The sequence below is a fragment of the Gossypium arboreum genome, chromosome 6 (assembly GCF_025698485.1).
Source record: "Gossypium arboreum isolate Shixiya-1 chromosome 6, ASM2569848v2, whole genome shotgun sequence".
Taxonomy (NCBI): Eukaryota; Viridiplantae; Streptophyta; class Magnoliopsida; order Malvales; family Malvaceae; genus Gossypium; species Gossypium arboreum.
The window spans coordinates 20089089-20161177 of record NC_069075.1 but is presented as its reverse complement, the minus strand read 5'-3'; the positions used below and the strand labels follow the sequence as shown (position 1 = coordinate 20161177).

The 72089-nt window shown below is 32.7% G+C and overlaps 4 protein-coding genes and 1 non-coding gene across 5 annotated transcripts; 3 read left to right on the top strand and 2 right to left on the bottom strand.

Moving 5' to 3' along the window:
- Positions 1-15559: 15559 nt before the first annotated feature.
- On the top strand, positions 15560-15666 carry LOC128294380 (small nucleolar RNA R71). Its single transcript, XR_008284692.1, has one exon. It is a non-coding gene; the product is annotated as a small nucleolar RNA R71 (small nucleolar RNA).
- Positions 15667-18321: 2655 nt separating this feature from the next.
- Positions 18322-21341, bottom strand: LOC108482382 (LOB domain-containing protein 4-like). The gene is made up of 2 exons (XM_017785511.2): positions 20901-21341; positions 18322-19126 (listed from the first exon to the last, which is right to left on the bottom strand). Exons 1-2 carry the CDS (start codon positions 21075-21077, stop codon positions 18824-18826), a joined length of 480 nt encoding a protein of 159 aa, XP_017641000.1. The 5' UTR covers positions 21078-21341; the 3' UTR covers positions 18322-18823.
- Positions 21342-35579: 14238 nt separating this feature from the next.
- Positions 35580-38989, top strand: LOC108481611 (retrovirus-related Pol polyprotein from transposon RE1). Its single transcript, XM_017784721.1, has 3 exons — positions 35580-35644; positions 37195-38041; positions 38087-38989. Exons 1-3 carry the CDS (start codon positions 35580-35582, stop codon positions 38987-38989), a joined length of 1815 nt encoding a protein of 604 aa, XP_017640210.1.
- A 6870-nt stretch (positions 38990-45859) lies between these two features.
- LOC108481612 (uncharacterized) lies at positions 45860-46423 on the bottom strand. Its single transcript, XM_017784722.1, has one exon. It carries the CDS (start codon positions 46421-46423, stop codon positions 45860-45862), a length of 564 nt encoding a protein of 187 aa, XP_017640211.1.
- A 17521-nt stretch (positions 46424-63944) lies between these two features.
- LOC108481613 (uncharacterized) lies at positions 63945-64794 on the top strand. Its single transcript, XM_017784723.1, has 3 exons — positions 63945-64145; positions 64247-64320; positions 64437-64794. Exons 1-3 carry the CDS (start codon positions 63945-63947, stop codon positions 64792-64794), a joined length of 633 nt encoding a protein of 210 aa, XP_017640212.1.
- Positions 64795-72089: the final 7295 nt, after the last annotated feature.

The following is a 72089-nucleotide window of genomic DNA, read 5'->3' as shown; positions in this document are numbered from 1 at the left end:
CCATTGTTTCATATTCCCACATCATCATCATCATCATCATCATCACAATAATTCTTTCTAGGAAGGAAGTTAGAATCATCGGAAACAACATGTATGGACTCTTTAATTATTAAAGTTCTTTTATTAAAGACTCAATAAGCTTTAGAATTTAAGGAATAACTAAGAAAAATTCCTTCATCACTTTTTGCATCAAATTTGTCAAGATTATCTTTTCTATTATTTAAAACAAAACACTTGCATCCAAAAGGATGAAAATAACTAATGTTAGGCTTTTTGTCTTTGAAAAGTTCATATAGAGTTTTCTTCAAAATAGACCTAATCATTACTCGATTAGTAACATAGAAAACAGTGTTTGTGGCTTCCGCCCAAAAATATTTTGGTAAATTATTATCACAAAACATGGTTATAGCCATTTCTTCTAAAGTTCTATTTTTCCTCTCAACAGGTCTATTTTGTTGACGAGTTCTAAGTGCAGAAAACTTATGAATAATACCATTTGAGTTGCAAAAATTATCAAAACTAAGATTTTGTAATTCGGTTTCATGGTCACTTCTAATACTAGTGATAGAGTAACTTTTTTCATTTTGATTAGTTTTTAAAAATGTGATTAATTTTTCTAAAGCTTCATCTTAAGTACTTAAGAAAAGAACAGAAGTAAATCTAGAGTACAAACACAAAAGCATATTGTTTTTCACTCAAGCTAGTAGTTTTAATTGGTTCAAAAAGATCAATGTGAATTAATTATAGAACACTACTTGTAGATGCATCATTAATAGGTTCAAAAGAAACTCTCCTCTGTTTGCCTTTAACACATGCATCACAAACTTTATTTAAGTTAAAATCAAATTTTGGCAATCCTCTAAGTCATATTTAGCCAATTCATACAATATGCTCATGCTAGCATGTCCTAATTTTCTATGCCACAACAAAGAAGTATTTTCATTTTTAATCAAGAGGCAAATGTTTGAATTATGCAAGTCTTCTAAATGCACCATGTATGTATTTCCTATTCTATGACCACTAAGCATAATCTTATTAGATACAATGTCAATGATTTTATATCCATTAAACTCAAATATTACATTGAGACCTTTATTACATAATTGACTAATACTCAATAGATTATATTTAAGACCGTTGACATACAAAACATTTTCAATAAAGCTTGAAGAGTTTTTACTAATAGAGACACACGAAAATATACACATTTTTTCATGCCTTTTTTAACTCAAATTCATGTAGCCTCAGTAAAATTCTTGTCGAAAAATATATAATAATTATAAAATAATTAAATTGCACTCAAATTATGAACATATTGAATTTTAATTAATTTTATATCAAATTTTGATTAAATTTGATTGTTTTCGACATATTTACACAAAGGGCGAAAAACGGCTCGACAAACACTACTAGAAGCGCAAAACCGAGAAACAATTTTGAAGCATCAAGCAATTAATTTTTCAGCCTAAGACGGTCCAAATTATGTTTATTAATTCATAATATAATTCATTTTAATTTTAATCCAATTTAATTTGGGTTAAATAAATTATTATTAATTAATTATGAAAAGGGGCCCAGTTGAGCTGAACCGAGAAAATCGATCCAACTGAGCACTGGGTAGCCCAAAACCATCCCACATGCTGACCCAATCAGCTTGCTTGGCTGATTATTTGGCTTGCAAAATGTGTAACAGCCAAATTTTTCAGTGGTGTCAAAAACAGTGATTCGAGATCACTAAATTCGACGAGTAAGTTTAGAAATTTTAACAAATAATAATTATAGGCCAAGCGCGAACTTAAAAGAATTATTTTTAATTAGTGAATTTTGCGATTTTAAAAGAATTAATCAGGTAAATTTGGTTAAAAACGAGGTATTGAGACCTCGGATTTATAAACCGAGCCATAAATATTTTTATAAATATTTATGGAGTGTTATTAAGTTAGTATTAAAGTTTCGTTAGAAAATTTTAACGTTTGGTTAGTCAATTAATTAAAAAGGACTAAATTGAAAATAGTGCAAAATTTATTAAATTGTGATTAAATAGTTTAAGTGATTAAAAAGGAGAGATTTAAAAGGCAATTGGACCCAAATTGTATGGGCTGGATGGTTGGGCAAGAAAATCAGCCAAAAAGACAAGGAGAAACAAGGGCAAAATGGGAAATTTTGCAAATTAAACATATAAAACAAGATAAATTTGAAAAATCTAGAGATATCATCATTTTTCTTCAGCAAAAACGCCATGGGAGGTCTGAAAGCTGCTGGTTTTTCATACTTTGACATATGTGAGTTCAATTCTTACCCTTTTCTTTGAGATTTTTATGTTTTTGTGACTTTTACAATTAGGTCCAAGTGTTTAATTCATTAGTTTTTGATTTTATGAACAAAATTAAAATCTATCATTGATAAGTTTTAGCTGTTTATGATGAAATAAATGAATTTGAAGCTTTGATTTTGTTGTTTGATGATTTTATCAAGTAATTTCAATAGAAATTGATTTTAGGACCTAATTGTGAAAAAGTTGTGAATTAAGGTTTAGTGTTAAAATTCTGATTTTTAAAGATTGTGTAATAGTTTAGAATGATGGAATAAAATGTTAATTGAGAAAAATTAGCTTAATAGATGGGCTAATTGAGTAAGGACTGAATTGTATGACCTTTGAAATTTAGAGGAAAAATGGTAATAAACATCTTGAACTAAAACAATATTGGACAGCAGAAGTAGACTAACTTTGAAAAATCACCATAAATTTTATAAATCGAATTAGAAGATGAATAAAATATAAAATTAAAGCTTATTGAGTCTAGTTTTTCATAGAAGAAACAGTGTAAGCAATGGATTTGTAAATTATGAGATATAATTAATTTTGTAAGACAATGTCAGAATGAACTCGGGTTCCCCTGTTTTGACTTTGGAAAATCACAAAAAATTGGAAAAATTAATTAGAGTCTCAAATTTATATACTTAGAATCCTTAATGAGTCTATTTTCAATAGAAATCAATGGGAACATTATCGAGTTTTGTCTTGTGATATAATTAATTTTAGTGAAGAGAGGTCGAAGCTGTTGGATAGTGAAACAGGGAAACTTAAATGAATAAACTGTACTAATTGGCTAAACCAAAAATTCTTAAAATTTTATGGTGGAATGATATGTGAGTCTAGTTTTAGGGAAAATTTACGGATCTTAATTTTGAGCTCTGTAACTCGAATTATAAATAATTGAGTGACTATAAATCGTTTGAATAGATTGATGTGAGCATTAATAAGTAAATTGTGAAATCGTACTTATAAGAATGTTATATACATTAAGGATGTGGAATGGAGAGGAGGAGGAGGAGGAAAAACATATATGAATATTCAGTTAGCATGGCTAATTTGCATGTTTTAAGCTCATGGACTAAATTGAATAAAAGTAAAACTTTAGGGGACAATTTTGTAAAAATGTCAAAAATGACTAAATTGAAGGGAATAAATTGTTTTATTATCTAAATTAATAAATTGAATGAAATTATCAATTTAAGATTGGGTGAAATTTGGGAAAATGGTAAATTACCAATATGCCTTTAAATCTTGGTATTTCTGCAATTTAGTCAGGTAGGTTCGGATACCCTGAATGAGCATGTAAATATGAAAATTTAAGTATTGTATCGTATTTTATATGATATTTTGAATTGAATATATGAAAAGGATGTTACATGAAACATGAAAATGAATACTAAATAATATAAATTAATTAAAATTATTCTGAAAATTTTGGTAATGCCTCATATCCTATCCCGGTCTCAGGTACGGGTATGGGGTTTTACAAAATGGCTCTTGAAGACTCCTTCAAATTTCATTCAAACCACTCCACTATTTATGCCTTTCTAGATTTGCCCCTACCTTAAAATAGCATGTTTGAAATCTTCAAACATGCCACATGTGTGGCCAGCCATGGGCGGAGTCTTTGGCTGCTGATTTTGGCTATTTTTAGCAGCCTTCTCAACCTATAAATACCCCCATTGGCTGCTCACTTCAAACACATCTCAACCCTTCTCATCTTTTCACTTCTCTCTCACTTTTCTCTCTTCATTGTTCTTCATTTTCTTCCCCATTCCCTTGCCGATTTCACCTATTGAAAAAGAGTCAATGAACCACCATTTGGATCAGCATTCAAGTGTTCGTAGAAGCCTCGATTTGACAAGAACAAGAGGAGGAGGAGGAGCGGAGCAAACTAATCAAGCCACGGAGAAAACACCAGATTTGATTCTTGTTCCCTATCCTTTTAATTTTGTTGTTATTATGATGAGCATGTATATGAATATTTGCGATGTTGATATGTTTAATTTAATTAATATGACTTGAGTTTAATTCGTGTTAGGTTTATTTCATTTGGTCTACTTAATTTATTAAAATTGTGTTTGTGTTGTTATAGACCTCGGTAAGATGTTTGATTAAGTAAAACCATGACTAAGTTATTCTTACATTATAATTGTAAGGTAACTAATGAATTAATTATTTAAATGGATTGAAATTATAATTAATTGACACAATACTTAATCAGTGCATGTTTAATCATCTAAGGTAGCTGAGGGTTAAATTAGCAACGGTATCTAATGATATATTAGCCTTGCATAACTTGCAAGATTATTGTGATTAAACTGTTTCAAGGTAGAAATATATTGTTACCTCGCGTAATCTTTTTGTGCTTATGAGATTGAATTAATTGTTTGAATTGGCATAGAGATATGTACAAGCGATTATTTTAATTTCATAAGTATGAATGTGCATTAACACATTTGCTTATTAAAAATTGTTTAATCGGTTGAATTTACATAAGGACATAATCAAGAGATAAATTGATTTTGATAGGTAAGTATATTCATAAGTTAGCAAATTACCGAGTTGCCGTGAATTTATTCGTAACAACATAAACATGAGTTTAACAATTCCAAGTTAAGAAATGTAAATAATCTAGCACAATTATGTCATCTTGATTAAAATCATCTTTTGAAATCGTGCATTGAAACTTTTATTTTATTTTTATTTATTTTACTTAGTTAAAATCCTAGTTTTTAATCACCTCCTCAAATCAAACTATTTTTCTTCACTAAAGTGTTTTTAAAATTTCATTCATAAACAATTCTTTTCACAGTCCCTGTCGGTACGATAACTTGACATTTACTTGTCACTTTATTACTTGTTGCAATTGTGTACACTTGCACATTTCCATTATTCCACTAAGGATAAAGTTAAACTGATTCGAGATCTTCCTAAGACGACTTCTGATATACAGAAGTTATATGCATATTTGAAAAGGAGGGATATTGAATATTCTGTGGGTGATTATGTTTTTTTGAAGGTGCCTTAGTAAAAGAAAGTTCTACGATTTTCTGGTGGAATCATGACACTGAAAAAGCCACATGGGAACCTAAAGACACTATTCAACAATAGTATCCGCATATATTTGAGTCAGGTAAATTTCGAGGTCGAAATTTCTTTTAGGGGGGGAGAGTTGTACCGCCCCAAAAATCTTAGTTACTGTTTTGTTGAACTATATCATAGTTGAGTGTCTGATTGTGTGGTTAAGGGCTTTGAAGGTGGGTTGTGGGTCTTAGGTTTGAATCTCTATAGGAGCTATTAGGATTTTTTTGTTAACATTTTGTGGGTTGTACAGTTAGAGGAAATTGAGTTCAATTTGAAGTCAAACAAATCTGTTAAATGTGTATTGGGGTTAGTTTAGATAATCGATTTATTTTATTTATTATTTTTTGTTGATTTTGTTTTTATCCTACCTCATTTGATTTTTGAAATTAAAAAAAAAAAAGAGTTCCTAAAAATTTGCTACCTAGCTACGTCTCTTATTCTTTCTCCCCAAATCCCTATTTGTGTGTTTCAATTAGTTTCCGGTAAAGAAATTCAACGTTTTGCTTCTCTAATTTCTTTCATACTTTCTTGTTTCCTTTTGTCGCCTTTTGTTTCATCCCAAGCAAAGATTTGTTCAATTTTTGTTCTTCATTATTTTTCTTACTGTAAAGGTGCTGCTATATTTTGTTATTTTTTTATTCTTTCCTTGAGACTTTGGGCTCGTATGTATTCATGGTTTGGGCAAGACAATAAGTTCGTATAGTTGTTGTGCTATTCAGGTTTGTTTAATTATCTCTTTTGTGAAGGAAGTGTTTAGAAATTAATGTGCGTGTGTTGTGTTTCATTAGGAGGAGAACAAGAGGTGAGAGTTGTTCTTCCAACAACATAAGCAACGAGTGGTTGCTGGTTGTTCAACAGTAAGTGTCTGAACGTTAGAAGATTTAATTTAGGCGTGATAAATTTCATATTTCTTGTTTAGTTGAATGAATTTTTGGAAGTCAGTGTATCGATATTAAGAATTAATTAATTAATTAATTATTGAATTTAGGTTCTTGGCATCTCGTGGTCGATTTCGTTTCAAGAATTATCCAAATGTGTAATGCAAAAAACGAAAAATATTGATCAGAAAAAGCTGAAAAAGTTGTCTATCGAAGCCACACGACTGTGTGCCAGGTCGTGTGGTAGGCCGTGTGCAACACACGATCTAGGCTATTTGGGACATGTGGACCACACAGGCGTGTAGGCCTAAAATTTTGAATTTTTTCCTAAAGTCATACACGTCTTTCTGAACGATTGTAAGCCTTCCGTGAGGATGATATGTGCTCAAATAGACTGTAAAAATATGAAATTCGGTCATCTGTTTGGATGAATTCTGATATCTAATCATATATCAGAAACGTCATATGATAAGTAAACTACGTAATAGGTTATGAGTAAACTGAAAAATACTATGTATGTTTTGTATCTGCTATGTTATTTGTATATACTGTAAATATGCATGATTTCTGTTACGTTCTGTATTTGCATCTAGGGTGGGTTTTGCTATGTGGAGGAAGTGTTTTTGTAAAAGGTGATAATTCGTCTATTTATCTGGCGACTTAGCTGCAAGTATTCTGTAAAGTGTCATATCGACACTAAGTAGTGTGTAGGGTTGGATGAGTGTTTCATACCCTAAATGGTGTGTTGGAATGGTCAGAGTTAGTGTATAGCAGATGGGGGTAGGATTATGTGTCCATATCTGTACTATTTTGATATGAATTTGTTTCTACTAAATCTGTCTGATATAATTTAACTATTACGTTATCTATTACACACTGAGTTTCGAAAACTCATATTCTGTTTGACTGTTATTTTCAAGTAATTGATACATGAAATTCGCGACAGGTTTTAAAAATTTATAATTAACCGTTCCTGAAACTAACTATTATCACGATGAAGGCAAGTGTACCTATCGAACAGTAGTATAGTTTTAGCAAAACCAGATTGTCGAACCCAAAGGAACCAAGAGTACAAGTAATTACTTTATTTTTATTTTCTAGCCTAAAAATTAAGGGATTTGTTTATCTAAACTAATTAACTAAACTAAGAGTGCACAGAGAGAAAATTGGGGAAAAACTTTTGGGAAAACTCGATTGATTAAGACAATACCGAAGGAAAAATCCACCTAGACTTCATTTGTTATTTGACTCTGAATCAGAAGATTTATTCATTTGACTTGATCTGTAGAAATCCCTAAGTTATATTATTATCTCTCTCGAGACTAATAACGTCTAACCCTAGGTTGATTAATTGAAATCTCTTTCTAATTAACACCCTAGTGTTGCATTAACTCGATCTATGGATCCCCTTATTAGGTTTCACCCTAATCCGGCAAAATCTTGTTACCCTATCTCTAGGCGTGCAATCAACTCCGTTTAATTATGACAAATTTACTCTTAGATAGGGACTTTTTCTTATCTGAATAAGCGCATTGACTTGAATCAATATCCTAGGATATTAAAACAAGAATTAAGAACACATAGTTAAAAACAAGTCAAATTTTTATCATACAATTCAGATAATAATAACAAGATCCGTGTTAGGTTTCATTCCCCTTAAGTATTTAGGGGGTTTAGTTCATAATTATAAAAGAAAACATCTCAGAAGAATAATGAATACAAAACATAAAGAAAACCCAAAACTCCTGAATGGGAATTGAAGGGAGATCTTCAGTCTTGATGAATAATCCGGCTTCTGAGATGGATCAATCGGCTTTCTTCTAGTAACTCCTTACCTCCTACTCCGTGTGTTTATTCTAAATGCCTCCTCAGGTGTTTAAATAGGCTTTAGAATGCCTAAGAGCCTTCAAAAGTGACCTTTTTCCGAATAGGACTATACTTGGGCTTGACAGGGACACGCCTGTGTGCGATTGCTCCAGACCACGGTCAAGGCTGTTAAATAGGCACGGGCGTGTAGTCTACCAGTGTAAGTCGTGCTTCGATCCTGCCAAATGGACATGGCCGTGTGGCTTACCCATGTGAGGAAGTCCAGGTCGTGTTGATTTCCCATGTGGGTCTATTTTCTCCGTTTCTGGCCCATTTCTCGCTCTTTTTACTCTCCTATGCTCACCTAAGTATAAAACATGAAATTAAAAGATTAGGAGCATCAAATTCACCAAATCTAAGGAGAAATCATCCATAAATGTGCTAAGCATGTGATAAAAATATATATAAATTACGGTTTATCAAATACCCCCACACTTAAGCGTTTGCTTGTCCTCAAGCAAAATCCTCAACTCACAATCAAAATAAATTCTTCTCAATCTATAATCTCAATCAATAATATCTCAAAATAAATCATGAGTAATCATACATTGAGAATTCAACTAGAAGAATATCAAAGTTTCAAACATTCCAAGTTGAGCATTTTATCTCGAAAACATAAGTGTCTCCCCTCATCTAAGTGCTTATCTTTGATTCAAAATATCACAGAGTTTAACATCCTCACTAAAGATTCGCTCAAATCACTCGAGGTATTTAAGGACAATAAATGAAGCACTCATTAGTCAATATGAAAAGTTATTACCATAGTCTTGCATGAAAATCAAATCTCCACCACTATATATTGAGATGATACATCAATCAAAAGGTCTGTAAAGGGTTTTAACATGGCTTTAGTTAGGGGGTGTGGTCACAAGCTGAAACGAAATGTTAGAATCGAGATTAAATTGAAAAAAATTACCTATCTAAAAAAATAACTAATTATCAGTTGAATACAAGTGAGCTTCTTCTCAGAATATGGAATTAACACTTAACCTCAAAAACGACGAATTACTACTAATATGTATGCAAGTATTGTATTTTTTTTTTAAGAACAAGTCAAATAACATAGAACTTAATTATTGCAACAAAGAATAAAAGACAGCTAAACAATTAATTCAAATCAAATCTCTACAAAAATAGGGATCAAATTAGGGGATTTCAACAATAATGGGTTATGAGTTAATATTGAGGGTAAATTAATTAATGGCTTGTTAGGCTCAAAGGGGTTCACTAAGGGTTAATTATGAAGGTAGGCTTTTGTGGAGTGAGTGGGTTAAACCTAAGTGCCTTTATCATATCGACATATCAAATTAAATGGTGTGGTGTTGACATGCATAATCAAGCAAGTTCTAGAATAACAAATCAATACTGACGCACTCATAATAAAAGTGAGCATGAAAAAAATAAAATATGCTCTAAAGGCTCAAGATCTCACAAAAATTATGGCTTTTTAATGTTTAAACTTGTGAATTTCAACTCAAGAAAATACCTAAACTTAGGGAAATAACCTAAAAGTTTTTAATTCTCAAAAATCAACTTATCATGCTTCATTCCCTAATGTCTTAAAGTTTAAACAATCAATGCATAAATGCCTATATTTTAATTCGAGACATATCAATAAAAATCATAGATTGATTAAAATTCATTCTAATAGTGATATGAGTGATTTACATGAGCATAAGACAAAATTCAGGGATTTCTGATAATGATATAAAAGACCTCCCCACACATAAGATGTACATTGTCCTCAATGTACAAAGTTAGATTCATGACGATATAGATATAAGGTCATAAGATAGGGAGAGAAGTGAAACTTCCTGAATGATGAATGGACTCCTTGAATTGGAGTTATGGAGAATAATCGGCCAAGGCAATGATAAGATTAGAGGAGGATACTCCGGTGGTGGTAGAGGTTCATTAGTCCCTAAGCCTTGCGCCAAAAGAATATTATATCTGGTAGTAGCTATGGTCGTGGTCGAGCAGGACATGGCAGTCGTGGAGAACCATTTTCAGTGGAGTTTTTAGTTCCTAAATGATGATGAGCTTTGGAGCTCTTTACAACTGTGATAGAATCAGGAACTTTTTAGGAAATATAAAGAAACATAATTACTCGTAAAGAAATAGCCAAATAAAAATTATAAAATCTCAAGATAAAATAGTATTAAAAGGAAATAAAAAGTAATTTCAAAATATAAAGATAAAAATAGAATAAATAATAGGTGTTTATAAAGAAATTGGGGCACACAGTCGTGGGGTACGCCAGTGTGCCCTCATTTCAGCCCATGCTTTTCGTGGTTTTCGAAGTTGGGCGCATTGGTGTACACGACCATGTTGCACGGCCGTGTCAATCTTCGTTTGCCTCTCCCACACTCGTGTATGCAAGTGCACGCCCGTGTTATTTTAACAGGCTTGACCACGGTTGGTGGGCACGGTCGTGTCGCACGCCTGTGTTAATTTGGAAGGATTGTCCACGGCCATGTCGCACAGCTGTGATAGGTTATTGGATCCCGTGTTGGGGAAACATTTTTACTCTATTTTCATACAGCCGTATCGTACGGCCATGTTGCCTCTCGTGGTATGTACAAGGCCTACGGCACGCCCGTGTGCCTGGCCGTGTGGTTCTGGAAATCCTGTGTTCAATGACTCAGTTAGTGAATTAAATGTTAAAGACTAAAATTTAAAGAAGTTAACATCGTTAGTGCTCGGGTTGCCTCTCGAGAAGTGCTTATTTATAGTCTAAGCTCGACTCTACCTTGTGGGTATATTTAGGTAACTTCATGGAGCTGTAGCTCCTCTTTATCGTCTTTGAAATTCTCACCATTATAAATTTTGAGAATGTCCATTTACCTTAAAAGTGTCTTGTGATGGATGACTTACCTCTACTGTGCCATATGGAAACAGAGTTTGAACTATGAAAGGACCTGACCATCATGATTTAAGCTTTCTAGGAAACAATTTGAGCTTCGAGTTATATAATAGGACAAGATCTCCAACTTCAAATTGCCTTCGTTGCTTCAAACGGGCATTGTGGCGGCACTTCATCGCTTCTTTGTATAAGTGTGAATTTTCATATGCATTGGCTCGCCACTCATCTAACTCGTTCAACTGCATCAACCTATTTTCACTTGTAAGTTTGGGGTCAAGGTTTAGAAATTTTATAGCCCAAAATGCCTTGTGTTTTAACTCAAACGGTAGATGACAACTTTTCCCATAAACAAGTTTGTAAGGTGATGTTTCTATGGGAGTTTTAAAAGCAATCCTATAAGCCCATAAAGCATCATCTACTTTCATTGCCCAATCTTTCCTATTTAATTCTATTGTCTTTTCTAGGATACGTTTAAGCTTTCGGTTCGCTACTTCGACTTGGCCACTAGTTTGAGGATGATAAGGGATAGTTGTTCTATGATGAACTCCGTATTTCTTAAGGGTCTTGTCAAATTGGGCATTACAAAAATGAGTACCCCTATCACTAATAATTGCTCTAGGTGTACCAAACCGAGAGAAAAGTTTCTTAAGGAATCGTACTACTACTCTAGCATCATTAGTAGGTAAAGCTTGGGCTTCAACCTATTTGGACATATAATCAACAGCTACTAAGATGTATTTATTCCCGAATGAACTAGGGAATGGACCCATGAAGTCGATAACCCAAACGTCAAATATTTCACATGAGAGCATATATGTTTAAGGCATTTCATCACGTTTGGATATATTACCTTCCTTTGACATTTGTCACAGGAAGTAACATACCTGTTGGCGTATTTGAATAGAGTGGGCCAATAAAAACCTGATTCGAGGACTTTATGTGCGGTCTTATTTCCACCGTAATATCCACAAGTCGGTCTTGAGTGGCAATGTTCTAAGATTTTCAATACTTCTGTCCTTGTAACGCATCTCCTAATGATTTGATCTACATATTTACGGAAAAGAAAAGGGTCTTCCCACAAGTAGTTTTTCACATCAGTGAAGAATCGCTTCTTTTGCTGATGTGTCAACCCTTTTCGGATAATGTTAGTGGCTAAAAAATTTGCAATATCTGCAAACCATGGTACCTCAGAATTAGATATAGCAAAAAAATGTTCTTTAGGGAATGAATCATTTATTTCAATGACATCTGGCTCTTTGGTACTTGAGTTTTCAAGCTTGGAGAGATGGTCAGCCGTGAGATTTTTAGCTCTTTTCTTATCCTTAATCTCCAAGTCAAATTCCTACAATAATAAGATCCATCGAATGAGTCGAGATTTTGCATCAGTTTTAGTCAAAAGGTGGCAAAGAGCGGAATGGTCAGTATAAACGACAACTTTAGACAATATTAAATATGGCCTAAATTTATCGAATGCAAAAACCACAGCTAGCAGCTCTTTTTCTATGGTGGTGTAGTTTTCTTGTGCGGCTGTCAAAGTTCTGCTAGCATAATAGATAGGTTGAAAATGTTTATCTCTTCGTTGTCCCAAAACCACACCTATTGCAAAATCACTCGCATCGCACATTAATTCAAAAAGTGAATTCCAATCAGGTGCAATTATAATTGGAGCTTTAGTCAGTTTATCCTTTAAAGTATTAAATGCTTCTAAACACTCTTGATCGAAATTAAAAGGCACTCATTTTCTAGTAATTTAGTCAAAGGCTTAGCTATTTTAGAAAAGTATTTAATAAATCTTCTATAAAACCCAGCATATCCTAAAAAGCTTCTAACAGTCTTGATAGAATTAGGGGGAGGTAGTTTTTCAATGGTTTCAATTTTAGATTTATCAACCTCAATCCCTCTACTAGAAATTTTATGTCCTAACACAATACCTTCTTGAACCATAAAGTGACATTTTTCCCAGTTAAGCACAAGGTTTGTTTCCTCACATCTTATTAACACTTGTTTTAAATTTTTGAGGCAAAGATGGAAAGAGTTACCGAAAATTGAGAAATTATCCATAAATACCTCCATGACGTCTTCTATGAGTTCGTCAAAAATGGCCTTCATGTAGTGCTGAAAAGTAGCAGGAGCATTGCATAATCCAAAAGGCATTCTACAATAAGGAAACGTACCATATGGACATGTAAATGTCGTCTTTTCTTGATCTTCAGGAGCTATTTGGATTTGGAAATAGCCAGAGACTCTGTCTAAAAAGTAGTAGTACATGTGCCCCGACAATCTTTCCAACATTTGGTCAATGAATGGAAAGGGGAAGTGATATTTTCTTGTGGCATCATTTATCTTCCTATAATCAATGCACACTCTCTAACCTGTGACTGTCCTTGTTGGGATTAAATCATTCTTCTCATTGGCTACAACAGTCATGCCTTCTTTCTTAGGAACAACCTGCACTGGACTCACCTAAGAACTGTCAGAAATAGGATAAATAATTCCAGCATTTAGGAGTTTAATTACCTCAGCTTTAACAACTTCATTCATGTTGGGGTTCAGTCGTCTTTGGGCTTGCACGCATGGTTTATATTCATCTTCTATTAAAATTTTATGGGTGCAAAAAGAAGGGCTGATCCCTTTAATGCCAGAAATTTTCCAAGCTATGGCACTTTTATGCTCTTTTAATACTTAAAGTAATTCCTCTTTCTCCTTGGGTTGCAAGTTGGATGCAATAATTACCGGTAATGTAGAATTATTTCTAAGGAATGCATATTCCAAGTAATTCGGTAATTGTTTAAGTTCCGGTTTGGGAGGTTCTTCAATAGAGGGTTTTTCCTTAAATTCATCTTTTACCTTAATTCCCTCATATTCTGCTAGTTTTGGGGAGGTTTCATTGGAGTTTAGTTCGGTTCCTATCTCAGAATCATCATCCAACCCCTCTCCTTGGGCGAGACACAGTTCCATCGTGTCCTTGTGTACGATTTTCTGAAAAGAATCTTGAAAGCATGATCAATAGAGTCGATAAAATAACATGAGTCATCTTGTTCCCTAGAAAATTCCATAGCATCATAAAATTTAAAAATAATCTCTTCGTCACCTACTCTAAGTACCAATTTACCATCACCCACATCAATTACAGCCCTAGCAGTGGCTAAAAATGGCCTACCTAAGATTAAAGGTACGTCAACATCTTCATCCATGTCAAGCACAACGAAATCAATAGGGAATATAAATTTATCTACTTTTACAAGTACGTCTTCTATAAGTCCCCTAGGATATTTAACAGATCTATCAGCTAATTGAATATTCATCCTAGTGGGTTTAGGTTCCCCAAGACCAAGTTGTTTAAACATTTTATATAGCATCAAATTAATGCTGGTGCCTAAATCAGCTAATGCTTTATCAACATTCAAACTACCAATTAAGCAGGGAATAGTAAAACTTCCTAGATCTTTCAGTTTGGTTGGCAGTTTATTTTAGAGTATAGCTGAGCACTCCTCATTAAGTTCCATTGTAGATAAGTCTTCAAACTTCCTTTTGTTTGTTAGAAGCTCCTTTAAAAATTTTGCATATATAGGCATCTGCGATATAGCTTCAGCAAAAGGTAAGTTAATATGCAGTTGTTTAAAAAGTTCAAGAATTTTACCGAATTGTGCATCCATACGGTTTTTCTTCAACTTTGTTGGGTATGGGATTGGTGGTTTATATTCTTTTGGCATTAGATTGTCATTGTTTTCGGGTTTGACCTCCTTTCTGTCAACGTCTTGTGGTGCCTTCTTTTCAGATTCAGCTAACAATTTTCCACTCCTTAGTGTAACTGCTTTCACGTGCTCTTTTGGGTTGGGTTCAGTGTTACTAGGTAGAATTCCTGGTGGTCTTTTAGAAATTAGTTTGGCGAGCTGTCCTATCTGAGTTTCGAGTCCTTGGATTGTCGCTTGTTGATTCTTAAGTGCTGTATCGGTATGCTGAAAATGAGTTTCTGACACCGAGATGAATTTTGTTAGCATCTCCTCAAGGTTCAGCTTTTTCTCTTGTTGGTAGGGTAGTTGTTGGAAGCTTGAAGGTGGTGGTAGTTTCTGATTTCCTTGGCCTCTCCATGAAAAATTTAGGTTGTTCCTCCAACCTACATTGTAAGTATTACTATAAGGATTATTTTGAGATTGAAGATTATTACCCATGTAATTTAACTGCTCGTTCTCTATGTTGTGGCCATAGGGTGGGTATTCTGAATTGCTTGATCCACCTCCACTTGCTTTGCACTGCATTACTGGGTGAACCTGTGAAGAACAAAGAAAATTTTCAATTTTTCTATTCAAAAGTTCTACCTGGTTAGAGAGTATGGTGACTGAATCGATGTTAAAAACTCCGGCTACTTTCGTCGGCTTTATCCTCATGACTTGCCACCGATAATTATTTAGTGACATCTCTTCTATGAATTCATAAGCATCCTCAGGTGTCTTATTATTAATAGTTCCTCCAATAGCTGCGTCAATCATCTGTTTAGTCGAAAGATTCAGGCCATTGTGAAACGTTTGAACCTATAGCCAGAGTGGTAACCCATGGTGAGGGCACATTCTTAAAAGGTCCTTGTATCTTTCCCATGCATCGTAGAGTGTTTCTAAATCCATCTACACAAAATAGGAGATATCATTACGTAATTTGGCTGTTTTAGCCCGTGGAAAATATTTTAATAAAAATTTTTGGTCATTTGTTTCCAAATAGTGATTGACCCTCATGGTAACGAGTTCAACCACTGTTTAGCTTTATTCCTTAATGAAAAAGAGAATAATCGAATGCGAATGGCATCATCAGAAATACCATTGATTTTAAATGTATCACAAAGTTCCAAAAAGTTCGCCAAGTGAGCGTTGGGATCCTCGTCCTGCAAACCATCAAACTGAACAAATTGCTGTATCATTTGAATTGTGTTAGGTTTCAGTTCAAAATTATTTGCAGCGATAGCAGCCTAACTATGCTCGACTCAGTTCCTGTTAAAGAAGGTTTAGCATAATCATACATAGTGCGCGGAGCAGGATTCTGATTAGCAGCAATCACAGGAGGTAGTGGATTTTCCTAGTTGTCGGCCATCTCCTCGGTTGTGGTGTGAATATCGTCCTCTTGCTCTTCCTCTGTGTATCTTAGGTTTCACCTTATATCTCTTCGGTTTCTACAAACTGTGCGATCGATCTCACCGTCAAAAAGTAATGGTCTTGACGGGTTTCTTCTGGTCATAAACTAGAAAAACTTGTCAGAAGAAAATAAAAGAAAAGTTAGAAAAGTGAAATTAAACTAAAAATAAATTGCAATAAGAGTAAAATGGCTAAAGTAATAAAAATCGAGTGTTCCTAATATCTTAGTTTCCCGGCAACAGCGCCAAAAACTTGATACGTGATATTCGCGATAGGTTTTAAAAATTTATAATTAATCGTTCTTGGAACTAACTATTATCACAATGAAGGCAAGTGTACCTATCGAACAGTAGTATAGCTTTAGCAAGACCGGATTGTCGAACCCAAAGGAACCAAGAGTACTAGTAATTACTTTCTTTTTATTATCTAGCCTAAAAATTAAGGGATTTGTTTATCTAAACTAATTAACTAAACTAAGAGTGCACAGAGAGAAAATTAGGGAAAAACTTTTAGGAAAACTCGATTGATTAAGACAATACCCAAGGAAAAATCCACTTAGACTTCATTTGTTATTTGACTCTGAATCAGAAGATTTATTCATTTGACTTATTCGTAAAAATCCCTAAGTTATATTATTATCTCTCTCGAGACTAATAACGTCTAACCCTAGGTTGATTAATTGAAATCTCTTTCTAATTAACACCCTAGTGTTGCATTAACTTGATCTATGGATTCCCTTATTAGGTTTCACCCTAATCCGACAAAATCTTGTCACCCTATCTCTAGGCGTGCAATCAACTCCGTTTAATTATGACAAATTTACTGTTAGATAGGGACTTTTGCTCCTCTGAATAAGCGCATTGACTTGAATCAATATCCTGGGATATTAAAATAAGAATTAAGAACACATAATTATGAACAAGTCAAATATTTATCATACAATTCAGATAATAATAACAAGATCCATCTTAGGTTTCATTCCCCTTAAGTATTTAGGGGGTTTAGTTCATAATTATAAAAGAAAATATCTCAGAAGAATAATGAATACAAAACATAAAGAAAACCCAAAACTCCTGAATGGAAATTGAAGGGAGATCTTCAGTCTTGATGAATAATCCGGCTTCTGAGATGGATCAATTGGCTTTCTTCTAGTAATTTCTTGCCTCCTACTCCGTGTGTCTGTTCTATGTGCCTCTTCACGTGTTTAAATAGGCTTTAGAATGCCTAAGAGCCCTCAAAAGTGGCCTTTTCCGAATAGGACTATACTTGGGCTCGATAGGGACACGCCTGTGTGCGATTGCTCTAGACCGTAGTCAAGGTTGTTAAATAGGCACGGGTATGTAGTCTACCCGTGTAAGTCGTGCGTCGATCCTACCAAATGGACACGGCGTGTGGCTTACCCGTATGAGGAAGTCTAGGCCGTGTTAATTTCCCATGTGGGTCTATTTTCTCCGTTTCTGGCTCGTTTCTCGCTCTTTTTACTCTCTTATGCTCACCTAAGTATAAAACATGAAATTAAAGGATTAGGAGCATCAAATTCACCAAATCTAAGGAGAAATCATCCATAAATGTGCTAAGCATGGGATAAAAATATGTATAATTTACGGTTCCTCAAACTTAGGCAGATCGGTGTGACGGGAGCTCGATTATAAAAGTATTTCGTTCAATTTGTTTATTATTATTATTATTATTATTATTATTATTATTTGGGTTAAAGTGTTTTGTAAATTTTGGATTGTCTGAACGTTTTGGTTGTTTGGGTTTTGAACTTTATTTTTGTTTTTCATAAAAACACTACTTAAACGTTTTATCGACAAAATTTATTTTTCCTACAAAAAAACTAATTTTTAGGAAATAAACTCAGTTTTCTTAAATATAATGATCTAAGAATTTCCGTTGCAAAGTATACATGCTAGAAAATGTAAGCAAACGTCGTTTTCGACTTAAAATTAAAGTTAGATATGTTTTCTTTTAAATCAAGGTTTTTAAATAATAAAACTTTACGACTCTTTTCAAAATTTATAAAAACTAGATTTTCGACTGTTATACGTAACATCTCCAAATTTGATAATAACGTTTTGGCCGAGTATGAGGTGTTACAATTTTCGATAAAATACTCTTAAGTGAATTAATATTTACCAATATGTCAAATATATCAAGCGAAAGAAAACTATTTAAAGAATAGAATTGATAAAGGATTTGTTTTTCAACAATGGTGCTTACACCCAAATTCAGATAAACCAACATTATAATAGTATCAAGCCAATGCGGAACATATAAGTGGTGTTCTATCAAAATCAATAGTACAGAAACGGAGAAATTCATACGCTGGCTTCAGTCCATTATATAAATTACTCTATAAGTTTAAATTTTATATGTACATTATATGGTTAATGACAAGAGACCCTCTTCAAACCAAACTTAGCTAAATGACCTTGACCACCGCTCTAGCCACCGCAACGCCACCGCTATAGTAGCTAAATGACCTTGACCACCGCTCTAGCCACCGCAGCGCCACCGCTATAGTCATCGCTTCTCATTATCTCTACTTTATAAATTGTTGTATATAAAGGATTTAGGGACTATATTAAGAGGGGGATTCATTATAGGGTGACAAAAATGTAGCCTAAACATGCATATAATATGATAAATGAAGCTAGAATGACCACATGGGCTCTCCAAGGCTAGCCTAATCCACTACCATATCCATGTCAAAAATGGGCATGGTTTGTGAACCCATGAGCTTGAATGTGGGTGACCCACTATTACTTGGGCTTGTCGGGCAAAACCCATGTGGAAAGGATGCAGTCTGTCTCACCCGGAGGTGCACCACCTCTGCTTGTGTCAGGGCCAACTGGGTTTGAAGGGTGTCTATCTGCTGTTGTAGTGATGATATGGCTCCGACACAGCCGTAAACCGGGTCACGCACCCTAGCGTTGGCCTCATAGACAATGCTACTAACTGCGTCGCCTCGTTGGTGGACGGGTAACTCCTGCAATTTCGATAGCTTAATTGGGTCAGCTTGGAGGGCCTAAATTTATGCTATGGGCCAAGATAAGGCCATGGTTCTGAAATCCAAAGTAATTTGAAGTCATGGTGACATCACTTTTATGTCTTCGGCTTGCAGTATTTTTCAACTTAAAATATTCAATACAAACTATTAATTCAAAAGGTAGGAAAAGATTTTTATATACTACACGTAATTCCAAAGGCGCCAACTTCTAATTTGTATTTTACTGGACGTCTCTATCCATGCGGCACAAAGCAAGCTTCTTTGCTAGCTCAATTCTCTATTATTATTATTATTTTTTTTTTTTTGTAAATTTGAAATTTATTTATATTTCAGTAAACCAAAAAAAAAATGAGTTGGTCAAACATGGAAAAAGCAGCTAGGAAACATCTCCACGTGATCTCCAAACGGCTCTTAGAAATTGAAGCAAAAATAAGAAGAAAAATAGGTAGTAATGCTCCTCTAAGTATTATAATAAGATACCCTTGTTTTTAACTTGTGTATAAAGGCGTGTGGGCCATGGGGAAAACCAAACCGCTCAACAACTGATTTTGAGTGTGAAGCCAAATCTAGAGAATTTACATACAAATCCTTATTTTCGGTTTTTTTTTTCTTTTAAATCCAAGAAAATGTATTTATTTGAAAATAAAATTAAATAAATAAAAAGTTTTTATTAAAAATACTTTTATAAAATTGAAAATGATGAAAACAATTCATTTAAATTCACATAAACCCCAAAAAATATATTTTAAATATTAAATTTGATATCCTAGTACAATTTCATATAATTATTATTTTTATTTCTCATGTTTATGTTTTTTGTGATTTTATTATTGAAAATAAATTTTTATTTTTATTTATCAAACTTGTTTTTAAATTATATATAGACACAAGCGGAGCATATTGGTTTAATGAAATTTCGTGCTAAATTCTAAACTTCACCATAATCATCATTAGTTTTGTTCAATCAGTGCTTTAAGACAAAACCGCCTGTATTTTTCGCTTTTATTTTATTTTTTGTTTCAAAAGCTATCAACACGCTTTTATTTTAGAGACCAAATTAACCACTTTTTTTTCTTTTAACGAACCAAATTAGCCACTTAAAATATGACGGTCAAATTCTATAAAAGGCTCTTGTACTATGGTTTTTTTTTTTTTATAGATTTAGTCCCTCTTTTATAATTTCATCATTTTATTATCCAAGAAATGTTTAGGTTTGAGGGCAACTTTATTTTCCCATTATTTCTATCAAATAAATTGTCCTGATTTTTTTTACACATATATGATGACATAACATATACACTTCGGTATTTTTATACAATAAGATAGTTTTTCTTTTAATTTTTATGAAAAATAAAAAAGGAGAAAAAACTATAAAATTTGTCTAACTGTTTAAAAAAATACACACCATCACATATTTTAATAAAATAAGTTATATCAAATTAATGAAAAAAAGTTACCTCAATAATAAAAAATATACACTTCAAAAAGTTGAGGGAATAAAAATGATGAAGAGTATTAAGGAACTTTTATAAAATCTGACCTATTTAGACGCTTAATTAAGCTGCTAAGCCATAGGTTTCTCTAAGTAATCTATTTCGTAGAATGAAATAAGATTTTCCATGGAGGATGTTTTCGAAGCTAATTAAAAGCTTGGGAGAGAAGTGAATGTTTGTAGTAAACAATTGGAAGAGGGCTCCCAAGCTCACCTCCCCAATTAACAACAAGTTAATTAGTACTAAAGTAAAATGTTAACCTGAAGCATCTTGTTGACATTGCTAGCACCGAACACCTTGTGCACATTAGCAAACTTCTGGGGCTCATCAGCAGGGAAATAAGGAGCAAAAACACAGTCTTGGGCACACCTTCTCCTTAGAAGCTTGCATGCTGCACATGGTGAGGCTGCCCCTTGCTTCCTCCCACTCTCCTTCATGCCTCTCACTCGTCTTCTACTTATATATGCTAGGACTAACTTTAATACTTGCTTGGAGCTTATGTGTGATGTTCAGAAGAAGAAAAGTAGCAAAAGAAAATGAGATTAAGAGTGAAGGGAGTAGAGTGGTGGACTATGAGGGGGAGAAGTGGGGTTCTTATTAAATATGCAAAAGTGCATAACATGAAATGGACCCCATTTAGAATCCCTCCCTTCAGATTTTGGTAGACAAAGCACATCTCTCCACTCAAACCACACCTTTGTCTCTATATTTCTAATTTTATACATTTAGCTCCCTTCTTATAGATAATGTTGCAGCAGATTTTTTAAAGTATCGTGCTACTCAACCCATTTCTGGATTTTATATAAAATTATTGTATTGAGAAAAAATCTGCTTTAATTTTAATTTTCAAAGTTTAAGCTTAGTAAAAATCATTTTAAGGTTTATAATATATATTGGGCAATTAAATCTATGAAAATTAAATACATTAGTATAATGTAAGTATCAAAAATATTTTAACATGTTTATGTTTGAAATTTAAGAAAAAAATATAATGGTAATAAAAGAATATATATCTAATTACTAAATATTAAATAAAATAATATATTAAAAACTAAAAAGGTTTGAGCCTAACTAAGTTTGAATTAGTCATTTATAAACATAAGTGGATTTGAGAAAATTTTGAAATTCATATTTCAAGTCAAAATCAATTATGTATTATATTGATATCTTACTTTGAACTAATCGAACCCGACTTGACTTATAAGCGTTAGTAAAGATAGTATCAATAACACTACTTTAGCTATTAATCCTCATAAAAACTTCATTGAATTTTGAATTATACAAATAAGATTCTATTTACATGTCATAAACATTTTTAAATGATGAGGAAAATAAAGATTTGAATTTTTTTTCATTCCTCTTCTAGGATTCACTTAAATGGGTTTGGTGATTATCGCAATATTGCATGATAGTTGGTGTTAGAGAATGTTCAGCTAAGGTGGTGTGTCGAGATGAAATCTCATGTAGAAGGCCAACATGTCACACCAGGGACCTGTGAGAGAGTTAAGAAAGGTAATAGTTCAAGGGATACATTGTTGACGGTGGAAGGCAAAGTTATCAAACTCAAAGTAATATAACACTTTACGCTCGGTCCTGAAGATAATCAAATGTAAAGTACCACATTCATTATCGAAGCAACACAAACAAACAATCATACAAACAAATTTCATACAATTTGAACTTTAAAACATGCTAATCAATGTATTAGCATTGAACTCATATGGGCCTACATGTGAAGTTTCGAGATCAAATATGGTCAAGTATATGGCCAAGTTATAAATCTTGGGTTGAAATATTAAAACATGGCAGGATGTGTGATGCCCCAAACTCGGCTGGGACTGTTCAACCCGAATTTCAAACATCACATTAGCTACTGAGGTGACTCTCCATTTAAAACTTTACGAACCATACCAATAAACCCGTACACACCACGCATTTCCAGAATATTTCATATAGGAAATTCGTCCTAAGTGCATGCTTTTCTAAATTAATCATTCTATTCACACAAACAGAAGGTATAAGGCGTACCTTAATACTCGACGGTCTCCCTTAGCTGCAAAAAATTGTTAGTTCATTTAATTATCATCACATTAATCAAGTAATAAAACCATCCAAACAAGCAATCAAACAAGAAATTATAACATTCAAAAATCCCCCCTAAAAAATAAACAGTCCGTAATATCTATTTACAACCTATTGAAAATCTTATTTAAATTGTCTAAGTCGAATTCTGGTACTAAACCTTTGGAACGACCCACATTGCCTTCACTTCAGAGTTTAAAAACTCAATACACATACTTTTTAAAAAATGCCTTGTCATGGATCACTGATTTTCCACCCTCATCACTAACCTGCGAACTATTTATCTGCAAGGTAAAGTAAAGAGTGTGAGCTTGTAAAGCTCAATGAGCACACATACATACAACACAAGTAACACACCAAACATGTGAGGATTTGAAAATACTTGAACAATTCACATATAACACGATTTACATACTCAAAACGGTGATATATTGGCAATTCATGAATATGAAACATAGTCAAATTATATACTTATTGGATAAACGAATCTCCAAAACACCAATGACTTGAAGAGTCGAACATATCCCAAAAGTTTAGCATTTAGATAACACTCTCAAACACACCAACATATCCCGGTGAATGGAGCTGAGCTCACATTCATTGATCTCTTTGAACTTGTCCTGGACATCAATGCCCCAAATCACAACACAAGGGTGAGTACTCACAAATCCTATGGCATGCCAACTATATCCAACGGTCTCAAAAGGTCACAAGGCCAAAATATCCACAAAATAAACACATATATACGTATCATTTTCTGCACGTTTACATCATTAACACAACATCATCACTGTCATTTGACATGTTCATCATGTCCATAACTAACACATTTCACAATAGCTATCACAAACATATGACTCATATCACATTAACACATCATAATACACAATCTACACTGCACAATCACATATCTCACAAAATTAACGAGGGAAATAAGAAAGCTTACACTTGGAACTTAAGATAGGGGTCTAGGCTACTCCTAAGCTCCCATTTAACATTATGAATCGTGTCTACAAGCAACGATTCCAAACACTTACAGATACTTATTCAACTTATTTCATACAATCTATTTCGCTTATTTTCTTCTTTTTAACTTAATTAGATCCTTAATTTCTACATTCTAACCCCCTAACTAAGGTTTAATTATAGATCTAGATCTTTAACTTTGCTCAATTTCTTTAATTAATATTTTTTTCGAAAAATCATTGTTCATCTTAATTCTCAAAAGAAAACCATTTAATTCATGCAATTACTTAAATATTTTGATAAATTGAATTTGTAAACATCTTAATCTCATCAAAATATTCTAAAATCATTTTAAAAACATATCTTAGCTCTTTATTATAAGATTCACCATTTTTATGCAAAAGATAGTTTAAAACCATGGATATTTAATTTTCTTACTTAGATGTACGAAAATTCAAATTAAAAACACCTAATAAAAATTTAATAATAGATTTACCTTTAGTTCAAAAACCTTCACAAATTTGCACCATTGAGCAAAAATGAGCTAGGTTTAGGTGAGAAATTGGAGAAGAAAGTGTGATTTTCTTAAAAAAATTGAAAAAATAAAGAGTGTTTGGATGCTAAGAAAATATATCGATGTAGAAATTTTTTAGAGAAAATTTTCCAATTTAGATCTAACAAATTTTTAAAATGAAAAAGCATGGAGAGACATTGGAAAGACAAGTGACTTTTGTAGCAAACTAATTTTTTTAAAAATTGGGCTATTTACCCTCTAAGTCCTCTCCTATTTCTCCCTTGTTCTAATAACTCCCTTTCTAACAACTAGTCTTAACACATTTAACCTCTACTTTGACCACTATTCCAAATTAGTTTGTATTAATTTTTACTAATGCCCCAATTATTAATACCATTATTATTTAATTTAATTACTATTATTTTTACTATTATTAACTAATTATTTATTTTATCTTATTTCAACTTCTAAGACATAAAACCCGATTTTTCTCTCGAGCCCACAAGCTCATGTCCATTTCTACGAACTCAATTTTCAGGATGTGACAACTCTCCCCCTTTAAAAGGAATTACGTCATCGAAATTACCTGAACCAAATAGATAAGGATACTAATGTCTTATCGCATCCTTGGTTTCCCAAGTAGCATATTTGGTTTTGTGATTATGCCACAAAACCTTTACTAAAGGTATGGTCTTGTTACGCAAAACCTTAACGTTATGAGATAGGATCTCGATCGGTTCATCCTCATAGGTAAGATTAGGTCGAACCTGAATCTCCTCTATTAGAACAATATACGACGGGTCGAATCGGTACTTCAACAATATAGACTCGTGGAACACATCATGTTTACGCTTAAGTTCAGTCAGTAACCTGAGTCGATACGCCTCATAGAGTTTAATAAATCTCGAACTCAACTTTCCTTTTCATCTGAATTTTAAAACTTTCTTCCAAGGTGAAACCTTAAAGAATATTTTATCCTTAAACTGCAACTCAATGTCATGATGTTTCAAATCCACATAAGAATTTTGTCTGTTAAAAGCGGCTTTCAGTCTATCACTAATCAGTTTCACCTTCTCCTCAGTCTCTCAAATCAAATCTGGACCCACAACATGCCTCTCACCATACTTGGACCAACACAGAGGAGTCCTACACCTCCTACCATATAGTGTTTTGAATGGTGCCATCTGAATACTCGGCTAGTAGCTGTTGTTATAAGTGAACTCTATTAAAGGTAGGTATCGCTCTCAACTACCACCAAACTCGATGACACAACTACACAACATATCATTGAGTATTTGAATTACCCGTTCCAATTGACCATTTGTCTGGGGATGATAAGTTGTACTAAAGTTAAGCTTCGAACCCAAAGCACCTTGAAGACTTCTCCAAAATCTCAAGGTAAAATGCTTAACTCTATTAGAAATAATCGAAACTGGCACACCATGAAATCAAACTATCTCCGTCACGTACAACTCAGCTAATCTCTTCATCGAGTAATTAGTACGCATTGCTAGAAAATGTGTGCTCCTCGAGAACTGGTCAACAATCACCCAAACTGAATCTTTATTTTTTGGGGTCAATGGCAAACCCGAGACAAAATCCATTGTGATCCTCTCCTATTTCCACTCTGGAATCTGTATCGGCTATAACAAATACGAAGGATGTTGGTGTTTCGCCTTCACTCTCTGACACACTAAACATCGACCCACAAAGTTGGTAACATCCCGCTTCAATCTAGGTTACTAGTATAATTCCCAAAGATCTCGATACATCTTGATACTACCAGGGTGCATAACATAGGGGCTATTATGTGCCTTGGTAAGAATCGCATGCCTAAACTTCACATCAATAGGCACACACAGTGTCCCATGGAAACTTATGATATCGTCGGGATTCAATTAAATGTCTCTACCATTACCATCCTCAACCTGCCAGATTGTTTTCGCTAAAAACTCATAAACCAACTGCCTCTTATTAATCTAATGTGATATAGTCGGCTTCACCTGAAGTTTAGCCAACAAACCACCATCACTGGTTAAACTCAAACGTGCAAACATGGCTTGCAAGACTCAAAACATCAACAATCACATTAGCTTTGCCAGGATGATACTCTATCATGCAGTCATAATCTTTCAATAAGTCAATCTAGTACCTCTATCTCAAGTTTAACTCCTTTTGTATAGGAGAAATTTAAGAATCTTGTGATCTGTGTAGATAACACATCTTTCACCATACAGATAGTGACATCAAATCTCGAGCGCAAAAACCATAACAGCTAACTCCAAATCTTGGGTCAGGTAATTATGCTCATGTGGCCTCAACTGCCTCGAAGCATACACTACTACCTTCCTAAGTCTCGTATACGACATATCAATGTAAACCACATACTCTTTCTCAGATTCTGGTTAAACCAACACTGGCGCCTTAATCAACACTGTCTTAAGCTTCTCAAAGCATTTTTACCTCTCTTTGGTCTACTCAAATGCACATTTTTCTGAAATAGCTTTGTTAAGGGTGCAACTATGATGGAGAACCCCTCAATGAATCTACGGTAATAACTAGCTAATTTTAGAAAACTTTAAACCTCAATAACATTCCTCGACAACTTCTATTCTAGAATAGCCTCGACCTTTTTTGAGTCAACACGAGTCCCCTCAAAAGATATTATATGACCAAGAAACATCACCTCTCAAAGCCAGAACTCACACTTATTTAGCTTTGCATACAATTGCTTTTTATACAAAATTTGAAGAGTAGTCCATAGATGTGCATCATGATCATCTTTGGTTTGGGAATACTTGAGAATGTCATCTATAAAGAAGACTACGAACTGATCCAGATACGAGTGAAAAACCTGATTCCTCAGATCTATAAACTCTGTAGGTGTGTTTATCAACCCAAACAACATAATCAAAAACTCGTAATGCCCATACTGAGTCTTAAACGCAGCCTTCAGGATATCAGCCTCTTTCACCTTGAGCTGATAATACCCAGGCCTCAAATCGATCTTCAAAAACACTATCCCTCACTTAAACTGATTAAATAGGTCATCAATCCGAGGCAACGAATACTTGTTCTTGATGGTTAACTTATTCAACTGTTAATAAACGATACACAACCTCAAGGTACCATCTTTCTTCTTTACAAACAACACTAGCACACCCTAAGGTGGTACGCTTAGTCGAATAAACCCTCAATCCAACAACTATTGTAATTGGACCTTTAACTCTTTTGAGTTATTTCGGTGCTATGCGATAAGGTGCAATGGACACCAGTATGGTGCCGGGATGAACCTCAATACTGAACTCAACTTCCCGATCTAGCGATAGATCAGGTAGCTCATTTGGAAACACATTAAGAAAATTCTTTACGGGGTGGATATCCTAAACCCTCAAATATTTATTTCCCGAATTGAGTATATAGGCTAGGTAAGCTTCGCAACCTTTACTCAATAGTTTTGTTATCTTGACCAGAGAATTAGATCAAACTAGAGATAATCAAGGAAAAGCAAAAATTATTGATTAGTCCTTGAAGATTCAATTTATTTGTTGCCTTGACCAGGAAAGTTCATATGGAACTTACTAATTTATTTTATGTTATGTTGATTGGTGTTATATTTTATTTATGTATTAGATTGAAATGAATTAACGAGTTTGGCACTTATAACTAAAAAGGACTGAATTGTAAATTCATAAAAATATTGGTTATATAAAAATAGAATAGAATGTAAAGGACAATGTTGATTGAATATATATCTTATATGAGAACTAAAATGAGGTACAGGAAACGATAATGTTATTTATACGATAATTCGAGTCCGTTTTACTATAGTTCCATTAGGCAATATTCAATTGATTGAAAATAGAGTTTAAATTATGGATTGAAAATGAAATGTTATTGATGATACTTGACATATAAATTGTTATGTGATTATGTTTCAAATGTTAACGGCATTGTGATTTGAGAACATAACCAACGTATTCGATTTTTGGTGATGTTGTATGTATATGTATTCAAGTTCCAAGGAAAGTTAATTTGGTAGTTAATAAAATAATTTGTTATGCTTAAATGATTAAGTTTTAATTTCCATATGAGCTTATTAAGCATTTTATATGCTTACCTATTTGTTTCCCCTTTTCCTTGTAAATTATTACCTTACAGAACACGTCAAGCCAAATTGTCTCGAAGCTCACACTATTCTATCACCGAATTGGTAACTATTTGGTCATTTTGAGTTTAGGGTTGTGGCATGTATATATAAGGTGTTGTGATGTTATTTGAATGTATTTAAGTTGTGGTGAATTGAAAAGCTTGGTATGTTATGTTGCCTATGGTAATTGAGTATATTATGTATGTTTTGGCAATGGAGATGCCTTGTTGAAATGACACATTTTTATTGATAAGCTTGAGATGTGTACGGCTTAAGAATTGGTATGGAATGAGATTAAAAGTGTATGAACATCAGTAAGTTGAAGTATGATTGTGAGATGTAGTTTAATTTTTTATTGTTGATTGTTATGCTTAATGTTTTCATGTCATAGATATGTATATATGTTCATAAGTGGATATAATGTAAGTAAATGGCATGTTTAGTAGATTTGGCATAGGAAAGAATAAAAAATTTGAATGTTTTGGTTGGTAGACCATAACAATATTGAAATGGTCGAGTTTAACTGATTTATATGTATTGAATGCTTTCTTAAGAAGTTGAATTTGAGTGATAGAAGTGAATTTGTATGTTTTAGGTATGTTTTGATTCAATTAAAGTTAGTAATTGTTAAACATATTGATAGGTATGTGTGGAAACTTGGAAATAGATACCAAATGGTTCAATTTTACCAAAAATAGAGTCTACGTCTCAACGAGCAACCTACCTCGTTGCAACTTTAGTCGATAGTGAGTCACGTTGCAACATCCAGTGGTTTGAAGTTGTTACATGAAAAATTGTGTGACGACGTCATGACGTGGAGAAGGTTATGTCACGACGTCGGTCCTGAAATTTTAAAACTTTGTGATTTAGTCCTATTTCAAGCTTGGATTAACAAAAGATCCTTCATAAGCTCAATTAAGGCTTAGTTTTGATTGTTTAACTATAAATGAAGATGTTTGGAATTGAATTACATATGCATGTGAGCATTTTACTATAATTTGATTGTAGTTATTTCGACAACAAATGTAGCATATTGTAGCTCGGACCTAACAGTTGGGTCAGGCGAGGAGTGTTACATTCCAACTTTTGATAATACAAAAGATTATTACAAATAAATCTAGTTATTTTGAAGCTCCTCCAACTAAGACCAAACTTGTAACCCTCTAACTCGTATCCGTCGTCAGAACAAGGTTACAGAGCATTACTAGAGTTTACAGATCAAACAGACAGAAATTTCAACAATTCAAAACATATCAATATTCATATCAAAAACCAAACAAAATTATTCATATTGTCCTATATACGAGCCCTCGAGGCCCAAAATACGCATTAGAAACAAGTCGGGACTAAATTGGAATCTTAGAGAATTTTTCTGAAAACATTAAAAAAATTTAAAGCTGTAGGGGTCACACAGCCGTGTGACTCACATGGTCAAGAGACACGCCCGTGTCTTAGGTCGTGTGGGCATTCAAAATAAGGACACACAGCCGTGTCCCAGCCCATGCCCGTGCCATTGTAACTCTCTGACTTGGTCACACAGCCAAGCCACATGCCCGTGTGCTAGGTCGTTTACCCTTCGAAGTAACCTCACACGCCCGTGTGTCAGGCTGTGTATTAGGCCGTGTAATAGCCTGACTTGCAATCCTTTTAAAAACTACAGGGGATATATGGCCGTGTCACCTAGCCGTGTGTCACACATAGCTGAGACACACTCCCGTTTCTCTACCCATGTAGACAAAAGTAGGCCATTTTACAAGACATATTTCTCACCCAATTTAGCATCCACCTACACTTAACATTGTGCATATAAACAAACCATATTAAGGCATCCAAAACATGCAAAAATCAAGCCTTAAACATGTAGTATATTCACATACAACCAATATGCCCTTAGACACCTCAAATGACAATTATAAACATGTTTAACTATGTATTCAATATGACCAAATGTTTAACTAAATTATATGCATAATTGCATCATTATATAACATGTAAATCACTTTACTAAAACATACCAATTGATGTTACACATGCCTTTCAATTTCTAACATAATTAGACATATATGTCTTACACAACAAGGTACCAATTCACAACCAATTCATCAACTCATAAAACACTTATACAAAATGCTCATATAACTATCATTTTATCTTTCATCATTCAACCACATCAAACCACACATCAACATGATAAGGCTATCTATATACATACCAAAATATAGCAAAACATAATCCAAATCATATGGCCACAATTACAACAAAACATATAGGCCAACAATAGCCAAAATAGCCTATACCAAGCTTAAACCAACCGAAAGTACCGAGTGAGCCGATGGATAATGTGATAAAGTTCCGACAAGCTTCTAACCCGAACGAGCTTCAGATTCACTAAAAGCACGGAAAGTACACAGAGTAAGCATTTAAGCTTAGTAAGTTCGTATAACATAGAATTTAATTTACCATTTATTCACACATAAGGTAAGTAAACAAAGTATATCGCAACATATATTTGCCAAATGCCTAAGCACATATACATCAACCATGTTAGTCATGTAAACACATATATAAACCAAGTCATGGATGAGCTCAACAATTAATCAAATTCCGTATACATGTATCATCCATTTCATATACCTATATACCATGTAATATAAATTTCCATGTAATTTATATGTATACCTGTAATAGTTCGTATCAAACTCAAGTATCATCGTATCATAACATTGCACATTAAACCATTTAGAATATTGTTGGATACTCGGGATAGCTCACACATAGTGTGATAAACTGTAATCCATCAATTCTTGTACATGTATGCTCAGACGAGCTATGAATCTGTATGTTCTCACGAGCTACAAATCGGTAAGCTCATACGAGTTGTGAATCAATAAGCTCTCATTGGTAAGCTTATACGAGCTATGGTGTGTACGCAACACATGCAAGACCACAACCAAATCTGTAACCCTAATGGCATGTCATTTGTATCTTATGAATTCTTAAGGTTTAAACGAGACTCGGTAAATTGTTGTACGTCGTCGGATTTGCGATCGATATTTATACATGGAAATTATACAAATCACATACATACAATTCAATTAAAACATATAAATACTCAATTTAACTACACGAACTTACCTCGACAAGTATATGTAGATACAGAGGCGATTAATCTGAGATTTTTCCTTTGCTCTGATCTAACTCCGTACGAGGTCTGCCTTGATCTATACAGATAAATTTAATTCAATTTAATATATTTCTTCATTCAAATTAGTCCAAAATCTATTTTTGAAAAAATTACTATTTTTCCCCTATACATTTAGTTCTTTGGAATTTAGTCCCTAGTTCATCAAAATGGAAATTTACACAATTTCATCACAACAAATTATGGGTGAATATCAAATGGGTCTTTAGCATGCACTATACTTCAATTATTTCACAATTTTACCATGTAATATTTCCTATTTTTCAATTTAGTCTTTATTTGACAATTTCACTAAAAATTCTTTTACAAAAGTTGTTTATCCAACAACAACCATTCATTTTCTATCATCAAACTTCAAAAATCAAGCATGTTCATCAATGGTAAAACCGTAACAGTTTAATAGTTTCACAAATTAGTCCCCAGACTAGCTTGATTAAGCTACAACGATCCTAAAAACATAAAAATAATTAAAAACGAGACAAAAACGCATACCTAATTGAGCTAGATAAGCTTGGATGAATGTAAAACACAAAAATGGCTGCCTTCCTTTTTTGTTTTGGTTCAAGATAGAACATAAAAGATGAAAGTTTTCTTTTTTATTTATTTATTAATTTATCATTTATTATTTAATTACTTAATTAACCTATAAAAACATTAATATGCACACAATTTCCAAGCCATGTACATCCACTATCAACTTAAATGGTCAAATTACCATATAAGGACTTCCAATTTAAAGTTCTATTGCTATTTAATACCTTTAGCTATTAGAACACAACTTTTGCACTTTATGCGATTTAGTCCTTTTTATCAAATTGAGCATGCAGACGGTAAAATTTCTTAACAAAATTTTTATACAGTAATACTATCATGCTGTAGACCATAAAATAGTAATAAAATAATTTTTCTAACTTCGAATTTGTGATCCAAAAATTACTGCTCCAATTTCACTGAAAACAGACTGTTACAAAACTATCTAATAAGTTGAAGAAAGGGAAACAAGTCAATGATGCTACATAACCACGTGATGAGGATAAGTGAGACACCAAATCATATGGTTTTATTGATTGTAATACTTCTCTAGTTACAACTTCTACATAGAACGTGGATTATCGTTAAGAGAGTCCGAATGCTTAAGCATCTTGAGGCACAACTCAAGTCTATTTATTTTGAGCCAAAGTTATTCTACAACAACAAAAAAAAAAAGGTTCTTTGATAGATAATATACATAAACATTACTACTTGGTAGAATTAGTTTTTGGATATATTCCAAAATGGGGAGAAAAAGACTAAAGTGAGTAAGGGGGAAATGGTGCTATATAAGTTGTGTTAGGGTTAAAACTTTTGTGATATGTTATGATGATTATTCTGGTTTATTTTGTTTTCTTTTATTTTACTTCACTACTAGTAGATATTTGTTAAGATTTTTTATGCTATTTTCGGATGAGAAAATATTTGGTACACAACCAGTGAAATTTTTAGACTCCCCAAGTAGGGTTGGGGTGATGAGAAGTGTCCTATAGTGTATAATAAAATATTAAAAAAATATATAAAAATAAATGAGACACATGGCAACTTTTTAAGTTCGCTTTTGGAATTAAAAAAAGTACACTACAACTATACCAAATACTAACCCTTTTTGGATTGCTTTGTTGTGTTTTTCGAACAATTGGTTTTTATTTTGGTTTACTAAAATGTATGGTGCATTTACCTTATCTAGACTTGTGAAACTATTCTTGTACTTAATTTTTGTATGGAGTTTATATTTCTTTTTTCTATAGGATTTTGTAAAAAATGTCAAAAGGAAAAATTGTTAGTGCAATTTGTTGCTATAACTAGTTGCAACTTGCGCTATAACAAGTCATGAAAGTATATTGTTATTTATGGTTGACAACTTTTGTTCATGTATTACATGGAGTAAATTGTAGCAAAAATATGATAATATATTTATTAAAGGAAACTAGAATATATTAAAGTTGAAATGTTCCAAGGAATATCTTTCTTTATTTGAGGAGATTTGAAGATGGACTTAAAACTTAAAACTTATATAGGTCAACATTATCCTCATTTAACATATGATACTCTATCTTGAAGATTGAAATTGATGATTTTGAAAGGAGTGAAGTTTCACTTCATAAATCTATATACAATGAAGCTTCATTCTCACTAATGTTTTCACCAAATTGAGTGTGCACATACCATTTCATTCTTAGGAAAGTTATTGAGTGTGAATTCTTACCATTAAACAGTTTTATTAGTTAGTTATTTTAAGCCTTTTGTTGGAAAGATTTAGTTAGTGAGTAAATTCATTCTAGATGTAGGAAGGGAGATTACAATAAATAATTGTTTATACTGGATTTGATAGTAAATTTGTCATTAAGTAAAACCTTGAAAATGTATATTGATATTGAACATTTGTTGTGTATTTGTGTATTTTGATTTCCTACTTGTTATAACATATCTCTGATAACAATTAAACAACCATAGCATTTTCAAAATAGAATATGATTAATTAATAATTAAATTATAAATTTTAGAATTAATTACATAAATTAATCCATTAATGAATGAAAATAAATTGAACAACTTTAATTATCCTTTTGAAAAATGTTATTGTTTTATTTACAAGATTTATACCTAGCTTCGCCTTAGATTTAAAGAACTAATTATAAAGAAAAATTAATTTGAATTATCTTCAATAATTATTTTTATCTAAATAAATATAATACCTAATTTTGCCTCAGATTTTTCATCTAAAATTATATATATATATATATATATATAATTTTCTCTAGTTGGTGAGATATATGAATACTAAATCAACCATCAATTAATGATTTGCTTGGCTATTCATGTAATAATTTGACGGAAAAATTTATTATATTACAATAGTTAACATAAAATAAAAAAGAATTGTTTGTATAAATATAATTTTGAAATTAAAAAAATAAAACACTTGTAAAAATAATACCTCTTTTAAATAAATGAAAATTCCAAAATAAACCGTTTGAGTGAGTAAAATTATTAAATAAAATAAAATTAATACTAATTTATATATGAATACACAGTACCAAATCTTACCCTATAAATTGAATCATATTATTTAATAAGAAAGAAAGAAATTGAATGAGAACAACATAAATAAATTGATAAAGTAGTGGGCATTCATGTCATTATGACTTATTAAAATGGAATAATTAAATAAGTATTTTTATATTTGTGAATTTTATTGAATTGTAAGAGTAAGCTTTTTATGATTTTCATAAAACTATTATTCTGAAAATCATATTTTTATGTTATATGCATGAAGGGCAAACTATATAAGTAGCCATTTAACTATTATTTTGTTTTAATTTTCTCATCCTGAGTTTAAAGTTTTCTATTTTAGTCATTAAAATTATAATACTTATCCATTAAATCACTATAGGAATGTTGTGTAGCCTTTTTATTGCCATAATATCAAATTCACTCTTCAATATTTACAAATTTTATCAATTTGGTCCTAATTCTAAAAATTTAAAAATTTAGCTCTCAAACTTTATACATTTTTTAAATTTAGTCTTGATTCTTAAAACTTAAAATTAAAATAAAAATTAAAAATAAGAATTATTTAAGAGTTTATTTTCGATAAAATACATACAAAATTATAAAAATATTTATAATAAGTGAATATCTATTTTTCTCATATTCTAACATGAAATTTATTTATTAAAATAATAATTTTATAAATAAAAAACTTAAGGAGGAAAACTATGAAGAAGACTTAAGCATATTTAACTTTTCCCCCTTTTTGTCAACATTAACAACCACAAATTTAGGTAGGATCAAAAACTACAGCATGAGGTTGAAAATGATAAGACTTAATGTCTTTAGGTTGTTGCTTAAAATGAGTTTGTTGTGTTTGAAGTTATGCTTGAGGTCAAGCATGATTGGGGATATATAAGTGAGGACAAGGTCTAAGAGACCAGTATGTGGAAGGTCATGCAGACAGCTTTGGATCTAATCCATAGTTCGATGGCATGACAATGAAGGATATGGAAATTGAGAAGTTCAGAGTAGTGCTTATTGGTGATGATGGTTGTGGGCTAAGGTGATGCTCAGCGCTCGACAAATTTGCTGAGGATTAAGAAACAAGGCTAGACATATAATAAATAAATTATTACTTATAAAATAAATATAAAAAGGAAATTTTGAATTTGATTTAAGTATTGTTTGTGGGTTTATTTAAAATTTATTTTATTTAAAAATTATTATTTAAATAAATACATTTCTTGTTAGAAAAATGAGTATTTGTTTATCTATATTTTTTTGTATTTTTATAAAAAAATGAAATTTTAAATATCTTTTTATTTTAAAATTTCTAAAATTTTATTTTGAAATTTTAAGAATCAAGACTAAATTGACAGAATGTGTAAAGTTGAGGGTTAAATTTGTCTAAACAAATTGATAGAATTTGTAAAAATTAGAGGGCTAAATTTGTTATTATGGTAATAAAAATGCCATTTTAACATTCCATTGGTAATTTAATGGATGAGTGATCAAAATGTTCAATTTCAATAATATTAGTGAGTGAAATAGAAATTTTAAATTTAAGTGACAAAAACAAAAATACGCTAATAATTGAGTGATTGTTTATATACTTTACCCAATATATAATTTTAAATAAGGGTTAAAAGGTAAAATCGGTCAAATATGTGAGCAAAATTACAGAAATCTAACCGACCAGGAAAAAAAATTCATAAATATCAAGTGTTGATCACTACCATTTATGTTCTTTTATTTGCATTTGCATAAAAAATTGTATAATGATAAATTTAGTATGTAATATTTATATTTTTATAAATTTGACTTCTATTTAAAAAAATTAATTTTAGCTCTTAACTTTTTGAAAGAGTTGAATTTAACCATTAGCCTTTTAAAAATAGTCTTATTGACTTTTAAGAGAAATATTAACTAAAACGTTAGGTTTTTAAATATGATAACCCACATGGCAATCTACATACACTTCATTATAATTATTTTTTATTTTAATGAACTTTATATTTTTGAATTTTGAAATTTTTATAATTATTAAATTATTTGTTGATGCAACATATATGACAAATAATATCATTTTAGCATGAAATACATGAGGTTTGACACACCATCATCGTTAAAAAATTAAGGTTTTAGTCAGTATTTCCGTTAAAGAAAGCAATTTAACTTTTTTGAAATGTCAATGATAAAATTTAGCTAAAAAATGATTAAGGGTCAAGTTGATAACCCATATAAATATTGAGGGCTAAATTTGACATTATACTCAAAAAATAATGTTCTTTTTGTTAGAGTATTAACTAAAGGTGGTTAGTAAGTTAGTCAAGACGGTTAATGGTTGTTAAAGTAGTTAATCAGTAACTATGAATGATAGCTTCAGCTATATAAAGATGTATTCACTCTTCATTCAAAATTCATTCAGTCAATACTAAAAACAGTATTCTTCAGATATTAGTATTGTATAATTCAACATGGTATCAGATGTCTAGAGTTCCTGAAGTTTTTTTTTTCTTTTCTTTTATTTGTCTGTTAATGGAGTTTTCACAGCACTCAGCTCAGTTGACTGCACCAGCCATGGCTTTCTGCTGTTGATAACTTTGATAATAGGTTCTTTTCTACTAAAAAGATTAGTGTGATTCTTGATGATGACAATTTTCTCTTGTGGCGACAACAAGTCTTGCTTGCGATCAAGACTTACAAACTTCAACAGTTCTTGGATTCTTGTACTGTTCCACCTCCTGCAACACTTCCGGACGCTGATGGGATTCCCCAAGAAAATCCAGAGTTCAGTCGTTTTGAGCAGCAGGATAGTGCGCTGGCGTCTTGGCTCTTGTCTTCTATAAGTACCACTGTCCTTCCACATCTTATTGGTATGGGCACAAGCGCCCAAATTTGGAATGCAATTGCTAGTCTTTATGGCAGCAAGACCACCTCCCACCTAATGTTCTTTCGCAGAGCTTTACACTCTCAACGAAAAGGTGATCTTTCCATGAAAGATTTTTTAATGAAGATTAAGGGGTTTTGTGACAATCTAGCTAACTGCGGTGAGGTCATTAGCGAACGAGAACATGTCACAGCAATTCTCAATGGATTGCCACCCGAATATGACTCAGTTATCACAATTATTACTGCCAGTCATACACCTTATACTGTTCAAGGGGTCATGACAATGTTGATTGATGCAGAAGCTCGACATCAAACAATGATTCTGGAGTTTCCTTCCTTGGAAAATGTGGTTACTCATCAGACAACTGGTTCTGCTACCAACAATGATACACCTCCGGCATATCGTCCATCAACAGGGTCTCGTGGTCGTGGTCGTGGCCGTGGTAGGTCATCTGGCTCACGCATACAATGTCAGCTATGTGGAAAAATGGGGCACTTAGTTGATCGGTGCTACCATCGATTTGACTTATCTTATAAGAATACCGGTTATAGACCTTCTTCCTCTCAGGCGAATGTTTGTATGTTTGGACAAGGGGCTCCTTTTTCACCGTAGGTGGGATCGTCTCCTCCACCTTATATGCAGCCTGGATGGGTAATTCCACCTACTTCACCAATGTCATGGAATGCCAATACCCCACAAACTAGTTACACTTCAACAGTGTCAACTTCTTCTCCACAAGCTTATGTTGCTACTCCGGAGACTGTTTATGATAATGCCTGGTTCCCCGACTCAAGCGCAACACACCATCTTACTCATTCAGCCACTGCTATTGGTGAGAGTACTCCCTATAATGGCCCAGGTAAGATTTATGTTGGTAATGGCAGTGCTCTGCCTGTACACTCCACTGGTCAGTCTTCTTTGCTCACTAGAACATGTCCTTCGTATATGCGTTCTCTGTTGCATGTTACTGGAATAACGAAAAATCTACTTTCAGTCTCACAATTTACAAAGGATAATAATGTGATGTTCGAGTTCCTTCCCACACAGTGTCAAGTACGTGATCTGCATACCAAGGAAGTCCTTTTACGTGGCTCGGTGCATCATGGACTCTACAGACTTCAGCTGAAGGACAATTTTCAGTCGCGTCACTGCTCAGCTCATGGTCTTACAGCAAGTGGTTTTGTGCCTGTTAGTCTTTGGCACGCTCGACTTGGACATCCTTGTACAAGTACTCTTACCAAGGCTTTATCACATTGTAATGTACCTTTTGTTTCGAATAAAGATTATTTTGATTGTGTTGCATGTCACCTTGGAAAAGAAAGAAATCTACCATTCTCTCATTCTGCTTCTGAATATGTCACTCCTTTGAGCTTAGTGGTTGCTAATGTTTGGGGTCCAGCACCGATATCTTTAAATGGGTTTCGGTATTATGTGGCTTTCACTGATGCATGCACCAGATATACTTGGGTTTACTTCATGAGACAAAAGTCTGAAGTTTCAACCATATTTCCATAGTTTCTTCGAATGGCAGAGAGGTTACTTGGCTTCAAGCTTAAGATATTTCAATCTGATGGAGGGGGTGAGTTCCATGCATTAAAAGGATACTTGTCTCAACAAGGAGTCCTACATAAGTTTACATGCCCACATACTTCAGCTCAGAATGGAATTGCTGAACGCAAGCATCGGCAAATTGTTGAAGTTGGCTTGTCTATGCTGGCTCATGCATCCATGCCATTGAGATATTGGAATGATGCCTTTGCTAGTGCAATATACCTTATCAATGGGTTACCTTCAGCTCTCCTAGGCTCCCTCTCACCTTATGAAGAATTGTTTCATAATAAACCATGTTACCTCTCCCTCAAGGTGTTTGGATGTCTGTGTTTTCCAAACTTGAGACCCTATAACAAACACAAACTACAGTTTCGATCCCTCTCTTGTACGTTCCTCGGTTATTCTTCTTTACACAAAGGATATAGATGCTTGGCTCCAGATGGAAAGATCTATGTATCTCGACATGTGACATTTCATGAAACCACCTTCCCTTTTCAAACACTATATCCCAATCCAAAGTCCACTACTGCTCCTTCGGTCAATACTAAATTGCTTGTTTTATCTCCATCTGTCAGATCAACTATACCATCACAGTCGGCTCCCATTAATTTCTCATCTAATCCCACTATTTCTTCAGAACCTATACTCGACTTTAACAACATAAGGTCAACCAATTCTACCACCAGTTCTCCTATGTCTAGCACCCACAATTCTTCTCTGCCGAACCCTTCAATATCCCATTTGTCTAGCTCCACACATTCACCTCCTCTTAAATCCCATCCAATGATAACTCGGGGTAAAGTAGGCATCTTCAAGCCAAAGGTGTTTCTGAGTTCAGCTTCTGCACTTTCCTTTGAAACCCCATCAAATATACATGAGGCCATGAAACATGAGCACTTGAAAGATGCAGTTCACAATGAGCTTCAAGCTCTTCTTTCCAATGGTACCTGGAGTCTTTGCACACTCTCGAGCAACCGCAAGTCCTTTGGATGTAAATGGCTTTTTAAAGTAAAAAAGAAGGCCGATGGGACTATAGACAGATATAAGGCTCAGTTAGTTGTGAAGGGGTTTTTGCAGCATGTCGGTCTGGATTTCAGAGACACTTTCAGTCCAGTTGTGCAATCAGTGACCATTCAGACAGTTCTAGCTATTGCAATGATGCAAGGGTGGTGTTTAAGATAGGTCGATGTCAACAATGCCTTCCTTAATGGCAAGCTGACTGAAGACATTTACATGCACCAGCCACTTGGTTTTGAAGTGCTAGGTGCTGCTGAATAGCCTCTTGTTTGTAAGCTAAACAAAGCCCTATATGGTCTCCGACAAGCACCTCGGGCTTGGTTTCACACTCTCAAATAGTTCCTTGTGGATCGACTGGGTTTTCGTGAGTCAAAGGCAGATCCTTCTCTGTTCATTCGTATCTCCACTAATGGCTATTTGTTTCTTATGGTGTATGTGGATGATATTGTGATAACTGGTAACTCGTCTACTACCATTGATTCGGTTGTCAAACAACTCCATCACAGGTTCGCTCTTAAGGACATGGGTTATCTTAACTATTTTTTGGGCATTGAGGTTCACCATAATGAACATGGGGTCTTCCTTAGTCAGAAGAAATATGTTCTAGAAATCCTTCAAAAGGCTGATATGCTTGGGGCAGCAGTCACACCTACACCTATGGTCAGCATGCCTAAACTTGTCATTACTAATGGAAGCTCTCCGATGGTTGATGCTCATCTATATCGCAGTGTGGTTGGTATGCTCCAGTATCTTTGTATCACCAGGCCTGATTTGTCTTTCTGTGTCAATAAGCTAAGCCAATTCATGAATTCCCCGAGTGAGCTGCATTGGAAAGCTGTTAAGCGGGCTCTGCGCTACCTGGTTAGGACCATAGAGCATGGTCTGAGTTTTTCAAAAGGGCCATTTCAGTTGGAATGTTACTGTGATGCTGACTGGGCTTCATCTCTGGAAGATCGTCGGTCCACTACAGGTTACGTAGTGTATCTTGGTCCAAATCCGGTTGCATGGTGCTCTACGAAACAGGCTGTTGTCTCTCGATCCTCGTCTGAAGCTGAGTATCGCAGTCTTGCAAATTGCGTGTCAGAGCTGTTATGGGTTCGCCAACTGTTAGAGGAACTTGGCATACATCTTAGCTCGATTCCAGTGGTCTGGTGTGATAACACATCCACGGTTTCCATGGCAGCAAATCCTACGCACCATGCTCGAGTCAAACACGTGGAGATCGATCATCACTTTGTCCGAGAAAAGGTTCTTGATGGATCTCTTCAAGTTAACTTTGTTCCATCAGCCAATCAAATAGCTGATGTTCTTACTAAACCAATTACGTTAAAGCACTTTGCTGCGTTTCGCAATGCTCTTAAGGTTCTATCTACTGCTGACAAAGGTACAGACTTAGAGGAAAACGGGGAGAATGTTAGGGTATTAACTAAAGGTGGTTAGTAAGTTAGTTAAGACGGTTAATGGTTGTTAAAGTAGTTAATCAGTAACTATGAATGATAGCTTCAGCTATATAAAGATGTATTGACTCTTCATTCAAAATTCATTCAGTCAATACTAAAAACAGTATTCTTCAGATATTAGTATTGTATAATTCAACACTTTTTAACACAATAACAAGAAGAAATCTATATGTTTGATAAGAGTATTACTTTTTATACATGCTTTAATATAAGAGTTAGCAATAAACAAATTCAAATAATAATATTTTGTCATGTCCATGACTTATTTTCAATAAAAAGAAGGGAATTTTTTTTTAAGAGTTGCAATATACTCGGTCTCAGTTGTAGAATCAATTATTGTATCTTGTTTTAAACTTTTCCAACTCACAGCACCTCCATTAAAGCAAAACACAAAACTTGGTACTATATACATATTAGGAGCACTATTGAATTTTTAAGAAAATTAGTGGGAGCACCTCCATTACAACTCATCTTCCTTTTTTATAAAACCAAACTCTTTGATCGCATAATTAAAATGAAGATTCTAACTTCAAAAAGCTTACTTTAATCCATAAATTGTTCTTTTTAGTATACATATCTTACCAACATCTTTTGGATTGATAAAACCTTCTGATTGTGTCATGTACACATCCTCTTCCAGTTTCCCATTAAGGAAAGTTGTTTTGACGTCCATCTGCCATATTTCATAATCATGAAATGTAGCTATTACAAGTAAGATCTGGATGGATTTAAACACAACAATAGGACAAAAGGTTTCATCATAATCAATACCATGAACTTTGCGAAAACCTTTAACAAATAATTTCCCTTTGTATGTTTGTACATTACCAACCATGTCAATTTTCTTTTTAAAAATCACTTGCACCCTATTGGTTTAACCCCTTTAGGTGGGTCAGCCAAATTCATACTTATTTTTCTAACATGGAATCCATCTTAGACCTTATAATCTTAAGCCATTTCTCAAAATCCTGGGCTCGCCACTACTTCTTCATAAGTCCTAGGTTCATCTTGAACCATAAGTAAAATATCACCATGTGTTGTAATGGGAAATCTATATATCTCAGGTACATGGCGTTCTCTTAAAAATCTTCGTGGTAGTTGTGTTCCCAAAATAGCTGATTGTTTCGCAACAACTTGTGGAACCTGTTGTTGTTAAATCTTTGGTTTAGTGAACTGTTGTTGTTCTCGAATTTCTCTAAGTTCTATTCTTCTACCACTTCCTTTTCTAGAGACAAAATCTCTTTCAAGAAAGAATTTTGTTCGAGTAACAAACACTTTGTTCTAGATAGAATTTAAGAAATAGTATCCTTTGGTTTCCTTAGGATATCCCACAAAGATGCACTTTTGATATTTGGGTTCTAGCGAGAAGTCTGAAATTTAAAATAACTTTACAACCCTAATTCTTCATGAAAGACATACTAGGACGCTTTCTATTCCACATCTCATATAGTGTCTTTTTAACCAATTTAGATGGAACACAATTTAATGTGAAAGTAGTTGTTTCAAGTGCATGTCCCCAAAAGGAAGTAGGAAGACCAATATGATTCATCATTGATCGAACCATGTCTAACAGTGTTCTATTTCTTCTTTTAGAAATTCCATTCTGTTGTGGAGTACCAGGAGGTGTACGTTGTGAGAAAACCCCATATTTTTTTCAAAAACACATCAAACTCTGAGCTTAAGTATTCTCCTCCTCGATTTGATCAAATTGCCTTAATACTTTTCCTAGTTGGTTTTGTACTTCATTTTTAAATTCCTTGAACTTTTCAAGGGCTTCAGATTTATGGCACATAAGATAAATATACCCATATCTACTGAAGTCATCAGTGAAAGTAATGAAATATTTAAAACCTCTTCTTGCTTGTGTGTTCATTGGTCCACATACAACACTATGAATTAAGCTTAATAAATCACTAGCTCGCTCAGTTTTACTATTAAAAGGAGTTTTAGTCATTTTACCCAACAAGTAAGACTCATATATCTCCAATTGTTCAAAAATAAAAAAGTCCAAAATTTCATCTTTATGGAGCTTTGATATGAACTTCTCACTTATATAGCCCGATTGACAATGTCAAAGATAAGTTTGATTAGAGTCATTTATTTTGGATCTTTTAGTATTTATGTTATTAATGGACATATCTTGATTTAAAATATAGTCATTTACTAATTGTGCTGAACCATAAAAAAAGATTATTGAGATAAAATGATCAACAATTATTCTTAATAATTATCTCAAAACCAATTTTGTCTAAATAAGAAATTGAAATAATGTTTCTAGTCAAGCCTGGCACAAAATAACATAATGTTTCTAGTCAAGCCTGGCACAAAATAACATAATGTTTCTAGTCAAGCCTGGCACAAAATAACAATCCTCCAAAATTAAATCAAGTCCACTAGACAATGATAAAATATGTGTTTCTACAACTAATGTAGCAACTCTTGCTCCATTTGCAATTCGCAGGACCAAATCTCCTTTAGCCAAATTCTTACTCATTTGCAGTCTTTGTACAAAGGTACAAATATAAGAACCACAACCGGTATCTAATACCCAAGAAGTAAATGTTGATAAATTAATATCAATAACATAAATATCTGAAGTGGACGCTCCACTTTCCTTTGCCTTCTTGACCTCTTCAAGATAGGTAATCTACCGTAAATCGGTGTAGCAAATTAAACTAGTTTTCACATTTAAGGAGCTCGAATACAAACATCTTTGTTATATTTTAGTTAAGTTTCTTTAGCTTTACTTACCTTCAACAAAATGTGAAAATTGAGTCTTTTATTGACCCTAAGGGCCAAAAGAGGCCTAAGAGAGAGCTAACATACCTTGTAAGTGTGCAGGAGACCATTAGAAGGCATTTTAGACCAATACTAGATGCTATGTCGCAACATGGGAGGCCCGATGTCGCAACATAAAGAACAAAATGGAGAGGGTACGAAGTTGCCTTCGATGTCATGACACAGATTAAGGGTGTCGCGACATACCCCTAAAGACGTCTGAAGGAAGAGTATACTGCCACCTCTGTCACGACATAGGTTTTGGTGTGTCATGACTTTGACTCTAGGATGGAAAATAAACACAAAGCAGTGATGTTTTGGTTTGCACAATGGAACTTAAAGCTCGGAAATGCTAGCTGACCTAGGGTTAAGGATGACGAGCACCTGAAGGCTATAAGTAGGCTCATTTGGCACATGTCATAGAGACCATTCCATTAGCTTAGATTCTTTCTTTAAATTTAGTTTTGTTTTCTTGCTTTCTTAGGTTTTTTAGAGTTTATTTTATTTGTCTTTATTTTATTTCAAGAGATCTAAATCGTGAAAGAGATCAACTTTTGTGGATTCACATTTATTATCAATATAAATCAGGCTTTTCTTAAACTTTTTACTTCAATTCATTCATTATGATTAATTCTTCAATCTATTCTATATTTTTTATGAAAGTCATGAGAAACTAATCCTTTTATTGGGGATTAGCGAGTGGAGGTATGATTTGTTAACTGTTTTATAGGGTCACTCAACAGATTAGCTATTTGAGAAAGGAAGAATGCGAAACAAACCCTGGGTCTAACAACCACGAGAAGTCATCAAGGTAGGAATTAGCCCAAATTTGGTATTTCCCATTCGTGAATACCTTCACCCCCAAGCTAGTCTAGATTGTGAGGTTGAAAGATAAATAGTTCTTGTTGACTCGTTATGTTAGTGGAAGATCGGAAGATTTTGCTATGGTAGTAACTAGTTGATTGACGAGGAACCCAAAACAACAATTGATGGGGATTACCGAAGCAAACTAATCACCCATAATTGAGATTTGATTTACTCTGCTTTTCTACCTCTTGAGTTTTATTTATTTTATGTTATTTTAGTATTATAAAATCCATAAAAACCCTCACTTGCTGCTCTCGTACTATAATTTATTTAAAAGTACTAATTATATTTTTTAGTGTTTAGGTTAGAATAGATCTAGCACTCGCCTCCCTTGGGTACGATCCTTAGAGTACTGACCTACTTCGTTGTAACACTATATTATAACTCGACCCGTATACTTGCAGATACCGCCTTATCATTCTATATTTTATTATAGTATTCACACTTTGAACGTTAGTAAATCCAAAGGAGGTCAATAAGGAGGGAAGTTCCTCTTCTAATGTCTGGTCTTACCACAATGGAAACATTTTCCTTCCTTAGAAATTCCTCCTATAGGTTGCAGTGCAGATTTTCCTTTGTTGGGCTTGGCTTTACCATTGTCCTTAGGCTTTGCTTTGGCCTTTCCTTTGCCTTTATCCTTGAGGACCATCAGAATGGGTTTAGGCCCAGCCTTTTTCATGTTACTTTTAGTAGTTCGTAACATGCTGAGTAACTATGGCAAAGTCTTATTAATCTCATTCATGTTAAAATTAAGAATAAATTGGCTAAAACTATTCGATAATGATTGCAGGATGACATCAGTGGCCAACTCCACACCTAGAGGGAATCCTAGTTTTTCAAGGCTTTCAATATAGCTTATTATCGTGAGAACGTGAGTTCCTACAGGAGATCCCTCTACCATTTTGCATCGAAATAGATCTTTATAGGTCTCGTACCTCTCTTGACGTGCTTGCCCTTCATATAATTCCTTGAGTTGTTGGATCATATCATAGGCAACAATATCCTCATATTGCTTTTGAAGCTCAAGAGTCATGGTGGCAAGCATTAGACATCCTATGCCTAACATGTCATCAAGATGCTTCTTATAAGCATCATTGTTAGCTTTGGAGGCATTAGCTACTAGTTCCAAAAGAACAGGTTTTTCAATGACATATAATTTTCGTTCTTGTTTAAGGACAATCCTCAAGTTATGGAACCAGTCAAGGAAGTTTAAGCCATGCAACTTGTCATTCTCAAGAAAAAATAGCAATGATAAAGAGTTTGTGTTGTTTGCCATAATAAATCTACAATAACAAAATATGCTCATGAATATGTTTACCAAGTTTAATATAATCATTAGAAAGGACTTTATTAAATGATGCTCCTACTATTTTATTCAAAATTAATAACCATCGTATTTTAATTTTGAAAAGACTTTCTCTTAAGTTTTCTAGTGGGTAAGGATCAATATTTCACCTATTATTACTTTGCTTTACTTTGAAGATTATGGTTATTTAGGTAAGCAACACTTTCTAATTATATCTCATGTAAGTCATCTTTTTTGTGAATAACTTTTGTTCCAATCATCTCATGATTATCAAAAACTCTTCCCTCTAGGTATCTAATCCTATTAGAGTAACCTAGTTAAGTTATTAACAAATATTATAACCAGTGAATGTCACTTGCTTATTCTTCACGTTTGACCAAGATGGATACATGTACTTCACTTTAGCAAAACCCACATTGTATCAATCGAGACTTTAACAATGGTAAATATTAGAAAGCAATCTTAACTTAATATTTTATTGAGGGGTTCTAAATTAAATTAATCTCACCATTAATTGTCAACATTTGTCCATTTTAATCCTTTAATTGATCTTATCAATGTCCTATAACATGCATGCTAACATATCATCCATCGTATCATATACAAGAAAAATATAAAGCAGTAAATAAATGCAGTGGCTATAGCCCATAATACTAAGGTGGCTCATCCTAAGTGAATGGGAGAATCGAAAGAAACCCTAAGGGTGATACCACTTCTCAAGCTTCCTTTCAACTTTAGGTAGCCCAACCTTCTTTTCCTCTAATTCACAACCACTTGTACAATTTACAATTATAGAAACTCATTTTAAATACGAGGGAGTGAGATGAAAAGAGAAATACAAGAGAAATATAGAAAGGCACGACACGTAGGCTGTATTTATAAAATTACAATATGTGCAAATGGGCTATTGGGCTACAACCATGCATTTCCAAACACCGTGCATATCAAACATCGTATACAATATATGATAGGTTTTATTTAACAACTTGTTAATGTGAATTACCAAATTGTCCCTTCAATTAATGTTGCCTACGCATAGGGGTTAGGGGGAAAATCCCCCTAAATGGTTAAGGGATGGAGCCCATTGCGTGGGTCAGGATACGAAGCCCCCTAAAAAGGTCTTGTGCCCCGGAGCTGCGAGCTACGATGCCACTGATTAGTGAGCGGTAGACCCCGGAAAAAATTTTAAAAACTACTCTCAGATCTCTATGGAAAATTGTTACTATTTGATAACTTTTACAAAATAATTTTTTTTTCTAAATTTTGATCTGAGATGCTTCTTACTGGAACAACTTTTGTTCATTTTTTCGAATGTAATCAACAAGTTAACAATTAACTTCTAATGACAAAAACCCCACTGCCCCAAAATAGATTCGTTAACACTTAAAAAACCATATACAAGATCTAGTAGGCTTCAAAATCAATGATTAACCCTTAATCATCGATTGAGAGGAACAAATAATCACATAAGTTTAACATATTAAACATGCACGTTTTAAACACCAGTTACCAGATATCATATATTCATAAAATAGATTGATTAAACATATCAAATAACATGCATCTCATACAATCGCATCAACCAATCATTTTAATCCCAAATATATATCATACAAGTGGCTCTACTACCACAGTTGGGATTGTCGGTACACCCTGTAGTGCAACGAAAAAAATATTTTGACGATCCATAAGCATGGATTCATGTAGAAGGAATGAAACATGTTGAAATAAGGTTGAAGATATACCTTCTTAACTGAAAACGATGTAATGATACTGATGATTTAATGTCGATTACAAGCCACAACAAAAATGTTATGGCCTCTACATAGTCCACTCGATATTAAAACAAACGGCAAAACTCTCTTGGAACTATTCTTGTAATGCCCCGTAAGTAAGGGATGTCAGGAATTATACTTCCGAGACCCCGCCTTAGCAATTTGGGCTCAAAAATATTATTATTATATTTTTGAGAGTTACTTTAAAAATGAATTAATGTTAATTATTAAAAAGGGGCTAAATTAACTGACAGACAAAAGTAGGAATTACTACTAGATTTTAAAATAGAACTTATAAAAGGGACTTATTAAGTAAATAAGCCATGTTACGTATATATATATTAGATAATGGATGGTTTCAATATATTTTATTAGTATTATATGATTATAATATATTAGAAAAGAAATAAAGTTAAGAAAATAATAATAAGAAGAAGAGATAAAAGATATAGTAGGTGAAAAGGAGATAGGGGAGAGAGTAAAGATCATTTTTTTTCTTGGCTGCTGAAAAATTGAAGAAGCATTGGGGGGAGGGGGAAGAACTATTCGGCCATGGAGACAAATGCTTGAGTAAATTTGTGACTGAAATTTGATGATTTTTGCATGAAATTTATGTTTTTGAAGATAAAATGCTATGAATTAGTTTACCCATGTTGAAATTTTGAGAGTGAATGGAAATTTTGAAAGTTGCCATGGATGAGAAATTCAAAGTTTTAACGTTATTTTTTTGGATACTAAATGTTTTTAATATGATGATTTGAGTATAAATTTTATAGATTAAATTGGTCATATTGAGTGATGGTGTTATTGATAATATTTCTTAAGGACTAAAAGGTTATAAATTAGAAATAACATAGCTTAAATTGTTAATCTGGTTAAGTATAGGGACTATTTTAGTGAACTATTCTATGCTGGAAAATTTGGGACTGATTTATTAAGTTAATTAAGTATATATAGATTATTTTGTGATATGAAATTGATTAGCAATAACTAGAAATTAGTTAAATGCTATAAATAAATTTAGCAAAGTATGATGTTATTAAATTTAGGATTTTGGGGTTTGATAATGAAATTATGCACTTTGGTTAAGGAACAAATCAACTAGATGTGAATTGTGGAATAACGAAAGTAATGGAGTAGCTAGCGGTCTCACCATTATGACTATTTTGTTAAGGTAAGTTCGTAGACTCGAACTTTATTTTACTTCCAATTACTATTTAAATTAAGTAATGTTAAATTTGTTCACAATATAAAATGTATCTGTATTATTGAAAATTGTAAGGAAAATAAATAAAGAAAAATGTAGAAGTAAACAATTGTATAATCGTCGATACGTTTCGACTAGCGCCGGGTGCAATATTTATCAACTTGTCTAACTAGTGCTGGGCACACAACCGTCGGTTAATTCGACAAGCGCTAGGCACAATTCACCGTTGGTTTATCTAACTAGAGCTGGGCTCACAATTATTTTCGTCGGTTAATCCAACTAGCACTGGGTGCAAATATTGTTGGTTTATCCAGCTAGAGCGAGGCTCACATTCAATACAGTCAGTTAATCCGACTAGCGCTGGGCGCAACCTCTTCTGCGGATTACCGCTAGGCACTGGGTGCCACATCGTTAACTGATATTACGATAAAGTTATTTGAATTATCGAGAGATTAGAATTCTTATTTGGCTAAGTTAGAAATTTATATTAATGGGGATTGGAATTGTGTTTAGCTAATAAATGGAACCTATTAATGATAAATTGATTTACATGTTGCAAGTTAGATAAATAGTAGAATTGGGCTCGGCATCCTACAGGAATCTCATACTCGATGTTAGTGACGTTATATTTTTGTGTTTTGGCATGTACCTAGGATGCAAATTCAATGATAGTGTCCTTTTTGTTTAGTGAGCTCTAGGGTAGTAGTTTTTTTTTTTTGTAAATGTATATAATTGTAAATACCTTGTTGACATCTTAACTATATTGAAAGTAATGTTTGTTTAAATGAATTGAGCATTTTGGTGATCTATCTAGATTGTCCAGTTGATAGCGTATTTGATGAATGTATATATATATATAAGACTTAGCAATTGCTTGATATGTCTGTAAGCTTAAACTTGTTGAATTGGTACATTAATTATAAATATGTTTAAGCAAGTATGTGATAAAATGATCAAGCTGAGTGTTTGAATAAATGTCATCACATATCATGCATAAAACCTGGTATTGGCATTGATCTGAGAGTTATAAATTGGCTTGTATATGTGCTTGGATGTTCTGTAGGTGAAAGACCAATTGGGTGAGAAAAGTGGCCTAACAATGGCCTATTTTTCGTCTACATGGGCAGAGACACGGGCGTGTGTCTCAGCCGTGTGTGACACATGGCTATGCAAACGGGTGTGTGGTTTGGCCGTGTGTCCCCTACACCTAAAATCCAAAAATTAAATTGTCCACACTGCTTAGCATACGGGCGTGTGGCTGGCCGTGTGACCCAAGTCAGAGAGTTACATGGGTAAGGAAACGGGCTGGGTCACGACTGTGTGCCTCATTTCGAATGCCCACACGGCCTAGGACACGGGCATGTCATTTGATCGTGTCAGACACACGGCCTGGCCACACAGGTGTGTGGTCCCCTGTTTCTTTCAAAAATTGATATGTTTTTCGAAAAATTCCTTAAGTACCCGGTTTAGCCCCGAACTAATTTTAATTATTATTTCTGGCCTTGAGGGCTTGTATTTGAGACCATATGAATGTTTATTAATAATTTTTGAAATTGAATGAGAAATGTACATGAAAGTTTGATTAATTGAGTTATAAGTCTGGTAATGCTCTGTAATCCTGTTTCGGTGACACATACGGGTTTAGAGTATTGCAATTCTAGAGAAAAATTTCCCAAAATGTTGTTAGACCCTTTTTTTCTATTTTCTTTTTTTAAAACACACTTTCCCTAATTCAGGATTTTGGTATGCATATATTAAAAACATAATAAAATCTTATAGAGGACATATGAAAAGCATTAAACACATTATATTCTTTCCGAAAAGAATTATAACTACCATGTTTCAATGTTTGGCCGAAATCATAATAATAATTTATTGTAATAATTTCGATAAACTATATTCTGTTAAAATTTTATATGAATCAAATTCATATATTAGTTTTAATTATATTCTCTGTTTGTGTACAGCAAGCTTGTACATTTAATTCGTTTAATATTTAACTGTCAAATTAAATTAATTCAATAATTAATTTAATTCATGTGACAGGTAAACACAATACAAATGTGTTTCGATTTTGTTCATTTTAACCATAGGGTGTGACCCTGTAGGTTCTTGTAATGTTAGTAGTAATACTATAACATTTCTAATAATACAAGCAATGAGTGACATCTAGCAATGCACTAAGTTACAAAAAGTCGTAATTCGACATAACTTTTTTGTGATAATCTTTTCATGTATTATATTCTTTTATCCTTAATATCTAGATTGGGCACAAGTCATGGAATAGTCATACTTGTATAGTCCAATCTCATATTCCTTGATTTTCTGAGTAGACTACAGTAAACAAATAAGTGTGATATCTCATATCAACCTATTCGGGCATGGCTATGCATTTCTAGTCTCACTCTATCAAGAGACCTAAGATATTTGTCCCATTATGTAGGAGGGATAAATCCTATCTTGATTAACCATATCCCACTACATGTATTGTGGTATATCCAACGTCAGTCTTTACAGTACAACCTATTATGATAAACATTTAACTATATCAAAATATACGACTCACGATGTTCGGACAATGATGATTTCAAGTCTGAGGATTATATACATAGTTATCACTATGAGTAATATTGTGACTATTACATAATAATCCAAGAAACATACTCATAATGAGCCAGCCCAATATGTTGTTCTCTAACACATACTCATGTATTGATTTTGACATACTTATGTCAATGACAACTTTTTGTCATCAATCAACTATACATTAGTCTCAATGCATTATTGTTTTCCCAGCCCACAATAATACTTAACTAAGGACCTTTAAAGAATAATCATATTTTCTTAGGACTTTATTACAATTTAGTTTACTTATATACACATAAAAAGAAACTAAAATAACAATAACAATGCATTATATTAATAAACAAGGCAAACAAGGATGTAACTACAATCATCTCATAGTTGGTCTTTGGGCATACTATAACACAAAGTGGTAAACTTTAATCCTAAGTGAATGGTGCACTATGTATGTGTGACTCGTATATTGTAATGTATTAAAACCCCAAGTTCAAATAGATACGAGACAAGAAGTTGGTACGTTGGGTATACGACTTTTGCATGATGTGGCATCATTCCACAACAATGGAATCATAGCATTATAAGGGTAAATGGAATCCTCTCATTGGCGTTACATGGTTGTTGAAAAACAAACATGGCCATGGGTAATTTTCGTAAGAAAAGGGATTTATTTACTATGTATGACTAGTTAACTTTTTCATATCAGAAGATGTGAATACCATAAAATAGGATCATATTGGGAGAATGAATTTTACCCAAAAGAGATTAAGGATATCCTATGAATGTAACACACTTATAACAATGTCATTGAATTATTGAGTAGTTTTCGTAATGGTATATAATAAGAGAGAATTCAATCATGATACTAGAGTGGAATGACTCCATGATTAAATAATGTTGTAATTAATTAGCGAAGAGTCAGAACTTAACTACAAATTATTTAAGCCATGATTATATATTTTCAATCAGTCCCTCTGCTAGCTCAAGATAACTCAAAATGAATTGCATGTAGAACCAATAACTATGGAATGAATGAAAACGATAAGAGAAATGGATCATATGTATCGTTATTTGCAATGAATGATTTTTCTCGCTAAGTACAAAAGATTATTTAAAATTAATTTAATTTCTTCAAATTATTATTTAATTGATTGTATTTAAATAATTGAAGTTCAACGTGAGAATTAAATTAATTAGTCATCATAGATTGTTGAATAATGCAATAAAATTAGTTTCCTCATAGATTCTAATACGGTAAAGTTGTCATGACTTTAATAGAATTGGAATTGGGTTGAAAAATAATTTAATTAGAAAAATCAATTTAATAAAAATTAACTAAGTAATATTTTGGAAAATAAAATATAAGCTATTGAGCTGGATAAATTATAAGTGTTGGATAAAAATTTAAATAACATATATAATTATACTCAATACACGATAGGCCAAATAGATCCAATTATATGAGAAGGGCGACAAATCCTAGTATTCCCTAGGGTGTGTTTCCACCCCTTGTGTTCCACTAGAATGGGAACACCATGTTTTCTATTAAAATATGATTATTTAACTATACCTTATTCAAAAAAGCTCTTGTATCATTTCTTTATAAATAAGAACTACTAGATAACCTAAAATTTAAATTTCAAGAGCGTCATTATTACGTCATAAAATAGTGGTAATTTATTTTTAGTTTTAATTATATTTTTTATGAAAGTTAATAGTTTCTGGTTCTTATAAAGAGAAACAGTACATGAGTTCTACTTGAACAAGGTGTAATTAAATAATAATATTTTAATAAAAAAATATGAAGTTCTACTTGTAGTAGAACACAAGGGGGATAGCAGCATCCCTAGGGAAACTAGGGTTTGCCACCTTTATATTAAAACTAGGCCTATGAGTCTTTCCTATATCGGGTACAATTATATGTGTAATCCAAATTTTTATTCAACATTTATAATTTATCCAAACAAATAATTATTTTCTATTTCCCAAAATATCATTTAATTAATTAGTTTACTTAAATTAGTTTTTCAACTCAATTTTAATTTTGTTAAAGTCATGACAACTTTACTATATTAAAATCTATGAGGAATCTAATTTAATTTCCTTATTCAACAAGCCTATGACAACTAATTAATTTAATTCATTCTTCAAACTTCAATTATTTAATTACAATCAATCAAATAATAATTGAAAAATTAAATTAATTTCAAGTCATTTTTTGTACTTAGCAAGAAAATGCATTCACTGCGAATAATGATATATGTGATCCATTTCTCTTACTCTATCATTTTCATTCATTCTGCATTATTGATTCTATATGCAATTCATTTAGGGTTATCTCGAGCTACTGGTAGGACCATTTGGACATATATAATTAGGGCTCAAATAATTCGTAATTAAGTTTTGGCTCTTCACCTAGTAATTCAGAATTTAAAACAGACCTTTGTCGTGATATCTAAAGTAATAAATAGTGTATCAAGCATTAATGAGATAATCTAAGTTGCAAAAGGCATCCAAGAAGGTGTCCGGACCTTTTGATCAACCCTAATCGAAGTCTGATGTCTTTGAGCATTCAATTATTTGATCTTTTCTACTATTATTAAACTTTCGATTGCTTAGAGAATGGACTATAACTCAAATAACAGAACATAGGACAATTCAAGATTCCCATAGGAGGAGCCTTCCACAAACCTCTTGTAAACCCAAAAGAAAAATTTTAACATTTAGATCTGAATTATAATTACTAGATTATTGCAATTATAATTGATCCTAATCTACAATTTCAACTCTTGAAAAATAGAATTTATTTAAGCACAAGAAAAATTACTCAAATGAAATACCACTAAATTTCAGCAAAGTTTTCCTTTAGTATTTGATATTTTTATAATTTCAAAGAGCATTGGGTATTTATAGAGGAAAACATGCAACAGTTTAATTCTCATTCAGAGGTTTAATTGGTTAAATCAGAGGAGTTTTAGTCCGAGTAGGATTATAAAGACACTAGTCAGCAACAACCAACAGATAATACACCCTAAGTGTCATGGCTTGCATGTTCAATTTGGGCTAATTAAGTTGGTTCAAGTCTAATCTAATTTTCTAATCTTATCTTTCTTTATTTAAATAAAAAACCATGTCCAACTATTTAATTAACTAAATAATTAAATATCCCTCTGAAAAATTATTATTAAAATAAATAAATTATAATTAAATACTTTGTACAACAAAATTCTAATTCCATTATAATCATAACAATCTTACTATATTAGAATTTATGTACAAACTTATATAATTATCTGCAAAAAAATTAAACTACAATAACTATATAATTTTATTTTATTTTGAACTCAATTATTTAATTTATTCATCCTATTAAATAATAATCCAAACAAATTAAATTAATCCTATGCCATCTCATCTTTTCAAGAAAATACATTTATTTCGGATAGTAATTCATACAATATGTTTCTCATTCATTGTTGTTGTTTATTGTTCATTCAAAGTTTTTGTTGTATAATCCATCGGAAGTTATAGTGAGCTAGCGAAGGTTCAATTGAACATATGTAATTAGAGATAAAATATTTTTTAATTAAATTCTAAATCTTCATCTATTAATTAAAAGTTATTTAGTCAAAGAGTCAATCCACTAAAAGTACTATGACTAAACTACTCATTATATACTATTATGAAAGCTACTTAAGTTATTGTCTAATGACTTTGTCATATGTGTGTTACTCTTACAAGATATTCATGACCCCAGTAGGTTAAATCTACTCACCTAATACAATCAATTTTATCTCATAGTCACTGTATATCTTCCTCAATGAAAATTATTATTAGCTATATAAAAAAGATTAAATTATTTGTCTACCCGTGAACATGTTCCATGTTCATAATTCATACAATACCAATTAGAGGATCATTTACTCTTTTTATCGAGCTATGATTCCTTTGTTTTGAGTGAAGTCGTCTCATTTATATGTCACGTACCTGACATACCAACTTTCAAGTAATTACCTTGAGAGCATATATTTTCAATATATCAAAGTACATGAGTCATATTGTGAAAGTCATAAATGAATCAATCCATAAACAGATCTAGGATAAATTCAACTTTGGTCTTGTTTGATGTATTGTTAGTTTAGACAAACACATCTATGTCTCTTTTTCTAGGAGTCAATCCAACTTTGATAGTCAAGACAAGTTATCTCTCTAATTGGATTTATAGAAAATATAATAGTCCTAATATAAGTCATTTCCTCAATCTGACCATATAGACAATTTAGATTATTTACTAATATAAGTTTTCTTCTACATTATAGGACCACGTAATGCAACTTAATACAAGTTAAATCCTAGGTAATCAATGGGTCAATATTTTCTTATATATTTTTCCTTACATGAAAAAACCATTGAGAACTAACATATGAAGAGTACAAAATAATCATGTATTCATTCAATTTGAAAAATTACAAGTAGATTATGACAAAATCATTGCACTAAGAGAATAAATCATAACATGTCTCTCGGAGAATGAATTCACTAAATAATTTCCCCTTACAACAAATAATTTAAGTCCAATCTATCTAAGTCTCACAAACGTAATTATAGTCTCACTATTGTACAATAGTTTATAATAACTCTTCTCAAACATATTCACTTACACATACAACAACAACAAAAAAAAAACACTCCAAATAAAAAGGTGAAATGATATGGAAAAACAACCTAACAAAATGTTCTCAAAATGAACAAGTTTAACTTTCAAAACCAGTTACATTCAAAAAGCATCTCAAAACTAGCGAGTTCAAAAGGAGTGGTTAGCCCTTTTATATAGCCAAAGAGATCAAGTTTTAATTTTTAGATTTTATTTTGTTATCAATTTATTATTTTGAATTTAAATAAAAAATTTATTCAAAATTCTCCCACTTTATCCGAACAACATACACATTATCCTTAGCCAAATGCAATTTTAATGAGTTTCACTAATTTCCAACTTTTTCAATCCTTCATATAGTCTCCCTTCAAAACATTATCTAGTTTCGTTTTTACATAAAATTATAACGAGCCAATTCCAGTGGTGTCGGAAAATACAATTTTGGGACCTTATTTTCATAAACTGAGCCCGTAAATATTAAATAAATATATTTATAGGGTCATTCTATAAGTGAATTGAACTTTGGATAAGTAATTTAGCCGAATTAGTGAGTAATTAAGGTTCAGGGACTAAATTGTAAAGTGTAATCATTATAGATTTTTAATTAGAAAATGAATTAAGAACTTAAATTGCAATTAACCAAAGTTCCAAAATGGTAATTAAACCCTATTAAAATGAGACATAGTGGGCGATATGTTGTTGGATGATTAATTAAATAAACAATCATAACTAATCAACTTAATTAAGGTTAATTAAAAAATAAACCTAGTATAAGAGATAAAATAATTGGAAAGTTGTCATCTTTTTCACTTGTAAAACCAAACAAGAAAGAAAGAAAGAAAAGAAGGGGATTCCATTTCTTTTAGGGTTTAAGCTTTTAGCTTAAAATATTCAAGTCTTTAATTATTTTCTTTTATTTTTTATGTTTTTGAGGTCATGAGAATTTGATTTTGCTAGCCCATTGTAAAACTATTAAAGTTTTAGGAAATTTCTATTTTTCATTTCTTGAAGTTTTAGGTGTTAAATTGATAGATTTTAAGCTTAGATATGAAAAAGGACTAAATTGTAAAACTTAATTGATAGTTTCATACATTAGGGACTAAACTACATAAAATGTAAAAATGACAGTAGGAATAAGAAATAGGAGGTGCCTAATGAATAATAATGAAATCAGATTTTAATTTGGAGCTTTAAATTGAAAGCTATGCTAGTCTCGATTTTAGAGACTAAATTGAATAAATTGAAAATTTGGTATAAATTGGTAATTGATTGTGAATTGGTTGTTTGTTGACAAAGCTATGTGTTTATGTTAATCCATAGTTAACATCAATCCGGATTAGCCGAGAGAGAGGAATATCTAAAACCGTCGACAAGTAGCTCAAAATTTTTGGTTTGTATTTTTATGATTTAGGACCAATTTAATTACTTCATTTTCATGTCATTTTATATCATACATTTTTGTGATGATTTGTTAAGGATTACTTGAACTAATTTTATGTGTTTAAGATTGAAATCTGAGATAAAGACTAAATTGAATAAAGTATAAAACTTAGAATCTACTTGATACTTTATAATTAGCATGAAATTGTGTTGAAATATGTTACACTAGTTTATAGAATTGTGATATGTTGATTGATTTGTGATTATTAAATTGTAAATTGAATTGTATATAATAAATTGGAAGTGGATACCCTATTAGATGTTCAAACTGAGTCTGATATAGTTGGCATGCCATAAATTCATAGTATTGAGTAAAACCATCATTGTTGGGCAATCCGAGGGTGTAGACATTATGCATTGAGTCATTGTTTCCTGGGAACCTGAGGTTGCATGTTGATTGAATTGAGAAAACCATTATTGTTGAACAATTTAGGATGGTTTTATAAATCGTTATAGAATCATCGTTGTCGAGCAACCCAAGGTGACATATTGATTGAATTGAGAAAACCATTGCTGTCGGGAAATCTAAGATGGTATTATAAATCGTTATAGTGTCATCGTTGTCGTGCAACCCGGGATGACAGATCCGTGTATCTGTTCTGAGTTCATGTCTGGTTAATAAGGTTAAAATGCTTGATTTGGCTGAATGATATAAGAAACGGAAAGTCAATGAATTGATACATATAATAGTATGTGAACGAATTGAAAATGAGCCTTAGAGGCCAAATAAGTAGGAATAAGCCGACTGGTTCTGAAATGATTGATATATTAAAGTGAAATGGAATATATGAACTTAATTTTGGTTGATGATAAATGATAATGTAAATAAATTAAATTGTTTGTTACATGAATGTTACATGGCAAGTTACTATATATGTTTAGTGGATTGAGTTGTCAACATGAACATAAACATGTTATATTACATCCAAATGTTATTGGTATAGAATTAATTGTGAATTATTTCTAATCTAACTTTAACTAAAAGCATGCATTAGTTTATATTGACTTTAATTTGTTTCGAATCATAGATTTACCATCAAGCGATTTGCTCAACGTATGGTTTGTTTTTCTTGAGCAGGTTAGGTTCAATTCAAGATTCCCGAGTATTGCCTTCTGCATCCAATCAATAATCTCGAACTCAACAATTTTTGTTCATTTTTAGCTTTTGTTATTTATTGGCATGTACCTAATAGGTTAAGTCATGTTGGTTTTGGTATTTAAGAATGATATATGTTTGTTATGTATGTATATATACAATTTAGATTTAACATAGTTTGGTTAAAGTATGATTATATATATGTTGTATCTTTTATGTCATGAATGTTAGATTAGTTAATGAAATGATTGGATGATTAAAAGTAAATGATGAATAGGAAGAGATGTTTTTAAGTATAAAAAGTGCTATGACTTAATAGTGAACCTACAGATATTGTATATTTGGTCAAAATGAGGTAGAGGTTTGAATATGAATTGTATTGGTTGAAATTGTAAGTTTGAGAATACTAGAATGGTACAAACAATAGGTGACGCCGCGACGTCAAACTTACCATGTCGCAACGCAAAGTGTCCTGACGTCATGACATTACAAACTATTTGTTGCCAATGTCACAATGTGAAAATGAAAATGTCACGACGTCAACCTTGTATTTTGAATTTTTTTACATTTTAGTCCTAATTTGATCTTAGGTTAATTTTAAAGCTTACATAAACTCATATAAGACCCGTGAATGTGAACTTATCATATTTTTTCCTTGTAATATTCATAATTATATGTTAAATGGCTCAAATTGTGTTTATTTTGACCATAATTGCTCTAACAAAAAATGTGGCACACTATAGCTTGAACTCAACGATCAGATCGAGTATAGGGTGTTACAAAAATTGTCAAATTAACATTATATTTATTGGCTATCATATGATTTGTCAAAAATAATGTTGCACATTAAATTTAAACATTCAAAATTTTAATCATGATGGTGTTAATAAAATTTACTTGTTATCCTTGTTTCTAAGCATGTATTTGCTACACATCAGGGATTTAGTAGCTGCAGATCATGGATTTATTTGGTTTAGATTTTTCTTTAGTTGTTAAAAGTCCTATTGTGAGTCTTATTCTGTTAGTTCCTAATTTCTTGGTTTTTTCCATTATGTAATTGCCTATATAATAGGCTATTTGAGGTTATGAATAGAGTATATAATTATATTATTTTCCCTTTCCTTTATTGTTTTCATCTTACTGTTATATCCCTTACTAAGTTAATAGTGGTGTCAAAGTAAGGTAAAAGAATAATATTTTAGGTGAGATAAAAAAATTTGTAGTCCTCATATGGCTTCTGAAAATTTTGTGAAGCCAACTATTCCATGTTTTAATTGTCACTATGATCATTGGAGCATGCTGATAGAGAACTTCTTGCGATCTAAGGAGTATTGACAGGTTATTGAACTCAGTGTAGCAACACCAAAAGATGGAGAAAGGCTTATAGAAGCACAATAAAAGGACCTTGTGGAGCTGAAACTGAAAGATTTGAAAGCAAAGAATGTAACAGCCTGTTTTTGGGTTAAATTGAAACAGTGGTTTCGAGAACACAAATCCAAAGTAGAATATTTATTTTATTATTTATTTAAGGTCTACAGTATGATAGAATAATTTTGTGAAAATTTCATTAAGAAATTTTATCGATTTAGTGCTTAATTTGACTAGAAGGACTAAATTGCAATAAGTGCAAAATTTGAGTTCTATAAGTTAAAGGTGTCTAATTGCTATGAAATTTTAAATTGGAGGTCCTTAAGTGGTAATTAGACTATTATACTTTAGGATGGACAAAAATGGACATGGTTAGGTGAAATTTTAAAGTTATGCATTAAGGGCATTTTAGTAATTTGGTAAATAAAGAAAAAATTAACTAAATAAAAGTGTCCAACTTCTAAATTTTGTCCCACCATAGCCAAATTTTACAAGAAGCCATAGCTAAGGTTTTGGCCAAGCTTTCAAGCTCGATTGTAAGTCCGTTCTTGTCCCTTTTTTAATGATTTCCATATTTTTGATATCGTTGTAACTTGCTCTAGCTATTTCAAGGACTAATTTGAAAGAAATTTGAAGTCTAAAATGTTTGTATTTTTTATGTTTGATGGTAGAAAATGCATGTTTTTTGTTCGATAAACAACCTTTGTAAAGTGATTTTCGATAAAAAGGTCAAATAGGGACTTATTTGTAAAATGCCATAAAGTGTGTAGAAAAGTGTGAATAATTGTAAAACGTGGGCTGTTATGAGTAAGGTTAAGGTTCGGATAGGCTTGGGTTGTGATGAAATTAAATGAAATTCATTTTACGAGCCTAGGGACTAAATTACAAAAAGGTGGAATGTTAGGGGAAAAAATGTAATTTTTGCCATAATATGTTTTTGGACTATATTGAATAATGTGATGATTAAATAATTTAAATGTGGTATTATAGATTAAGAAAAACAAAGTTAGGGTGTAGATTGGAGGAAAAACAAAATAATTGACGAATAGATTCCTTTTGCTATTTTTGCATTCGAGGTAAGTTCGTATGTAAATAAGCTTTATTATAATTGTATCTTAATTGCTTTAATTTTGTTTGAATTGTATAAACGACTCTAAGGAAGCATTCAACGATGTTTTGGCAAGCGAGGGATCCCAATCGAACTTTAGGAATAGATTAGGATACAAGTGACATGTTATTAGGGTTTTATGTTATGTGATCCGGGTGCTGGTCCTGTACGTCTTACCGGTAACTGAGTATACCGGCATATGTTGCGGTTACTTGACAGTTTGTGTGGGCAGCACCGTGTAGTTACGTCTTAACTGACAGCTTGTATGAGCAGGGCCGTTGATGGCTCGAGAGCGATCATATATGTGTTATGAGATAGAGGTAGCAATGGCTACATATGTGACACCCTGTGTGTATGATTTCTCAAGTATCTGATATTATTATTCCGAGTGGTTCATTGGGTATGTCAAATATGAGAATAAGTATGAAACCTTTACGGGTCGGTACATGTATGTGCATAAAACTTATGATTATTAAATTATTGAAATGATGAACTTAAGGTAAGTTTATCATGGAATGAACTATGGTTATGAGATTATAGTAAATTACATCGTCTTATATTTATTACTTGAATGTTAAATGTATGGTAAGATCTGTTTATTTCTTTCATATGAGCTTATTAAGCTATATAGCTTACTTTGTTTTACTTTCCATGTTTTATAATGTCACCAAGCTAGTTCGAATTGGAGATCGTTAGAGATCGTATCATATTACCAAACTGTCATTTTGGGTATCGATGATCTTAATATTTTGAGTGTATGGCATGTATAGGGACTTGGTTGTTTTGTTATATGTGTTATCATGATTTTGGCCAAATATATTGGTTCGTAATGGTCAAAGGCTTGATTTGGTATTTGGCCATGTAAATTGGCTCATTTTGGTTAAATTGATTGTAAGCTTATATATATTTATACATATATGCATGTATGTACCAATGCCTTTGATGATGTGGTTTACATTGAATTGCTAAATGTTGATTGTGGCTTAATGACTTGTGAAATGGATGAGGTTGGTTCATTTGTATGCTAGAGTATCTTGATAAGATAATGCAAGTTGAAAGTAGTCTTAGTGGTGTTTTTTAATGTGAAATTGGTATGTTTGATTAGCATAATGAAATGTTATGAGCATGATAGATGATGGTATTTCTTTAACATGTATTGATCTTGATTGTAGATGTTTTGGTTGCCTAAGTATACCATGATTTGTGCCATTGAATTTGTGTGTGTGTATGTGTAAATGAGGGTGGTAAACGGCTCGGTAAATAGCATTTATTTTGTCCACATGAGTAGACACACGGGCATGTATCTAGGCCGTGTGTCCCCTACACCTTAATTTTGAGAAACAAAAAGCTCAGAATTAAGCACACGGGCAGAGACACGGGCATGTGTCTCAACCGTGTGAGGGACACGGCCCCAGACATGGGTGTGTGTCCTGGCCGTGTGAAGTCTGCACCTATTTTACGAAAATTAATTAATCACACAGCCTAGCACACAAGCGTGTGGCTTGGCCATGTGACTTCAATTTGTTCATGCCTTGCAAAACAGAGAGCTACACAGGCTAGGGACACGGGCGTGTGTGACCACACAGCCTACCCACACGAGAGTGTCCCAAACTGCATGAGCGTGTGACCCTTGTTTATAGTAAAAGTTCTCTAAGTTTTATAAAAAAATTCTTGAGTTATTGGTTTAGTCCCAAACCACTTCCAAAGCATGTTTTGGGCCTCGTAGGCTCGTATTAGGGACTCTATGATTGAATACAAATGGTTTTTAATTTGGTTGAAATTTATGACTCGGAATTGTATGTTTGCTTGCGATGTAAGTCCAATAATGCCTCATATCATGTTTCGGCGTTGAGCATGGGTAAGGAGTGTTACAAAGAATTAATTATTTCAAGCTATTGATCGTTCGATCCTGAAAACCATTCTTTGAAAAGAAACTTCCAAGGATATTTGAGACTCCATGAAGACAAAATATCAAAGCTCTTCTAGAATGAAGTGTGCACACCTCCAAGCCTTGCGGAGGGACTTTGAGGTTCTTCAAATGAATGATGGTGAGTCTGTTACAAACTATTATGCATGAATCACGGGTATCACGAATAATATGTGATTTCATGGTGAGAAGAAGGATAACAACCATTATTGAGAAGATTTGCGGTCATTGTCACCGAAGTATGATTATGTTGTCTACATAATTGAAAAATCTAAGGACGTTGATACACTCACCCTTGATGAACTCTAGAGTTCCTTGTTCGTCTATGAACAAAAAATGTACAAAAATTCTAACCCAACAGAGCAAGCATTGAAGGCTTCAACTCATTTTTCTAGAAAAAGAGGCAAATGTCGAGGAAGGGGAATGAGAAGGGGAAGTGGAAGAGATAGAGGAGGCAGATGGAATAAAGATAGTGGCAAGCATGCCAAACCAGCTAATAAAGGAAAACAGCGGGATCAACAATTTGACAAGTCAAAGGTAGAATGTTTTAGATGTCATAAGTTTGGTCATTATTGTTTTTGAATGTCGTACTAATTTGTCTAATGACAAGGAAAAGGGAGAAAAGTCAAATTTTACAGAAAAAAGAAGAAGCTAAAACCTTGTTGATGGCAATTCATGACAAGCATGAGGAGTTGCAGAACTCATGTTTATGGTATGTGTATACATGTTGTAGCAACCACATCTGCGGTAATAAGCCTTTTTTTTCTTATCTAAATGAAGACTTCCACACTAATGTGTCTTTTGGAGATAAATCTATTGTTGATGTAGTGAAAAAGGTGATATTAGTATAAGAACCAAGAATGGTTCTGTAGAAACAATTTCCAACGTTTTCTTTATGTCTGCTTTGAAGAGTAACTTGTTAAGCGTTGGTCAATTAAAAGAAAAAGGATATGCAATTACAATATCAAAAAATGCTTGTGAAATTTATAATCATTCCAGAGGTGCTATTGCAGTGGTTTCAATGAGTTCCAATAGGTTGTTTCCATTGGTGATTGATTATGTTCAACCTTACTTGATGGTTAAAGTGATGGATGACACATGGCTTTGGCATTTTCGCTATGGTCATCTTAATTTTTGGGGTTTGAAGACTTTTAGACAGAAAGAAATGGTGAGGGGCCTTCCTTAAATTGTCATTCCATCCCAGGCCTGTGAAGATTGTGTTGTTGGCAAACAAAATTGTGAACAATTTCCCAAAGGAAAGTCTTAGAGAGCAAAACGGTGTTGCAATTGGTTTATTCAAATATCTATGGGCCAATAAAACCACCATCTAATGGAGGTAAAAATTATTTCCTTAATTTCATTTATGATTATTCCCAGAAAATGTGAGTTTACTTCTTACAGGAGAAATAAGAAGCATTTAGTGCATTTGTTAAGAATGAAATCGGGAAAATCATTCAAGCTTTTCGCACTGACCGTGGTGGAGAATATTACTCCAAGGAATTTGGAGCATTTTGTGAGAATCGGGACATTTGGAAAGAGCTTACCATTACATATACCCCCCCAAAAATGATGCATCAAAAAAGAAAAACAGGACCATACTTAATAAGGTGAAGAACATGCTTGCTAGTGGAAGGGTCCCAAAATGATTTTGGCTAGAACCAGTAAATTGGAGCATCAATGTCTTAAACAGAAGCCCAATTTTTTTTGTTCAAAACATGACACATGAAGAAGCTTGGAGTGGAAGGAGACCAGTTATAGGTCACTTTAGAATTTTTGGTTGCATTGGTTATGCATATGTTCTAAATGCAAAGAGAAAGAAACTTGATGATGAGGGAGAGAAGTGTATCTTTCTAGGTGTAAGTAAAACATCTAAAGCATATAAACAGTTTAATCTTTTAATGGAGAAAATTGTGATTAGCAGGGATGTAAGTTTTTATAAGGAGAACACTTGGAATTGGGATGACCAACAAGCTTCTCAAACCTTTGTTGACACTAAAATTGAAGATGAAAGGCAGCAACCTTTAGGTTAGTAGACTCAAACAACATTTGAGCTTGAGAGTTCACCAAATAAAGCTCTAACAACCACCGAAGCATAAGTAGTTAAACCTTGTCCTAGTCGTACTTGACGGAGACCAGCTTGATGGGAGGTTTTAAGGTAACCGGCATTGGTCAGACTGAATTCAAGAAGTCTATGATGGTTGAGTTTGAAATGTCAGATCTTGGTATGATGTATTATTTTCTAGGCATAGCAGTGGTGCAATCAATTGATGGAATATTTATTTCTCAAAGGAAATATGTTTAAGATATTTTGAGTAGGTTTGATATGAAGGATTGTAGTCGAGCAAGCACCCCCATTAAGTATGGTTTGAAGCTGAGCAAGAAAATGGACAACATTTTTTTATAAGCATATTGTTGGCAGCTTAATGTACTTGACTAGTACAAGACCTGACATAATGTATTCTATGAGTTTGATCAACAAGTTTATGGAAAATCCTATAGAGATGCATTTATTGGCTACCAAGAGTATCCTTCGTTACTTGCAAGGAACCAAGGATTTTGGGTTGTTTTACAAAAAAGGAGAATTTTTAGATTTATTTGGGTTCACTGATAGTGACTTTGCAGGAGATCCAGATGATAGAAAAAACACTTCAGGTTATGTTTTCATGATGGGAACTAGAGTTGTTTCATGGTCATCCAAGAAGTAATCCAGTGTTATTTTTTCAACAACTGAAGCTAAATTTGTTGCTGCAACAGCCTATGCTTGTCAAGCTATTTGGCTAAGGAAAATCTTGAAGGAGATGAAGTTCAAGAGAGTGGGAGCTACAATAATTTTTTTGTGACAACAACTCAACTATCAGACTCTCAAAAAATCCAGTATTACATGGTAAAAGCAAGCATATTGATGTGAAGTACTAATTTTTGAGAGATCTCAACAGTGATGGGGAAATTGATCTCAAGTACTGCAAGAGTGAAGATCAGCTGGCTGAAATATTCACCAAACCTTTCAAATTGTTTCCCTTGCAAAATTTGAGGAGGTTAATGGGAGTTTGCACTTTGTAGGATCATGTTTAAAGAATGGCACCAGTAAACTAAAGTTCAAGGAGTTTTCAGTTTAAGGGATGAATTGTTAATAAAATTTGTTTGTTATCCTTATTTCTAAGCACGTAGTTGTTGCACATCAAGGATATAGTGGCTGCAGATCATGGATTTATTTGATTTAGATTTTTCTTTAGTTGTTAGGAGTCCTATTGTGAGTCTTATTCTGTTGATGTTTAATTTCTTGATTTTTCATTGCGTATATAATAAGCTGTTGAGGTTACCAATAGATTATCTAATCATTTTATTTTATCTTTCCTTTATTGTTTTCATCTTACGGTTATATCTCTTAGTAAGTTAAGACTCAAATTATAACACTTGTTTAATATTAGTGGTATTTTAAAGGAAAAACGCACAAAAATATTACTCGCTGAATTTTTATTTTCGCCATGAGAGAACATACCTTTTGTGTCATCTATTTATTTTCGCCACAAAAGGCAGGTTCTATGCTAGTGTTTTACTAAATGTATGCTATCAATCGCTAAATTCCAAAATCCAAAAGTTGAACACTTTGCTTCTTTATTTCTGGCCGTTGTCTCTGCTGCTTCCAGATCCGTCCTTCAGACTTTTCTTAATTCATTTCATTTTTGAGTCTATCCGGTCCTTTATAACTCAATGTTATATGGTAGTCACATATATTTGAACTCCCCCATTTATATGATTCCCTTGCAATCAGAACCAAGATAAAATGTTATCCTCGCGAATCATGCTAGTGGCTAGCTTTTTAAGAAGTTTTGCAGCGTACAATCAAGACACTGGGGGATCGAATATCCAATTTTATGTCAACGTCAATGGTATTTGATTTTACAGCGACCCATTTTCCTTTTATCTTTATTCTCTTTGCTGCTTATTATTTCGAGTCCTAATCTAATTCAAAAAACATATCTTAAAATTTACTGTATCGATTTCAGCTCTTCTACCAACCAGCTCCTGATTGGGTGATTTGAGACCATATTAAGTTGTCAGCTCAAAGAATGTTTCCCGAACCAGAGATACACTTTTAAACTTTAAACATGGGTGTTAAGGTTATTGGCTGGCTGCCACAAACACCAAGTATCCAAAGATTTGGTGTTGGGATCTATCAAATCCCATGCAAAATCCATATGTTCATTGAATTCATTCATTTTCACTCCTCCATTGTAACCCAGCAAGTGTGGGCTCGAATTAGATTTTGTTGTGCGATTTGCATGATTGCACACCCTGCTTTATTATACCAACAAATTATGCATATTTCTAAAATTTATAGGTTGATGTGGTGTTCTCTTATAGATATTGACTCAGTGTTTAGTTTAGATTTTAATCTTATTTATATTTAGTTAAAAGTGTAGGGAAATATAAATATAGAGTAGGTTTTAATCTATGTATGGGACATGGTTTGTTAAGGATGTAATTAAAAGTTTAGTAAAAACTAAGTTAATGACATTAAAAGTTTTTCATGTATTTATACACTAGTAGCATAGAAATGGGATTTGTTTCGTTTATCAAATGTTTTAAGGTTTTTTGATCTAGTAGCTTTTTCTACAGAATTATTTTATGTTGATGGTAAATCAAACTTTAATTAACAGAGTGAAAAGATTTGAAATTTTGAAAAATACGTAATTTTGATATGACATTTATGATACACTTTTCTACCATTCCAATTGAAAGGATTGAGTTTTATGTATTATAATAAAAATTAATATTTTTTCTCTACAAAGTGAACTTTTAATATATGTTTAGGAGCTTATGATTTATGAGTAAACAACTTCAATATTTTATGGAATTAAAGAAAAAAAATAGATATCCGAAAAGCTTTCTTAGACTTGGAAAATCTTATACTAGATTGTTTCTCGTAACGTAAAGTGAGGGAAATATTATATTCCAACAACTTTCCACTCCATTCATTGATTTTATTTTGTTGAATAAATAACGTGCTTTGCTGTGGCAGGCTCAATAATATTAATTAATGTCAAATAGAATATTCTAGTATCTATTTCCTTTTTCAATAGATGATTTTTTAGTATCAATCCATGATCAAATCTGTTCAAAACTGCATTTCCTGTATTGAATTACATGTTTTAAAAATAAAATTTTCCTTACCAGTACATTTAAAGTAAAGAAATCGTCTATGATCGCACAAATTGTAAGATGAAAGGTCTAATCTATGATAGTTAGTATTCGACTTAAGGTTGTAAAGGCGTCGATTAAAAAGACGAAAAAAATTACTGATCAGATTAAGTTAATGGAGACCCATGGGAGGGCCAAGAAAACAAGTCGATTAAGAAATATGTTGTCAGCTTTGGAATGTCGAGTGGTCAATCTTTAGGAGCCCACCCCATGAGAGAGATACTTAAGGTGATTGAGGGATGCACCAAAGAGTTGGACCATGGTATAATGATTTTTTTGACATTTTAAATCTCATTTTAATTTTGTCTATTTTAACCTTTAAATTTGTTGTTTTATCAAATTATTCCAAAATGGAATTAAAATTAATATTTTTAACTTTGCTAGCAAAGCATACATGTAGATTGCTATGTTGATAATACGTCAGCATTTAATTAATTTTTAAAATTCAAAAAATATTTTTAAAAATTAAAACTATTAAAATTATTAAAAAGTATAAATTTATAAAAAATATGTTTAATATTTTTAAATTCAAAAATTAATTAAATGTTAACATGTCATCCACACTAGCAAAGTTGTCAAATGTTAACTTTTTCATTCAAAATGATTTGACAAAAAATACAAATTGAAACACTAAAAAACAAAACATTAAATAAAAAATTATAATGATTTTTTAATAAAATTGATTATGCCTAAAATAAACTTTCAAAATTTTGTATCTTTTTCTTTTCTTTTCTGTCTTTTTATTTCAGTTGGTTAGAAGTAATGAATGTAATGATGACAGTAAATCCATCCTAAGATGGAGGAAGAAATTAAAATATTTTAATTAAATTATACTGTTAATCTTTGTATTATACAAAAAAGTTATGGACTTAGTTCTTATAGTTTTTAATTTAAAATTTTAGTCTTCATTAAATAGAGGCAACTATTAAATTTGTTAAATTAAGTTTTATTATTTTAAATTTTGATATAGTAAATATATTGTCACATTTATAATATCAAGCTCATAATTACATGTAAAGTCAATAATTAATATATTGTGAATTTGGTTAGGCTATTTTCAAATTGTGATGTGGTAAATATATTGTCACGTATTATCGAAATTAATTGTTATTATATTAGTTTTAAATGTCAAATGTGTTTTAATTTGATTTTATTTGCTAATTTTTTAATAAAGTAATATTATTTGAATTTTAACCTAATTAAAATGTATTAAATATTTTAACATTAAAATATTACGATAATACCTAAATATTGAATGTTAATGAAATGGTAAGACTTATTTTATATTATTAAAATGCCAGTAAAAAGTGTAATTAAATTTTATTTAGAAAAATGAATAATTTTAAATTATAGTGAAAGTATACGTTAATATGGGTACGGAGGATAATTTATCTTTAATAAAATATTTTTAAAATTAAATTTAATAATGAAAATAAAATATAATTCTAGTAAAATTAACAATAAAATGTATTTTAGTAAGTTGAAAATATTTACCAAACTCATGTTTTTTGCTATTTACGACTAAAGTAATACAATTTTTTTTATTTTTATCTTTTGGTTAATGAAAATATAATAATTTAAATATAAATAAATTCAAAATTCTTATTACTATATACATTTATTTATTAGAAGTTTTTAATAGGACTAAAATTCTTATTTATAAGTCTAACAAATGTAAATTCTTTTAACCAAAATTTTTAGTAAAACTAAAATTTTATTTATAAATGTGAAAAATCTTATAAACAAAAAAGATAAATAAATGACAATTTCAATAATGTAATGAACAACAAAGACTATATTTGCCTGTCAAAAGTTTCTCAAAACTCGTGCTTATATAACTATATCGGTTATAGATATAGATTATTGTTGATACAAAGTACAAGGGATAAGACAAGGAGGAGCTTGTGGTGGTCTGAAAGAGGTTGATTCACCTAAATAGTCGGAGAGTGGGAGAAAGACAAAAGGGAGAAACCTACTAGTGTCACGGGGCTAGACCTTTCGTCTTGCAATCCGTGCGGCCTTAGGCGATTCGCTCGTCCAAACTCGCCTAAGTCAGCCTTTACTCGAATAAGGATTCCTTAAGAACTCCTCCAATGCACCAAATCGAATAGCAGAAGCAAACTTATGCCAAAAGAAACAACCAAAGAACAACAGAAAGGGACGCTAGCAAAGTGTTTGAGTAAATGCTCTCTATTCTCTTATTCACAAAGAATAATGAAACAATGAATGGAGTGAGTACAAATGAGGGGGAGGCTCTCTATTTATACTTGAGCTCCCCCAAAACTGACGGTCAAGATACATTTACATCGACGGACGAGATTAACCGTATCCCATGATTTAAGGGATTTACAAGATATTGTCATATCAAATCCTATCTAATCTTACAAGATATGATTCCCTCTATCTTTTAAGATTAGTTACCATAGTTGCCTAAGTTGCCATATCTTCGCTATCGGGCCAACCAGGCTTCAATCTGACAAGCTTCTCCAACAGTTCCTTGAATCGGGCCAGCTCTCGTGGGACAAATGATCCCTATCTAAGTAATAGACCTCCATCGGATGCATTTGGTGTGATGGTCACGGGCTTTGAATCTGGCCCGTGACATTGTCCCCCACCCATTCTCGTAACATCCTCGTTGCGACTCTCGAATGGCACTAACTTGATTCGCCTCGATCTCGTCTTGATGACTTAGCTTTTCCCTTCTTTCGAGACTTTTGCCTCGGCTTTCTTCGCTTCTTTACTCAAGCTGTCCTACTCGTTTATACATCTCGACGACAAGGAGTTACGTCACTTCCTTGCCCACATTCTAACTTCCCCGAACAGAATCCTCGTGATTCACAACACTTGGCTTCGCTTTGCCCACAGTCTCTCGGCCTCCTTGCTCAAGAACTTCAAAAGAACCCTTACGTTCTTGCCAAGTCAACAAGTTAGAATGCAACACACTATCAGAGTGTTTGGAATGTACCTTTGCATTTACTCGGGTCAACTGTCCCACATGCATCACTTATTTTTCCTTGAAGTCCGATGCACCACCCACCTCTCCCATAGGTGGAAGCTTTGTCGATGACTCGGCCAACTCCGACGCTTCACTCGACTCGAGCCTCATTGGTCCCAACTTCATTATTTTCATCACAACTTCTTCCTCTAAGTTCGATGACAAACTCACTTCTTCCTTGGGTAAAAGCCCCTTCGACGACTCACAATACTCGGACGTTGCCTTTTCTTTGACTATGGCTTGCTTTGGACAGTTTTGCAACTCATGTGGACCACGGCACAAGA

Coding starts and splice junctions, on each gene's coding strand:
- LOC108481611 (XM_017784721.1), top strand. CDS start 35,580: ATGAAGGATATGGAAATTGAGAAGTTCAGAGTAGTGCTTATTGGTGAT. Junction 35,645..37,194: donor GATGATGGTTGTGGGCTAAG/GTGATGCTCAGC, acceptor CTTTGATAATAG/GTTCTTTTCTACTAAAAAGA. Junction 38,042..38,086: donor ATAGACCTTCTTCCTCTCAG/GCGAATGTTTGT, acceptor TTTTCACCGTAG/GTGGGATCGTCTCCTCCACC.
- LOC108482382 (XM_017785511.2), bottom strand. CDS start 21,077: ATGAAGGAGAGTGGGAGGAAGCAAGGGGCAGCCTCACCATGTGCAGCA. Junction 19,127..20,900: donor ATGTCAACAAGATGCTTCAG/GTTAACATTTTA, acceptor TCGAAATTGCAG/GAGTTACCCGTCCACCAACG.
- LOC108481613 (XM_017784723.1), top strand. CDS start 63,945: ATGTACAAAAATTCTAACCCAACAGAGCAAGCATTGAAGGCTTCAACT. Junction 64,146..64,246: donor AACAATTTGACAAGTCAAAG/GTAGAATGTTTT, acceptor CAAATTTTACAG/AAAAAAGAAGAAGCTAAAAC. Junction 64,321..64,436: donor TTGCAGAACTCATGTTTATG/GTATGTGTATAC, acceptor TTGTTGATGTAG/TGAAAAAGGTGATATTAGTA.
- LOC108481612 (XM_017784722.1), bottom strand. CDS start 46,423: ATGGCAAACAACACAAACTCTTTATCATTGCTATTTTTTCTTGAGAAT.